The following is a 68802-nucleotide window of genomic DNA, read 5'->3' as shown; positions in this document are numbered from 1 at the left end:
GATTGGACGAGGAGGGTGGATCCAGGAGAGGCTAGTCAGTGGTTGGCCAGCTGGAGCTTCGTCTAGGCTTTATTACTGTTGTTTGGGTTTATACAGCTATTCGATTTGGTTGTATAATTTTGGATAATTACAGATTCCTTTACTTGGGATTGTATAATGTTATTGGTTTCCGCAGTTTTATTCTGATATCTGTTTTATTAAGTAAATTGCATGCATAAGTTCTGTTTAGTAGGTGATCCGGGTAAGGGTCACTACAACTGCCACCGCTTTCAAACCGAGGAGGTTGTTGTGAAATTGGAGCTGAAGATTGTGGCTGTCTCGAAGGTTGAACAGAATACAAAGCTCCTCGTTGTTGTATCAAACCAGCTTCTGCTCCTTTGGCACTGTTCAAGGCATCAGCAAATGTATTTGTTCGCCTGGTGTTCACCAAAGTAAATACCTCTGGATTCAGTCCATTAATGAACTGGTCAGCCATAGCCTCATCACTGTTGACAACGTGTGGAGCAAAACGTAGCAATGTAGAGAATTTTGCAACATAGTCTTCAATATTCAAATTTCCCTGCTTCAGATTAGCAAACTCTGCACCCTTATTTTTGCGGTAAGACACGGGAAAGAATCGTTGATAGAATTCAGTTTTGAAGACTGTCCAGGTGAGTACTGTTCCTCTACGCTCCAAAGCCTTCTTAGTCGTGAACCACCAGATCTTCGCAACCTCATGCAGTTGGTGCCCAATCAGTCTGACTCTCCGCTCATCACCATAGTCAAGTGAATCAAACAACATCTCCATATCATCAAGCCATCCTTCACATTCGACTGCATTCTCAGTACCTTTTAAGGTTGGCGGCTTGTAAGATTGAAATCTTTTCAACAACGTTTCCATTGGTGTAGCAGACATATCCATCATATCTTGAGAGGTACTTCCCTGTTCATTACTCGGAATTGCAGTAACTTGAGGCACTGTCGGAGGTACCACTGTTTGTTCAGGCAGAGGATGCACTGTCTGCTCTGGCCTAAGAGTAGGAACCTGTGGTCTGAGAGGAGGTCGGCCTGGTCGTCGAGACATATCTGATTATCAAAAGGGTTAGGATACCAGAATCATCAAATCTATTTCAGTCCTCCTCTGATCATCTTACCTCTGATCAAGACTCGGTTCTGATTCACTCGTAAATAAATAATCGAGGTATTCAGATAACACATGCTTCCAATCAATTCAGATAATCAGGTAGCATGTCATAAATCATCAGCACACATGCCTCTAATCGTTTCCAATATTCCAATAAGCATGCATATTTAATCATCGTAAATCATACTTTCAAATAAAATAAATACAATAAAATGTAATCAAATACTTGAAAGTAAACCATGCTAACATTTACAACATGTATTTCAATCATGTAATTAAATCCTAGCATGATAAAATAAATAAGCAAGGAAGATGACTCGATCTACCCCACTCACTGTCTAACTTAGTCCAGAATTTTCTTGCTCTGATACCACCTGTTGTGACGACCCGAGTTCTAATCTCTCATTTAATCAAATCATCATAATTAATAGACAAGAATCAAAGTCTAAACAAAATAAATTTTTTTTTAAAAAAATTTGAGCACCTCGCTCGATCGGTGAAAAGCTGCCGATCGAGCGAGCACCTTGGCCCAACTATCGGGTGCAATCAATAGGTGGCCTCGCTCGATATGCAATATTTCACCGATCGAGCGAGCCACAATCTCCAAGCTTTCTGTCCCTGCAACGATGGCCTCGCTCGATCCGTGATATTTCACCGATCGAGCGAGCACATTTCCAAAAAAAGGAACAGAAACTTTTGCTGTCAAAATGTATTCTTCCATGCCTTTTTCATCTACTATCAACTTATACAAAGCCTATTCCACACTATAAGCTAGCATGCATTCTTAAACATAATAAAGTTGATAGGAATAGATCATCACAAGGCCTTAAAATCATCTCCATATAAACTCATATAACATACAAGATTCATTGTTATAGAAAAGGCATTAAGCTACAACAACATGTTGTCTCAAGGATTTACATATCATCTCAAATCCTATATACATCAACAAGACAACAACTTAATCACCAACAAGTCTTGGTACAAATAGCTCTAACAAGATCATGATTTGGACTCAACTCTAGCATTGACAGCTCAATAAACCACCTAAACTCGGATCATCACGCTATTCTCTCATCTCTTTCATCCCATGTTCTTCAAGATCGCTTTTGCCCTATTCCACTCCCGCCTATTGCCATGACACATACAACACAACAATAGCCGGATAACTCCGGTGAGAAATATATTTTCCAGTAAAAGCAAATAAACATGCATATAAAACATATATCAAACTCATGATATAAAATATCATAACTTCCATGCATGTTTTAAAACAAGGTTCATCTCTTATCTCGTCGGTTGGGATCCCGAGAAGAAGATATCATAACTAACCACCGACTCTCCCAATCGAGGTGGGGCTACTTATCTTGCTTCTCTAGACTTTGAAGCCATTATATATGTAAATCAGACGCTAGGCTAAAACAACCACCCATGCCATACATATACAATCCCTCAAATCGTCTAATCGAACATTTCCGTTCATTTCGAAATCAAAGAACAAGTTTTTCTAGATGAATGCAATATATATCAATCAAACCACATTCATTAACATCAAGACTTATTCAAACATTCATAGGAAACATATAAAAACAAATAAGCAAATAAGTATGTGATTTAAGGAACTCGATACAAACCATCTCGAGTTATAATCCCATTCAAATAGTAGTCCACTTTTACCTTTCAAATGTGATGTTTATGGTGTCTTCTAACTGTCCAAAGCTGTACAATAAACCAATATAAGCCTTGACTCAAAATCTGCTCAAAACCATACAACTCTATTGTAGCATAGCTTCAAACCTTGCTTCAATTCTCTACCGATTCGAAGTCGATGTTCTCAAGCTCGATGGCTCTTGTTTATAAGCTGAAACCACAACATCATTGCCAAAGAACATCAGCTTAAGCTCATCTCAATAGCAGCTCAATCATAAGATAGTAAAACACCTCAAATCAAAAGTTCGACGGCATATCGGTATAAACTCGGCAATCCCAAACGCAACTATAACAATTCTATAATCATATCAGTTGTATATCAATCCAAACTCAACATATCAGCAAACATATAAGTCAAATCATAGCTGGGAAATCATAAGAACTAATCCAACAATCCATTCTTCAACCCAACTTCAACATAACAAAGTATAGAAGCTCATCAACAACAATTCCATACAAAGTTCTGATCTCTGTCAATTTCGAATTCTCAAATCATGATGAACTAAGAGAAAACTTACATCAAATCGAAGGTCTCGTTGCAAGGATTCCATAACATCTTTTGGAATCGAAATCGGATATCCGAAACTCAAGATATGTGAATTAGAAGATGAAGAAAATTGTGAAGTTTTCCCCTGTTCTTTCTCTCGATTCTTTTGCTGAAGATTTGATGGAAAATACTGATATTACACGTGAATAATCAGAAATATAACAAGTGTCCAGCTCATTTTCAACTATTTGCATTTTGGCCCCTCAAGACTTCAATAATTGCAATTCAGTTCTCAATTTTTCTTTTCATTCAATTTCAATCCTAAATAATTTAAGAATATTAGAATTTAAATCAAAACTCCAAATATTCCCAAATTAAATATTCTCGGATCAAAATTAAATAATTCCGGGCGTTACAATCTATAAACCAACGTGCGCGGCGGTGGGGTTCCACCTCTGTGCTGCCACTTCATCAGCCCTCTCAGCTGGATCCATAAGCTCATCATACTTATACATCATTAGGAAGGTCACCAGGCCCAGGTATCCCGGCCTCCAACCACATCACTTTCCACCTTCACTTCAACTTCCATAAAAAAATATATTTTTCTTAACATACATTTAAACTTATCATAAAAATTCTTACATGATGCATGAACTTAAAAAAAAATCTCATTTATTTCTTTATTTCATGAAAATTTGTCCGTAAATATATATTTAATTTATTTTCTTAAAAATCATACTTATATATCTAATAAAAATGCATGCATGAATTAAATATATATTTATGAACATTTATTTTTTCAAGGACTTGTTCGAGCTGCTGACCACTAGACTAAAACTCAAAAATTCTTAGACTGGCCCAAAAACCAAAAGCACAACCTGACCTGGCTCATTAAGCTTCATGGGCCCCCAGGCCCGTGAGAAACTAATGAGCTTGCTTAAAACATAATTTAAGCCCATTAACTAATTAACTTAAAATTTAATTAATAAAAATATTATTTAACCATTAATTATAAACTAGGCCGATAAAATTATTAAACCCGACTCAACTTGGTCCAATAATTCTCATGGATCACACGGTCCATGACAAATTAGTGGGCTCACCTCTATAATTAATAAAACACATTAAATTAGTCCAATTAATTAACTAAGTCAAGCCCAAACCCATTAATTATTAACTAAAACTCTTAATTAATTAAATTAAAATACCCAAGCCCAAATAATAAAAATTTAGACTCGAACTAAAATTAAATTTGACCCATCAAGACGTGATCCGACCCGGACCCAAATCCAAAACCCAAGCCCGGCCCACCTAAAGACCCATAACCCGAATTAATTAATAAATAAATAAAATAAACCCACATTCCCAACCCACGTACAGACTCCCCCCCCCCCAATTCTCTTTACTATCGGTCGTGTAGCAGCAGGCTTTATGGACTGCTGCCGGCCAGCTCCGACTGCCGAATGGCCGGAGCTCCACCGCCCAGACGTAGCCCACGTCTGGGTGGTTCCAACGAGCCATGCCTCGCTTTGAATTGATACTTATACAGCCTTAGCGATCCACGTTTCCGGGAATCCCAAAACTGCCGCGCAACCTGTACATTCCACAATCCTTGGACTTTCTGACCAGCTCCGGCCACTAACGGCCGGAGCTCCGACACCTGGACCACCCCAGGGTCTAGGTGCAACCCATGGACCAGGCCTGGCTCGAGCCCAGACCCTGCAAGAAGAGACCGAACCCTTCTTCCTCCTATATGCCTGTGCGGCAGTCCACCCCGGCCCCCATCCTTTGAACTTCACGCTCAGCAGCTTTTCCAACCACTCCCATGACTGAAACCCATGCCAAACCAACCTTAAGGACTCTAGTTACAACCCCAAACCATGGTGCAGCAATTCGAACAGTCCCTAGCCATGTAACATGCCCAAAACCGAGCCATATGCATAAAAACGTGAAAAACAAGCATGAACTATGAAGAATGTCATTCAAATCTGAAACACATGCAATAATCTCATCATTTATCTTAAAAATAGTTTAATATGATCTAAACGGTGTTCAAGAATGGAAATCAAACGTGCCTTTATAATTATTTAGACGAAACGACGTAAACGACGCGTATCGGGCTCGCCGAGACGAACGGATCTTCTAAATAATCCAAAAACCTTCAAAGATCGGCTATGAGGCTGGGAAAACTCTGATGGAACGTGAAAATGGTGGGGAAGAGGGTGATGGAGGCGGCTAAGAGGTGATGCGTGGGTTTGGGAGGGATTTAGGGTATAATATTTAGGATAATCTAGGTTAAATAATTAATAGATAATTAGAATAATTAAATACTCTAATTTTAAAATTTAAAATACATTCTAATTTGATAAAACTAAGTAAATCCCGAAATTATTATTAATGAGATTTTTAAAGCTTAATAAAAGTCATTAAAATGACTTATTTTGGGTAAAAACGGACATATAAATATACATATATATAAATACCATAATTTTCTTAAAATCTTACCTTAAAATAATATTTTAAGGCTCCTAAAAATCTCATAAAATATTTTGGGTGAAAACTAACATCTCGTCCGTCCACGGCCCCGCCTACGCGATCATAAAATAAACTTTCTCAAATAAATTCATAAATAACATCATACCGATTTAAATGCCGAAACAATATTTAAAACATGCCAATAAATCATATAATTCACATAATAACATATAAAATTAATTTAACACATTTTTACATTATTTTAAAATTATTAAATCTCCTAGTTATGCATGTGGATTTACGTAGCAAATTTCCGGACGTTATAATTCTCTCCCTCTTAAATGGAATTTCATCCTCGAAATTTGATTTAACTTAGTCGTCTAATAACACATGACTAAAATTTTTTCAAAACTAATTTTCAAACTTAAATCCCAAAAACATAACTTAATTTATATATCTAAAATTCAACTTAAATCTCAAAAAAAAATTCTAACTTGTCAAACTTAAATCTAAAATCATAACTTAATCTACAAATCTAAATGTCAAACTTACATCTCATAAATTATCAAACTTAGTTTTCTAAACATATATCATTCTAGTCATCCTGGTGTGTAACGCGTCTCAGATGCATACTCTAATTTCCATAAATTCTCTACGTAACTGTATTGCATAACTAAGTATTTTTAACTTTAATAGTGTCATAACTTAAAATTCTCATTTTCATAAATCATTAAAACAAAAATCATGTGTCCCATGCATAAAACATAATTTAAACATTTAAAACTTACTGACTGGCAGTGCGGCTTCTGAGCTCCTTGTAGCAGGCTAGTCACCCTCCAAGGACCATGCTCTGATACCAAATGAAACATCCTAGAACTCCTACTGAATTTTTTTTTAACTCTCTAATAATAAAATAATGAATATAAATATATATATGCCCATACATATATATATCATACTCAAAAATAATTTTCCTTAAGTTAATATACATAAACACAATAAGTACAATAATAGAACACACATGCAATTAAATACTTCAAATTAATTATTAAATAATAATTTATAAGAATGTCATAATAAAATTTCTAAATAATATTTCTTTCACAAAAATTCATGAAAACTTAGAAAATAAATACTTAAATCTAAAATCCATGCATATACTAACAATTCAAAATAATAAAACATGTGCGGAAATACATATTTTATATCTCAACATAAATATCGTGATAGAGCTATGGTCACGGGTTCTAGCCGTCTGGATACTCATACGCCCTCGCCGCCAGTCGGGAACACATTAACTTCATTAACATTCCGCTCACCTGCACCATTTAAATCTAGTGAGTCTAAAGGCTCAACACGTTCTATCCTTATATAACAAAATGAAACCATACACAAGCACACATCATATAAAATACGTGAATAATTATTATACGTGCATGATCTTAAAATTATATGCATATAAACTTGAAATAAAATAATTATACTGATTTATCATAATGCTAAACATATATCATCATATTTAATAAATCTCATAAAATAACTTATCATGATTTCTTAGTTCTCAATAGGTCGTATCTATGTCGGTGACATCATACTAAGCGATTGATCAATCTATAAACCAACGTACGCGGCGGTGGGTTTCCACCTCTGTGCTGCCACTTCACCAGCCCTCTCAGCTGGATCCATAAGCTCATCATACTTATACATCATTAGGAAGGTCACCGGGCCCAGGTATCCCGGCCTCCAACCACATCACTTTCCAACTTCACTTCAACTTCCATAAAAAAATATATTTTTCTTAACATACATTTAAACTTATCATAAAAATTCTTACATGATGCATGAACTTAAAAAAAAAAATCTCATTTATTTCTTTATTTCATGAAAATTTGTCCGTAAATATATATTTAATTTATTTTCTTAAAAATCATACTTATATATCTAATAAAAATGCATGCATGAATTAAATATATATTTACGGACATTTATTTTTTCAAGAACTTGTTCGAGCTGCTGACCACTAGACTAAAACTCAAAAATTCTTAGACAGGCCCAAAAACCAAAAGCCCAACCTGAGCTGGCTCATTAAGCTTTATGGGCCCCCAGGCCCATGAAAAACTAATGAGCTTGCTTAAAACATAATTTAAGCCCATTAACTAATTAACTTAAAATTTAATTAATAAAAATATTATTTAACCATTAATTATAAACTAGGCCGATAAAATTATTAAACCCGACTCAACTTAGTCCAATAATTCTCATGGATCACACGGTCCATGACAAATTAGTGGGCTCACCTCTATAATTAATAAAACACATTAAATTAGTCCAATTAATTAACTAAGTCAAGCCCAAACCCATTAATTATTAACTAAAACTCTTAATTAATTAAATTAAAATACCCAAGCCCAAATAATAAAAATTTAGACTCGGACTAAAATTAAATTTGACCTATCAAGACGTGACCCGACCCGGACCCAAATCCAAAACCCAAGCCCTGTCCACCTAAAGACCCATAACCCGAATTAATAAATAAATAAAAGAAACCCACATTCCCAACCCACGTACAGACTCCCGCCCCCCCCCCCCCCCCCCAATTCTTTTTACTATCGGCCGTGTAGCAGCAGGCTTTATGGCCTGCTGCCGGCCAGCTCCGGCCGCCGAATGGCCGGAGCTCCACCGCCCAGACGTAGCCCACGTCTGGGCGGTTCCAACGAGTCATGCCTCGCTTTGAACCGATACTTATACAGCCTTAGCGAACCACGTTTTCGAGAATCCCGAAACTGCCGCGCAACCTGTGCAGTCCACAATCCTTGGACTTTCTGACCAGCTCCGGCCACTAACGGCCGGAGCTCCGACACCTGGACCACCCCAGGGTCTAGGTGCAACCCATGGACCAGGCCTGGCTCGAGCCCAGACCCTGCAAGAAGAGGCCGAACCCTTCTTCCTCCTACATGCCTGTGCGGCAGTCCACCCCGGCCCCCATCCTTTGAACCTCACGCTCAGCAGCTTTTCCAACCACTCCCATGACTGAAACCCATGCCAAACCAACCTTAAGGACTCTAGTTACAACACCAAACCATGGTGCAGCAATTCGAACAGTCCCTAGCCATGTAACATGCCCAAAACCGAGCCATATGCATAAAAACGTGAAAAACAAGCATGAACTATGAAGAATGTCATTCAAATCTGAAACACATGCAATAATCTCATCATTTATCTTAAAAATAGTTTAATATGATCTAAACGGTGTTCAAGAATGAAAATCAAACGTGCCTTTATAATTATTTAGACGAAACGACGTAAACGACGCGTATCGGGCTCGCCGGAACGAACGGATCTTCTAAATAATCCAAAAACCTTCAAAGATCGGCTATGAGGCTGGGAAAACTCTGATGGAACGTGAAAATGGTGGAGAAGAGGGTGATGGAGGCGGCTAAGAGGTGAGGCGTGGGTTTGGGAGGGATTTAGGGTATAATATTTAGGATAATCTAGGTTAAATAATTAATAGATAATTAGGATAATTAAATACTCTAATTTTAAAATTTAAAATACATTGTAATTTGATAAAACTAAGTAAATCCCGAAATTATTATTAATGAGATTTTTAAAGCTTAATAAAAGTCATTAAAATGACTTATTTTGGGTAAAAACGGACATATAAATATAAATATATATAAATACCATAATTTTCTTAAAATCTTACCTTAAAACAATATTTTAAGGCTCCTAAAAATCTCATAAAATATTTTGGGTGAAAACTAACATCTCGTCCATCCACGGTCCCGCCTACGCGATTATAAAATAAACTTTCTCAAATAAATTCATAAATAACATCATACCGATTTAAATGTCGAAAGAATATTTAAAACATGCCAATAAATCACATAATTCACATAATAACATATAAAATTAATTTAACACATTTTCACATTATTTTAAAATTATTAAATCTCCTAGTTATGCATGCGGATTTACGTAGCAAATTTTCGGACGTTACAATGAACGTTCTACCCCCACTACCCACATTCTTTGCTTTTCTTCATCGTGCAGTTCTTTCTTCTATTTTTTATTTTCTCTTCCGTCTAAATTACTCTTTCTCATTCACAGTTATTTGATCACATCTTTAGGTATCTATAATTCTCATATTCTTATAACCCATCAGATTTATCTCTTTATTTTTTTTTACTAACAATTTGTGTTGAACTCTCCAGGTTGTCGAATAATACAAAAAATTTATGCTCGAGTGTTGAAATTGTTACAGTGACGTTGAGTGTTCGAATTGTAGCAAACAACAGGCCTTGGCTTCGGGCAGATAAATTGTCCAGTTAAATTATTCGTTTTCGTCCATCTATTGTCTTGCTCTATTTTTTGTCGTTTGAATCACACACGCAACGCGTGTGCACCGTGGCTAATATATATATATATATATATATATATATATATATATATAAAACAAGAGGGTACTATAATAACTACTTCTGGTATATTTATGTGAACTTCCATATTTACCCTTATTATTAACTACCATTAATCCAAATTCTATATAATAAAACAAGAGGGTACTATAATAACTATTTCTGGTATATTTATGTGAACTTCCATATTTACCTTATTAACTACCATTAATCCAAATTCACCCTTATTAAATACCATTAATTTTATATATTATCAATTAATTTTCTCATAACTTGGTCAATTTATTTTTTATTTTATAATAAAAATCAAGTTTTTTCCAATCAAATTTTCATCTCACAAAATATGATATTTTAAAATACAAACAATATATGCACATGTATTACGTGTGCAAATACGCTAGTATTTATTTTTTGGAGAGATGATTTTTACCATTGGTCTTGAACTCAAATTAAGAAAGGCAATTTTTATCATACCCACAAAATAAACACGTCCCACGATTATTGGGCCATTCCGGCCCGTTCATAGGTAGGCCTGGTACACCACCGCCCGAAGTGTGAGAAAGCTCGTCCGCCCAAAGGTGAACGGATCAACCGGAATACCCGATAATGTACTTGGCAGATTTACTCAAGAGTCAAGTCGAACCAAATCGGGGCTCCAAATCAAGACACGTACATGCTGAGGAGTAAAATGACAACTCTGTCCTTTAGTTTGGGCTGAAAGCAATCAAACTAACGAATGGAATTGACGAGGCTATGATTTTGACGGGTAGCTTCAACTTTCCAACTAAGGGGCATTTATTTTGCATTCATGTAGTGGTGTGACCAATTATCTGCTTATTTAAACTTAACATATACTAGTACCCTATGGTCTATTTTTTAATTGAAAAAAAATAATAATAATAAATAGTGAAATTAGAAAATGACATTTTTTGTAAATAAATATTTATGTAATGACAAAAAAAATATAATGAAAATGACATATTCGTAATTACGTAATTATTGAAGGACAAAAATCAAGAGGATGTCATGTGTCCATAGCAAGAGACCACTTGCTCTTACATAATATATAAATAATAGATATATCTATCAGATAATAACATTGATCAATTTACGAACGTTAAATTTACACGGAGGAAAACCAAAATGATTATTTCATTTATTGGACCGAATAATTCTTGATTTTGGTTGACACTTGACCGAACTCATGTTAAAATACACACCTACAACACACACGTGCATACAAGATAAAGGGGAAAAAAAAAAAGTCCTAAAAACTAGAGAGAAAGGGTATATCATATGAATGTTTGTAAACCCAAGATTTAAAGAATCGTTCTTGAGCAGAACACTGGCCACGAGGGCTTTTTGTGTAAATTCGCAGTATTCAATATTGTAAGACGTGGTTACCACATTCTTGGTGTTGTAAGGTTGGAAAGTCTTTTTCTACTTCATAACTTTCTAATCATTCTCTCCTAACTATCTCTATCATTTTTTAATTGGGATTCTTCAGACCTACTCAAAATACTTAAACCAACCACGTCTCATTGTGAAATGACCCAATTACCCTTTCCCTTCGCCCCTGAGCACCAGATAATGTTCTGCTCATATGGAGCAAGTTCCATAAATAAAAATACACCAATCATCATAAAAACTTGAAATGAATTGTTTATGAAACTTTAGTACTTCAATACTTATGTAGTATCAATCACTCTAGAGTCAATCTTTGTAGAATAGACACGAAATTGAGATGCTTTATATCTGTTTAGCTTGCTTTAACAAGGGCAAAAAATAACTTAGAAAACAAAAGAAAACTATATTGAACTAATATGGATTAAGACTTGTATGATGTTTTAAACCATCAAAACTTGGAGTACTTCCTAAACCACCAGACTTGTCATTTCACTAAACTCACAAATACAAAATAAAATAAAATAAGCCGACCCTACTTAATGGAATCACATTAGTTAGCTGTTTCTTTGTTTTTTTGAAAGGCATTGGTTAGTTGTTATACAAAGTATAAATTATCTATACAATATTCTTATGCGCATAATGAGAGCAATAATGGTGTCTTTCTTTTTCAAAAATGGAACACTAAGCCTTAAACAACCAAAAAATAGCATACCATGAAATATAGAATACAACAGGGAAAGACTGACCTCATAAGAAGAGAGAATCAACCTCATTTCTTTCCATCTTCAAATCTTCTCTCTGAGAACAATGGATTGTTCAATTTGTAGTGCGATGCCATATATCCTCAGGCCACCAAGGAATACAATATGCGGAGCTTGTTACGAAGGAGCAAGAAGTATAATCACTTTGACAAACAAACATGATGGTGAAAAGGGGTCTGATAAAACAGGAAACACTTCAGTTTCTCCATCAAATATGACTAAGGTAAAGGGCTTATTTGTATGATCATTATTGAGAACCAGGAATATGCATTATTTGGTTCCATGTTTTACCTTTGATTCCAGTTTGTTAACATGTTCAATTCTTCGTTTTTGTAAAACAAGTGTGGAAAACTTTTATAAAGGACCATAAATATACCTTATGAAAGTGTGTGATCAGGCTAAAGTTCGTGTAAACAATTATGCTATTAATGCTAAAAATATCATCCTAAACTTTTATGATTATTTAAACTATGTATTTATGTTTCTCATAGAATAAAACCGTGGCATTAATTCAATCAAGATGAGAGTAACTAGACTAGGTTTCATCGTTTTATGAAATAAGAATTATATACGCTGCATCAAAACGCCTGTATGTCCCATGCACCAAAGTCAGATTTCTTAGAATCCACATTAGCAGCATCATTGATTTTCGGATTTTAGCCTGCTTCTTACTCTTGCATGGGGCTTTCATTCTAATTTTAAAGACCCAAAAGCCCAGCTCAGAGGCTACGAGTGTGCATTTAAAATAGAATAATCAAAAAAGTTTAAAGATTGTTTGGATTCAACAGGGATTTGCAAATGCTTTAAAATGGGTGAAGGAGATGAAGGAAATGGAAGACATGTTAAATGAGAAAATAAGCTACCTTGGTGGATTTGCTGCAGCATTCAAGGATCAAACTCACACTGATATTCAAGTCAAACCTGGAGATGATGGGCCATCTGTACCCGCACATAAAGCATTATTGGTATGGAAGTGGCTTCAGCTTCCATTACCTATCCAAACAGTCACTTTGCCTATAATCACATTTCATATAAAAATGTAATCATGTTATTTTCAACTAAGTCCGTTCTATTTTGATACTGTGCAGGCATCAAGATCTGATATTTTCAGAAACATTTTGGATTCTGATGGATGTAAAGCTCCACCAAGCGACACGATAACACTTCATGAATTGAATCATGAAGAAGTAGAATCTTTGCTAGAGTTCCTATACAGTGGAGATTTGCCCAAAGAAAAGGTGGAAAAGCATGTTTATTCACTGTCAATTGCAGCAGACAAATATGCAATCCCATATCTCCAAAAGTTTTGTTCGCAGCATATGCTTGGCTCCTTAAATTCATCGAATGCTCTTGATATTCTAGAAATATCAGATTCTTGTTCAAACCAATCATTAAAGGAAACAGCCTTGAACTTTATTGTTAGAAACATGGAAGACGTAGTTTTTGCAGCACGATTTGATGCATTTGCACTTAAGAATCCTCATCTAACTGTACAGATTACAAGAGCTTCATTCATGGACATAAAAAACAAAAGGAATGGGGTTTGAATTCGCTGATTGGGGTAAACATGCTTACAGTTATGTTTGTTTATAATTCAATCTACTTCATTGTAGATTACTTGTTCTATTCTTCTTTAAGGAAAAAAGCTTCCTTTTACAACTATGTCATCAAAGCTCTTTGATTTCAATAGGATTCAAACCAGTTTGTTTTGGGGAAATTATAATATCTCACGAGTCATCTGTGTATGCTATATGGTAGGAATTATGCGGTGATGATTAGAATGTTAACTAAATGCACCTTTATTGATTCCGAAGCCCAACAAGCATCAAAGGGATTTCCATCCCAACTGATGACAGATAACCAAGAAAATTCTCTACATCTTCAAGATACGCACATCAAACATTTTCTACAATCTAAGCATTTCAGATATGCATGTGTTACATGGACTGGCACGTATTACATACTTGAGTGGCACCAAATATAAAAAAGTTATCATCAGAAACTTCAGACTTGAACACATACCCATTAATTTCTCTTACTTCCAGTAGTTCCTCAGAATAAAAATGGAGCTCAAACTTGGTTCTTCTCCAGAGTGTCCTAATTTGAACCAGGCTCAAGTATCTTGCTTCCAAGTTTCCAACACCGGCTTGTTTCTAGACCATTCACAGCCCCTGCGCTGCAACAAATCTACAAAACTGTCACTGAATACATTTATACCCAAGGTCAGGCCCAACCGAGCATGTGAATAAGTCACCAGCTCAAATGAAGACGTCCAAAAATATGACGTCAAGCATCAACTTCATTGAAACACTATCAACCAGCATCAATAACACGGCAAGTATTATTTGATTCCAAACCCAGTTACAGATTACTGCCAACTGAGATATATTAGTCGCCAACTAGCCATAAACAATGGTTTCACTTGGGAATTCCGCCAAACATGTGTCCTCCAAAGGCTGGTTCGGTTATTCAATTAACATCCAGTACAAAATCTGCCTAAATGTATAATCTTGTACGACCCAATAAACACATCTCGACGTATGTGAAGCTTTTGCTCTCCCCGAATCCATGGCATGGCATCACATATCAAATAATGAAAGATTACAAAAATTTTAAAGAAAAGGTCAAAATCGAAAATGAATGAACATGATGGAAAAGGACTTGGGCCTTTTCAGACTAATGGTCCTTTGAGCTCTGTACCAATTGGGCTTCCGTTGGCATTTATTTTGGTGCCAAGTATCGAGTTTGTTAAGGCCTGCGAGCCTAAGTTCCAATCCCGGCCCTTGAAAAGTTTCGTGTATTTCATTGATAATAATAATGATAATAATAATAATTTAAGAATTTTTTATATAAAAAAAACAATTATTATTTTAAAAAGAAACTTAAAATACTTAAAATATTATTATTAAACTATACAAAATTACACATTGTAAATAAATCAATTAAAATTTGTGAGAATATAAATAAATTAAATTATGGTTAATAATATGATAATAATAATAATATTATTAAAATGAATAACAATCAGTAATTTGAAGTAAAATAATGATATTATTGTTAGAAATATTAAACTTTCAATAATAATAAATAATAATAATATTTAGCGAATCAAGGTGTTTATGCTTTATGGGGCGACTGCTTATATATTTAATCTTATTGGAAGAGTTCGTAATCATTTTACTGTCATTTCGCATGTAATTATATCGGATTTATCTTTTTAATAATATTATCTATTTGGTTGTCAAAAAAAAATTAATAATAATATTTTAAAATACTTTAATTAATTTTATTCATCATATTATCTATTCTATATATTCTATCTTATAAAAGATGAGTATGTTAGAGTAACTACTTTGAGGACACCAAAATAATTTATTCCAAAATTATCCTTTTATAACCATTATTTTACTTAAAACTTCCCACTAACTCCATGATTTGCTTTAAAAAAAATTTTTTTTACACATACAAAATGTGTGCATTTTTTACAAGTTAATAATAAAAAATACATTTTAAGATAATTTACGAAATTTTAAAATAAATCCAAACAATGCCTAAGCAACCCACATTCAGCACAACATCTAGGGTTCATTACATCATTGTTCACTTCGCCTTCGGCAGAACAAAGCAAAGCCCTAAGAGAAATCTATAAATACGCCCATATATACGCTTACGGGGAGTGAGAATTGGACCTCAAGATGGGCAAGAAAGCTAAGAGCTCGAGGAAAGGAAAGAAGGCTTGGAGGGCTAACATAAGCACCCAAGACTTTGAAGATTACTTCGAAAAATCCACCAAAGACGCGCTGTCTGGTGGGTCTTTGGCAGAAATCCCCAGTGATTCCCTTTATTTCGTCGACAAATCCAGAGGTAAAAGCTTTAAAAATCACGTTCATGGCTGTTGGTTGTTGAATTTTTAATAATTTACTGTTTCGCATTTGTGGGGTTTTAAGGATTTCTATGTTTTTCGGGGAATTGAACTTCAGTTTGGTATATGGTGTGAATCTGAAGCATTTGGAATTTGAGATACGTTCTGTTTCATTGCTGCTGCAGTAACTATCTGAAGTTTTGAGAAGTTAACATTGATAAATTTAAGTTATCTCACTGAGTTATCTGTCTGAGAACTTTCAGTTTCCCCTTCTCAAATATGAAAAAAATTTGTAATTTTTCTTTTAAAAGAACCTCCTGAATGACAGTTGAGTTATCGTGGAAAAAGTTTCAATTTTTATCTTTACCTTTTTCAAAACTATGTAACTTAGGTCTCCCCGTTTGGATCAAGTTGTCCAGCGATTATATTCTGGGGCGAGTGTTCATCCAGTTCAAAAAATTATTTACAATAATGGTGTTTCATACCCGTTTTTGTTATTATAGCTTTAGCTTGATTTTTTTTTTGTTCTATTTGCTTATTCGATAACAAAGCATGTAAGTGTAACAGTAGAGAATGCTTTGGAGAATGTAATTACATTCATTAAAATGTGACTGCAGATCTGTCTGTTAAGCGGAAGATTGAGAAAAGTCGAGAAAAAGTATTGCACTGTGACAGTGTGTTGCAAAGGAACCCATTTGTTCAACCTGTTCCATCCTCCATACAGAAAAAGAAAAAATCCAAGAAAAATCGTAAAGCTATTCAAACAGATAAAACCGATGGGGAGGATTGCTCAAAGGTTGGTAATTGTTCTTAAACATTTTAGATATGTTCGAGTGATTATGCCCTTAAATTTGTTGATTGATTAATACTTTTTGTTTGCACAATGATGTCAGAATGAAACTACAGCTGATTCTGGCATAGTTGATTTATGGGAAGAAAAAGGTAGTATATTTATAAATAGTTAATGAACTATCTATCTTTTGAATTTCAATGTCTAAATGGGATTTCTGACGGAGCCAATACTTTATCATTTCAGGTGAAAGTGTCAGAATTACGAGGGTAAATAAATACCCCCTGAACTCTTGATGATTTGCCATTTTAATTCTTGAGGATGTATCATCAGACATCAATCAATTGATATTGGTTGCATGTCTACAAGAAACTATGGTGGATAGTTATGTTGATCCTTTATGCGCAGAAACTATTATTGCAAGTCATCTTTATAATTCAACAGAATGTTTCTCATATGCAGTCTCTTTTGGGTTAACTATTGTTATAATAACAGAAACCTAAGCCTTCCCTTATACCTGCTGTTGAAGTCGAACCTTCTGGATGCTCATTCAATCCCCACCCTGAGACCCATCAGGTTATTTATTATTCTTTACGGTTATTTTTGTCTTTGCACTTGTGATTTTTCCACTGATTGACTGACCGTGATATGACTTTCTTTTATTGGTTGTTTCCACAGGAAGCATTAGCTCGTGCTGTGGCAGATGAAATGCAGAAAATTTATAGACATGAATTGGGACCAGAGCCTGTTCCTATACTAGTTCCTGGGCAAGCTATCGATGACGAAGATGTTAGTCTCACATACCAAATTATCTATGGTCATTGCCACATGCTGTCTACTGGTCATTTGTGAATCAATGTTATTTTGTGTATCAGATATATTTCCTTGAGGCGGATCATGGAATAGACGACGATGCTGACGACCAAAGTGAAAATATTATAGATTACGAGGACTCAAATCCAGAGAAGAGGTCAAATATTGTCGAACTATTCTATCGTGTTCCTTTATCTTTTGTTTTTTTTTCTTCTTTTTCCTTGTGATTTTCCAACTTTATGGAGGAGATTTTTTGCATATCAGATCCCTTTCTCTGATTCTCTCCCTCCTAAATAACCTATTCTGTTTATTTTTTCTCATCTCTGGAAATCCACAGGCTTCAAAAAACCAAAAGGGTAACAAGAGTTGAATTGAATAGGAGGCTTAGGCAGAAGGAACGATTGAAAGTAGAAGCAGAAGCCAAAAAAGTGGGGGTAATCTCACAAGATATTGACAGGTAGCTGATGGGCAATTTTCTGCCAATAATCCTCTAGTTATTCATGAATTATCACCTATCTTATTAGGTTTTCCTTTTGAAAACAGATTAAAGGACATACTTGAAGAAATAACTGAGGAGGATAAAGAAAAACATATGAGAAATATCCGACGGAATGTTGCTAAACAAGAAAGACTGAAGGCTCGACCACCACGCATGGGAAAATACAAGTATGCAGTTGTGAATATGACATTTCTTAACTTTCTTTTGCATTTTTTATATATGCCAATCGGCTTAACTTCATGAACATGGACACGCCCTCTATACTGTTGGTACTGTACTTTCAAGCTTTCTGCAAGCAAAGGTGAATGAATTGCTCGTAATACGTGTACTTTAAGTGGTATTTATTTTTGCACTGACATTGTATTCAGCCAGTGTACGTGTGTTAGCTAAGAGAAGCATACTTAAGGCTTAATATTCTCGTCTACATATGCACTTAACATATTCTAAGATAATTTAGTGTGCAGAATATCATTAATTCCACCAACATATTGCATTAGTTCGCAAAAATCCACGGCAAATTTACTTCCTTTTTTCCTAATTAAATTTTAGGTAACGTTGCTTGCAATTGTGTCACAGGCACTACATTCGAATAATGTTCTTGATACATCCATCCAGATTTTCTAATATGATGCCTTGATAGTTGATACACCTCGCTTCCATGAGGCACACACCCCATCTTTCTGCTTCAGTCTATGCTGTAGGACACATGTACATATTGTTGAGTCCTTAATAGAGCGTTGTCAAATTGTTAAAACTCGGAAAACAGACTCGAGCATAATCGTATTTTATGTTTCAGATTTGAGCCTGCTCCTGTGCAAGTCCTCTTATCTGAGGAGAAAACGGGGTCACTTCGGCGGTTGAAGGTTGTAATTTTTTCCCATCTTGGTTTATCATTAACCTCACAACAAAGGTCATCAAATGGTTGACCGGCTTTGTGTTTTGTGTATTATTGCACGTTTTGGATGATAGGGTTGTTGCACCCTCGCACGAGATCAGTTGAAGAGCCTTGAGAAAAGAGGGTTAGTTATTCCATCAAAGAAGAGTGGCAGGTTAGTTTGCGTACTTGTATGATTGAATTCATACTGTATCTGAGCATGATTTACGGAGCAAGATATCATATATTTATTACCTTTTTTGTGCGCATTTAAGTAAAGCATATAGATATTAATGTTTCTTTTTATTGAAATATGATTGGATGTCTATTTCAAATGTTTATGTGCTACAGGGGTTTTGCTATTTCAGTCATTTATTTTGGCTGTTTCATTTTGGTATCCTCAATGTTATCTGGCCTTCACATTTGTCCGTTTTAGCAAAAAATTGGCAGTCTCACCTTTAGTTTTCCCTTGATGATTAGTTAAATGCCCTGTTTTCTCAACATTATCTGAATTTTTACCCAGAAATAAAGTTTGTGCTGAAATTTGGTGGATTTTAGAAAACGGTCCAACTTGGATATGATTAGCTTCTAATACATACGCACACATGCCACATGACTCGATTGTGGTATAATTACGTGTACAATCCAAGGCAGTGCTTGCATTTCAAATGAAAATAACGTAGTAAATGGGAAAATGTAGCATCAACTTGTTTACTCGTAGCAGTTATGAAGTTATAATTGAAGTTTACCGTGACTGATATCTGTAAAAGTAATGTCAAACCACAAGAAAAGAGCTATGTTATCCATATTTTCTATTTATATTTATTCGAACATATGTGTGCGCTTCATGCAGGAAGTAAAGGTGGTTCCTCGACCAGGATCGATTCAGGTGTAGTACGAGAATCTCTGATGATAAAATGGAAGGTTTTGTAAGCAATTGTGTAATGATGGAAGGGAGATGCTATGAACTAGTTGTCAGTTATGGTAGACCTGTTTTTATTTGGTTTCACAATGTATTATTTACTGAAAGTATTGTGTTGCATAATACAAACCAATTTACATTCTGGTAAATCTCTGTTGCCCATCATCTCTCGTTTTTTTTTTTTTTTTTTTTTTTTTTGTTTTTTTTTTTTTTTTTTTTTGACAAGAAAGTAAAAATTCATTAAGCTAAATCAAACGAAATTACACTGGAAATCATAGTAGGACTAGGAGTGTTCCATCCTACTGGACCAGGCTTAGAAACAGTCTCTCGTGCTAGAACATGAGCGGCATGATTCGTTGATCGTTTAATAAAGACAAAGTTACAAGATTGTATATCCCTAGTAAGAGTTCTACAATCTTCTACAATGAGTCCCAAATAAGAGTAATTTTGCTCTGAATTACATAAAGCATCAATCACCAAAAGAGCATCCGATTCGAAAATAACATTTGACAAGTTCTTGCTCTTGACCCAACTTAGAGCCTCTCGAATTCCCATCGCCTCAGCCTCTGTTGGAGAAAATCTACCATTGAGAATACCATGTACAACATCAATAACTATATCATTTGAATTTCGAATAATACAGCCAAAACCAACGAATGGAATGTTGTCAAAAACAGCGGCGTCTATGTTACATTTTCAGCATATATTCTGGAGGCTTAATCCATCGTTCTTGCATGGTCTGTTGTTCTGTATTAATCTGAGGATAATGAAGTTTTCTGGTCATCTTTCATTGAGAATAAAGAGTCTGGACTGAATCAAAAATTGCGGTAGCACTCTTGCACTTGCCATTCCACACAATGTCGTTACGATTTTGCCATAGACACCACAAGATGGCAGCTGCATCATCTCTTGTTTCAAATAGTTGCATCATCTCTTGTTTCAAATAGTTTTAAATTCTGTCGAGGTTTTGGTGCATCTTTTGTTTTAAATATTATACGTAGTGACTCATTCTTTTGTAGAATTTCATAAGTTGCCATGTAGCGAAATTGTCAAACTCAAATCCCAGCTAGAGATCAACTTAATAATCGTGCTAGCCCCATTTTCAAATGGGCCGGGCTGTATATTTTGAACGGACAACATAACGAGCTAGGGCCTTGGCTCCCAGTATTTCCATTAAAATGGCCCAGTCCATTTCCGGATGCCCACTCGGTAAAAGATAAAATGATATTATTGTCTTTCAATTGAAACTCGCCGACGGAGTGGCCCGGCCGGTCTAGCGTGATCTGGTCAGGTCGGCCAAGGCGACAAGTTTTTTTTTTTTTTTTTTGAAAAAAGGTTGAGTTCGAAGGGGATCTTATTTCACATGAGTCAGCAGTTCATTGGCTCATGCGGAGATTAAATCGAGGAATGTGCACGAGCGACAGAGACCTGACGGAGGGAGCAACATGATCAATCTCCAAAGCATACTCCCACAATATTTCAACAGAGAATATGCTCAACATGAGGATCGAACTCTCAACGCTGGGAAATTTTTTTCCACGTCATCTCAGGCCTTAACAACTCGCCTATGCCCCTGTGGGGTTAGTCTATGCTACACCGGGAGTGTTTCACCCCTAATTCAACACCATTAGTTCATGTGGGTCCCTTGTATTTTTATGGAAATTGACATGTGTGTGAATGATCCAAGTACTAATATTTGACCACATCATGGGAGAAAAAGTACTCCATGTGTAGCATAAAATAATCCGCCCCTGTGAGCGCCGACAAGTTGTTTAACAACGATATTTTCTTAACTCTGTACTATCAATATACAAAAAAGTTATTTTAAAATAATTGAATATACTTGCAAATAAATTTGTGGACACCCAAATGGCCAAATTTTTTAGAACATTTTTCAGTTATTTTTTTTTATAAAATTTAGTGTTTGAGAGAGTTTTTAAAAAATATATTTCAATTTTTTCTTCACAAATATATTAATATTAATTGGATATATTTCTATAATTTAGTATACAGAATCAAACGGTAACAAACCTAATAAATCAAACTAAACATAATAATAATATTATCTTATTATTATTATTATTTATTGATATTCGCTTTACATTATATATTATTCTAATAATCACCTTATAAATTATCTATTTATAATCATATCCCGAAAATAAATGAAATCTTATTGAATATCTCCGTAATTTTTTTCAAACTTTAGTTTTCCGATCTTGCAATTCTTAGTTATAAATTAAAACTTGACTATTAATTAGGTAATAAGTATAACTTAACATGACTAATAAAAAAAGAAAAAAGAAGAGTATACCTTAATTACTTTTTAATTAAAATATGAGCCAAACACAGCCTTAATTGTTTCAATCAATTTGTCCCCAGAAGCCAGAAGTCCAATACTGGGTGTTCGTCACAGCTCTTCAATTCGCATCATGCGCACATTAGCAGCCACCATCCACTCCGTGAGTCCAGCTAACCAGACCATTAGCTTCTCAAACTTTTGAACATTGGCCGTTTCAATGTCTGATTTCTTTCTATTTCTGTCTATTTTATGGGGTTTCGTGATTGCAATGTAGCATTTTTACAGAAGAAACCCAGTGAATTTGCGATCTCGGAATTTTTCTTCATTTTATAAAGGAGGTAAGCACATGGTGCTTTTAACTTTTTGTGTCTAGTTTTTTCGGTTTATTGAACATTGGATTGATCCACTGATTTTTATTTTTTATTTTTATCGTAATCGATATTGAGTTGGATCCCTTTTACGGCCCTTCGCTAAGAAACTATCATTTGAAGTCGTTAATTGCTGAATCTTCTGTTAATTTCACAATATGTTTCGTGGTTTCAACCTTATGTGTTTTTGTGACTGGTATGGACTCGATTGATACTTGTCAACACAAAACTTATATTCCACTGACTTGCAATGAACCAATTACAAAAAAAAATGTGAATTTTACCTTTCTAAAAGAGTCTGTTGGCCTGTATTGTGCTGCAATTAATTTCAAGGCATCAACTATAAAAATGAATAAGGAAACCATGTGTTGCCACTGCAAAGTTACTCTTTTGAATTCAATTTTAATAATCAACAGGCAAATAGAACACATGCAATGCCTTTCAATGAATGGATTTGAGCGTTAAAAGACCGGAGATCTGGCATTAGAAAAACAATGTCTCCGGGTTTCACGTACCACCGGCTTTTTTATTTAAGAACCACCATGAACCATTTGAATGTTGATTGTTACACTTTGTGTTGAACTTCGCTAACATATTCCTTATTCAGGTTGACTACTCCTTTTACACATTCTCAAGTGTGGTGTTTTTTTCCCAACTTCTTGTTATTTCATTCCTTCCATTATGTTCTTGTTCTTTATTCTTTGGCATTTGGTTGTGTGGTTTTTATAGAGGTAAAATTCTTTACTCGTCGTTTACATTTATCTCAGGGTCAAATAGTTGGTTTTTGTATTTATAGAATTTAACTTTTCTTTTCCGAAAAATAAATCTTTCCCTCGGCAGTAGATGAAAGATCAATTGAAGAGGAGGCGGAAAGAAAGGTAGGATGGCTGTTGAAACTAATATTTGCTGGGACTGCAACTGCTGTGGCCTATCAGTTGTTTCCGTACATGGGTATGATCGATGAATGAAAACCAAGTTAACATTTTATATTAATGACAATCTTCGATAATCATTTTTTACTGTTTCCAATCTCCTGTAGGTGAAAATTTGATGCAGCAGTCTGTATCACTTTTACACGTGAAGGATCCATTGTTTAAAAGAATGGGAGCATCAAGACTAGCTCGTTTTGCTATAGATGGTAATACATGAGCCAAATATTTTTGGAAGTGTTAAATAACGCGCCATTTTAATGCGAAATATTTAGGATAGAGTAGCAAGTCAAAGGTCATTATTGGCTACATAAAAAATTATGAGGAAACAATTGAATTTCTGTGGATTAGTAGTTATTTCCGTCAAAGATCTGTAATTTTTGCACAAGATCTTCCACTTACAGCTTGAAGATAATTTTTACATTTTATCTTACCATCGTACTAGGTTCTAACTAGCATTTAGTGCTGAGAGAATGAGAATTCCACTTCTGACCTTGATGCAGAGATACCTGCATAATGAAAGACTCGCAATTTGAAAATTTGTACACGTAAAGATTATAGTTGAAAGTAGGATTTCACGCTTGCATTTGTTCTCTGTGCACATCAAGCTGTAATTGTGAACCTGCAGAGAGGGATAACATGTGCCTCAATCAGGTTTTTTTTTTTTTTGGGGGGGTGGGTGGGGGGGAAGACTTGTTTCCTTGATCTTTGCTGGACAGATTAATTCAGAAGAACTGCTGCCTGTGCTATGACGGTCCTTACTTCTTCCCTTTTGATTACCAGACAAAAGAAGAATGAAAATAGTTGAAATGGGTGGAGCTCAGGAGCTTGTAAATATGTTAGGGTCTGCCAAAGATGATCGAACTCGAAAAGAAGCATTAAAGGCTCTTGTTGCCATCTCAAAGTCAGGTCAGACTTCACTATTTTGTTGTGCATTTTGGTTTTGGAACGATCAAGCATGGAGGAACTCCACAATCCACATCTTTAGTAGCTATCACTTGAGTGGTAAATGGGCCCTTTCTAACGATGCTTAATCACGGTGCTCATTCAATTGACAATTGAATATTAAGTTTTTATCTGACCATAGACATTGAATTTTCGATCAACAACATGCTTGGGTGTATAAAAACACATAGCCCATCAAGTCTAAAAAAAAATCTCTTCAGTGCTCCGGCTTTCCTTTCTGTTGTCTAGGTATTCAAACAGGATTCCTGGAGGTTGCAGGAAAAGGATTTTGCATTGAATAAGAAAATTGGACCACCATTCAATTTTATCATCACTTCCTGATCCATTTTTTTTCTGTATTCCCCCCACCCCTCAGCATACTTTTCCGTCACTGAAAAGCCTTAAATTATGCTTCTTGCTGCAATTTCGAAGTGTCCCGTTATAGTAACTGTTTCGAGAATCTATGGGATGTCTGTCCTTTTTACTGGATAGAACATGTACCAAATATGACTTACTAAAGAAACAAAATGAAGATGCTAAAATTTTGATTTGTTTGCAAAGGTTGACAAATAATGTGTTGAAATGTTGCTAAATTACCGCAACAGCCTTAAAATGGAGCTTTCTCTCGGTACCAGCCTACTAGGCATGTATTGTATCAGAAAATGTTTCGTTAGCTGATGTTGGAAAAAAACAGAGGGATGTATTTCACTCTGTAGACTGTGTAGCATTAGAAAGTAGAATCTGGGTGTTGCCCTAGAATTTAAAGCAGAGGAATCTGGTTCCTTCTCTTTCTCTCTTTGTTGTTACCAAAATCAGAGAAGGTTGAAAGTGTTCGATTCAGAGCTGATGGAGATTATGAGCATGCATTCGAGCGTAGTTTACCGCTACTCTTCTACTTGATGGATACGTAACTGTGATTTACTGTCGCTTCTGTGTCACATGAACATTTTGGGAGCCATAATCAATTTGTTTTTTTCTTTTGTAGTTGCTGGTAACCTCTTTTTGTTGGTTATGAATTATATGATAGGAGGATGTGCATGAAGAAATGTGAATTATGAGTAAATTTTGACCCCCATCTTCTTAGTATCCGCATTTTCTCTGATATTGCAGATGAAGCTGTGGGTGCTTTAAATGAAGCTGGAGCAATACCGGTCATCAGGTCCACCCCAGATTCTGTGGAGTATACTGAAATAGAGAACTACAAGTTGAACTTGCTAACTAGATTTCGAGACCTGAGACACGATATCCCTTCTTGAGGCGGCGCGATGGTTAGAATTCAAATCACCAGCCTGAAAGTTAATGTTCACACTCAGGCTACGCTTCATTTATGGTCATATGTAATAATATGGATTCTGTATCATTTCTTGGTAGCTGGCACCCGGTGTAGTGGGGATTCTTGCAGGGATAGAAAATTGCTCACCTACGAGGCTTGTGCAATTAAGTTTATATCACAATATTCGTGGATTTACATACTTGTTCTTCCTCTGTTTGTCTTGATGTTCTCTATCAATTTGTGGTGAAATATGAGGAAAGGTTTACGACTTGTGGCCTATCACCTGATTCAAGTACTTTCTTGATTCTCTCTCATGTAAATATGATTTTATATTTATTGATGAATTATAGTCTATTCTCACGTCAAAATTCTAAGGACGAAGTTTTGAGATCGAACTCGACTAGTAACTTTTCAGTCTAACTCAAAAATATAATATTTCATTACTCCATTGACCCATCAAATTTTTGTCTCCTTTGGTTAAAAAAATTGAGTTAAATTATTCATGTTAAGCTATACCAATAAAGAAGTTTTCATTTAAAATTGTTATTAATAATTTTCAAGATTATTAACCTTTTCTAATATTTACTTAAATCAAATGATATGAGTCCCATGCTCGTTGTTTAAAAAAGTTTATATTCTATTACATGATTTAAGAGATGGATTAAGCATCATTTTTAATTATCCCATTGATAGAAAATATCATTTTCAAAAATAGATACAAAAATTATAAATAATTTAATGAATAACAATAGTGGTTAAGTGAATAATGCAAAAATTAGAAATTCTAGTTTATTTTTTAAACTTCGGTAGTTACTGATTTTCTTTTAAAAAAAATTAATTAATTATTCTCTTGAATTATTGTGATTGTCACTCATTTCTTTAACAATCTAGAACAAAATATATTTCTATCCTTCAACGCAGCATAACAGAGAGGCCACCATTTCTTGTGGAAAAAGCAACAAAGTTATGGGGGATCAAATTGCAAGAGCAGAAGAATTCGAGCAGCAAGCCGAGAAAAAGATCGGTGGCTGGGGTCTTTTCGGCTCCAAATACGAGGACGCCGCTGATTTGTTCGAGAAGGCTGCCAATGCATACAAACTTGCCAAATCGTGTAAAGAATTCACGTTTACGTTTTTGTATGTTAATAATTGGTCATTTTTTGTATTTTCTGTTTGTTTGTGATGTGGCTCTGGTTATGACATGCTTGAATTGGTTTGGGGGAGTTTTGTTGTTGCGTATGCTTGTGCTCAAGAATTTGGATGAATGGCCGATGTTCGATTCTTTTGTGTGAATGGATTAGGCAATTGCAATGCTCAATTTCCGTCAATATTTTTCCTTGTGAATATGTTGTGGTTTTAGTGAATTGTTTTACCTGGTGAATCACATTTGCAAGTATGGAGTATTTGGTTATCATGTGAAGGCAAGCTCAGGTTGTTTTATACACTTCTGTACCATATATGGTTTATTTTTGGCCATTCTTGATTCATTGAATTCACTACGCAATAGAATCTTTAAAGATCCGACATATTGTTCTGTGAAGAAAAATTTTTCTCGGGGAATTTTTTCCTCGTGGCCTGTCTTAATTAATTGTTTCAAAATCTTTTATCTCAGGGGATCAAGCTGGAGCAGTGTATGTTAAGCTGGCCAACTGTTACTTGAAGGTGAGTTCATGCTGCGGCATGTGCTGTGTTGCAAGGTAGTATCTTGCTACCTTCCCCTGAACGGCTGAACCTCTCCTTGACCTCGTGTTTTTCCTGTTAATGTTTGCAGTTGGATAGCAAGCATGAAGCTGCTAATGCTTATGCTCAAGCTGCTCATTGCTACAAAAAAATCAACACAAAAAGTCTGTATATGCCTAGTTCAGCACTAGTTTTCTATTCCTTAAATGTCGGTTATCTCGAGTTCTATATATGTTGTGTCATGGATGAATAGAAATGTGGTTGATCCCACGTATAACTTTGTTGACCATTTAATTTTATTTATTAATTTTTGCTTCCCCTCGTCATTCAATATATAATTTACTTCAGTAATTACCTTTCATTTTCAAGTTTAGAAGATGCCCACTGGCATTTGTTTGCTTTGCAGAGTCAGTAGCTTGTTTGGAGCAATCTGTAAATGTATTTTTGGATATTGGAAGGCTTAATATGGCTGCCAGATATTTCAAGGTAACACGTAAGAAACATATTATCAATCATTGCTGGGTTATATCTCGTAGCCATAGTAACAATAAGAGTCCCTTATCTAAACCAATGAATGTTGCAATAATTTCATTGGGCAACATCACATTCACAAAATCTAAGTGGTCAGAGAATAAGGGTGTGGTGACTGTTTTACACTTTGCCAGGAAATTGCAGAGTTGTATGAACAAGAGCAAAAATTGGAAAAGGCTATCAATTACTATGATAAAGCTGCTGATCTCTTTGAAAGTGAAGAAGGAACTTCTTCTGCAAAACAGTGTAAGCAGAAAATTGCACAATTTGCTGCGCAACTCGAACAGTTAAGTATGTCCATCCTTTCTGCTTAGTTGCAAGTTTTCAAGATTGCATAGACAGATAGACTATTGTCTAAAGATAAGGGGTTCTTGTTTGTTTGGTGCTTTTCCGAATTTGAAAGATCGAGATCTTTGAATATTCCTAACCATGTTCAACTGTTGGTAGTGTTATACTTTTTAAAATTGTTTATATAGTGTCTTAACTGTTTCATTTACTTTTATTCGGTCAGGTGCCTATCACATATATAGTGACCTTAACCAATAATTGCATGTCAATCTTGTGCATCCTGTATTTCGACTTCATCTCTCTTGCTTAAAGCATTATTGTTCAATATGAGTTCCCCTTGCCGTTTTCTTTCCATCTAGTCATCTTTTCCTCTCACTTTATTTATTTGAGGATAAAAATAACCATAAGGCTGACAGATTCGGGTTCGAGCTGAAATTTTTATTCTGTAGGAAATTACTTTTTGTTGAATTATGCTGCATATGGTTTGAACAATTTGGTTGAAAAGACTAACGGGCCTATGCTTTCTGCAGATACCAAAGAGCAATTGAGATTTATGAAGAGATAGCAAGACAGTCGCTCCGTAATAACTTGTTGAGGTATGGAGTTAAAGGCCACCTTCTAAATGCTGGCATTTGTCAACTCTGCAGGGGTGATATTGTTGCGATCAACAATGCCTTGGAGCGGTACCAGGTACTTGCATTTTCTTATTGATTTGCATGTTTACTCTTTATTCAATTTTGTGCTAAATAAACACATTTTCCCTCTGTTTTGAAGGAACTAGATCCAACATTTTCAGAAACACGTGAATACAAATTGCTAGTGGTATGCCATTGCTCTTAAACATTGGTTTTGCCTTTCGGTTTTCTTAAATCTATTTATCCATTTTGAGGTGATTACATGTTATCCATGGCAGCAAATAGAAACTTCTTCGTTTCCTCTAAATGAAATATCTTTTGTAATTTATCTCTGTTTATCACAGGAATTAGCTGCTGCAGTTGATGAGGAAAATGTTGCAAAGTTTACTGATGCTGTAAAGGAATTCGATAACTTGACTCAACTGGTAAGGGATATAATCACAAGTGCCGTGAGTACCTGAAAATGCACATCCTATATTTCGTACTAGCAAAGGCTTTTATTTCTCTCATGTCCCAGATCTCCGGAGAAATAGCCTATGTGCAGAATACCAGCACTCTTGGAAACAAAGTACCATGGTTTGAAAATAGCCATCCTTTGGAAAATTCTTCCTTTTGTTTGAGCCATTGAGAATTTCATTCAACAAGTATGGATGAATTTGTTTCATGAATATATGTCCATCGCTTTAGAATATTGGGATGGCATGCATTTTATTTTAATGCAACTCATTGAGAACTTGATTAAACAATCGTTAACAGTTCCATAAGAATGAATCAAACTAAGACTATCATGGCAGATAAAATGCTAGGTGGCAGCTTTCTGACCATCGAGTAGGATTAGATAGATGTTTTGAGTATGATTTATATGCGACCTTTTTCATGTGTTAGTAGATTTATTCACGTTTAAGTCTCTCATTTTAAAGTGATTTTCGCTAAACCAGCTCCTTTGTCTTCATATCTTTCCCATATTTGCAAAATATTACTTTTGTGTCCTTATGAAGTGCTTGTTTACTCCCTCAGGATGCGTGGAATACAACACTTCTATTGAGAGTAAAGGACGCGGTGAAGGCTAAAGAACTAGAGGAGGACGATCTTACTTAGATTCAAGAAAGTTTAGTGTTCTGGAGTTCACCTGACTCTGTATCAGTCCAATTCCAATTGAGAACTCAGTTAATTCTATAAGAACTTGTACTTGAGTAACTGTGTTGTTATTTAACAGATATCAAATAAAAGCTTAAAAAAGATGGTTTCTCAGGTGCTTGCTCGATCCAATCTGATTTAGTCATGTATTAGATTGAGGGGTTGGAAAGGCACATATATTTTATTTAAATAGAATTGTAAAATATGGTCCATCTAAAATCTAAATAGGCGTGCTGCCTTTAAAATACAATATGGTCAATGTCTTTGACAAAAATCATCAATGACTTTTTCAGCTAATTTCTAAAAATCAAAATCAAGGCTATGAATTGGAACCTGTTTTCACCTCTCCCTTGCCCCCATTTCAAATGTTATGCTTAACAACAACATATTTGATAAATAAAATAATATAATATTTTGAAATTTATATTATATTATATTATATTATATATGTATATATATATATATATACACACACGCAACCACAATTTTTGTTGAGGAAACAGCTCAATTCACTTAGATTTGGTTTCACAAGGAATGACATGAACGCCACCAACGCTTTTGACTTCTTGTAATTACTTATTAAATTTTGTTCATAACATTGACCCATCATCACCTTCAAAAAACAAAAGTAGAAAATCAAACAAACGCTACCAATAAATTATTGAAGTATTACGAAAAGAGAAGATTCGAAGAAAAATCATCCCGGAAAACAAGTTGCAGTCTTTTCTGGAAAAAACTCCCTGACCTGTTCTTGCACCTTGCCATCTGCTGTGAGTTTATTTTGATATCTTTCGAAAATTGGTATATTTGTTTCTGTTTCTTTTTGCTTGTGTGTGTCTTATTATGGGTTGGAATCTGTTTGAATTTTTGTTTGTGGGTATGGCTTGTAAATAGCTAGTTTGAATTTTGCTGCTTTTGCTCTGTTTTTTATGGTGTAACCAAGGTCATAATTTTTTCCAATTTAGATTTAGAAAAGTGAAATCTTTCCTTATTTTCTTTTGAATTTAAAAGACTGTTTTAGGAAGAGTTTTTGGTCTTTTGTTGATTAACTATGTGGAATGCTATTTGGTATTGTTTAATACATACTGCATACATATACTAATGTTTGCTGGATTAAAAGTCTGTGGACCACTATTTTTCTGGGTTCTTGGGCATGTTTTCAACAGATTTTCACCGATTTGATTTGCTGATTATTAGTTCTCCTGGAATTTGCGAACATTTTGCTTGAGAAAGTAAGATGGCAACAGGTGACAATGCTGAGAACAGCGGAGGAATGAGAAAAATGGAGTCAATAGACTCAGAGGGCCACATACCTCTGCACGTCTCTACTTCACAAAGAGGCCTTGTAAGTGACGAGAATACGAGAAATAGATCCTACGATAGTTTTTCCAAAAGAATGAAGTTCCTTAAATTTGGAAATTTGGCTTCAGCATCTGCAAAGTTTCAACGTTTTGCTGACGAAAAGAACGAAGTGTCCCGCGCTGTACCTTCATCTAACAGTCTGCATATTCGTGAACGCTTCAATAAGATATTCTCTCGAAAATTTGATTGGAGCAGCCTCACGAGCATCAGCAAAGAATGGATAAGTAATCCCTTGAATATGGCCCTTTTTGTCTGGATAATCTGTGTTGCTGTTTCTGGTGCAATTCTATTCATGGTCATGACTGGAATGTTGAACCACTCACTCCCCAAGAAATCACAGAGGGATGCTTGGTTCGAAGTCAATAACCAAATTCTGAACGCCTTATTCACCCTCATGTGTTTATACCAACACCCGAAACGAATTTATCACTTTGCATTACTGATAAGATGGAGAGCTGGAGACGTTTTGAAGCTCCGAAAAGTTTACTGCAAGAATGGCACCTATAAACCGAACGAATGGATGCACATGATGGTGGTTGTTTTTCTTCTCAATATCAACTGTTTTGCTCAATACGCGCTGTGTGGTCTTAACTTGGGATACAAGCGGTCGGAACGGCCACCTATAGGGGTCGGATTATGTATATCTGTTGCCATAGGTGCACCTGCATTTGCTGGGATTTACAGCACTCTTAGCCCTCTCGGGAAAGACTATGAGTCTGATATTGATGAAGAATCACAAATTACGGTCACGACAGATGATAGTACTAGACAGAATCATTTGAGAAAATCTTTCGAGAAACGATTCTCATTTGCACTGAGAGATGAAAGAACTGTTGAGACTCGACCCCAGTGGAGCGGAGGAGTTCTTGATATTTGGGACGACATTTCCTTAGCTTACTTGTCTTTATTCTGCAGTTTCTGCTTGTTTGGATGGAACATGGAGAGACTCGGGTTCGGCAACATGTATGTTCACATTGCAACTTTTCTTCTATTCTGCTTGGCTCCCTTTTGGATCTTCAATCTTGCAGCCATTAACATAGATAACGAGACAGTGAGAGCCGCCTTAGGAGTCACTGGGATTTTCCTTTGTCTGTTTGGGTTACTCTATGGCGGATTTTGGAGGATTCAGATGAGAAAAAGATTCAATCTTCCTCCATACAATTCTTGTTGTGGTCAGCCAGCAGCCGCAGATTGTGCTCTCTGGCTCTTCTGTTGTTGGTGTTCTCTAGCTCAAGAAGTGAGAACCGGGAACTCTTATGATGTTGTAGAGGACAAGTTTTACAGGAAACGGGTCGATGGGCTGCCGATCTCCCCGTTGCCTCGTGAGGATGGGGAATTTGAGTTTAGGTCTGGACAGAATTCCCCGTTTTGGAACAGCCCTTCTCCTCCATCACATGCCAACTCGAAGGCGATCTACTATAGTCCAGGGAGGCATCTTTCTTTAATAGAAGAAGAAAGTAGTTTACCAGGTAAAGATGAAACCATGATCCCCCCCGGCTCTTCGATTATACAAAGAGACGACATTTAAGACAATTTTTTGAAGTGCCGCTGTGTTATGTAGTGTTAGATTGTTGAGTGTATACTTGATACATACTTGTATATGCATTGACGTTTCCTTTTCCTTTTTATCAATGAATAAAAATCTATACATCTGCTAAGCGTATATCCAGCCGAGCATAATCCTGATTCAATACATGAAAATTAGGATCATAGAAGCTGTAATGCCCTCAAAACAAGTTAGCATTACGAACAGACCACACAATGTAAACCATACAAGACATGCTAAGCACTCTAGTTTTCGTGATTCGGAAGGTGCCGTTACACGAGGACATCACCTCTGGTGGGGGGTCGTGGTGGAAACAGTGGAAAACAAACATGTTGGATTCCTTTCGGACACTAGAATTAGTTGCGCCACCGAAAGAAGCGAAAATTAAGAGTGCCTATTCTTCGTATAGTTAAGAGTGCAGGAAAGCATTATTGATTAACACAAAATCTTCGTGCCGGAATAAAAAGCATCATCCCGAGTACATATAAAACAAATGACATTGGAGACACGACAAAAGCTTCTTGCTCTACTTACAATAAGAGTCCAACAACTATAGCACAGCAACCCTAACTCCTATAAGACGTGAGATGATCAGCATAGCAACCAGAAAACAACAACTCTAGAACAGAACCTTGCTATCAACAACTAGATGTGAGAGCTTAAAAATTTCTTGATCCCTTTACTTTGCTTCCGGTCCATCTGAACTACCATGTGCTACATTTGAGCTTCCTTTGACATCAGATCTGCCTGTGGCACCCGTGTCAGGTTTATCTTGCTTATTTACTCCACGTGTATCGGTGGGACCAGATTTTGAAGATGGAACACTGCGGCTACCTCCAAGATTGGTTTCGGTTTGTGCTGGGTGCATGCCATTGGCGGCTCCAACATATGCTTGTGTGGCATGCAGGTGGGGAGGTGGTTGCAATTGCTGCCGCAGATCTTGCATTGGGTGTGGTGAGTTGAATGGTGCTCGTGCGGGGAAAATACCTGCTTGCTGAGCCATAGCTGCAGCTTGAGGATGTGGCATGTAAAACGCCCCCTGCTGCATAGCAGGATGTGGGGTCATCTGCACAGGCCAAGGTATAAATTAGAAAGAAGTCTGCAATGCCATAAGTAGATTTGCATCAAGCAGACTCTAAATGATACCTGAGGAGGCATTGCTGATGTCTGAGGTTGTGCATCAGCAATTGCGGCCAAATACATTAAATTCTTTTGAAGTTGAGCCTGATACCTGATCACCAAGATAATACTGAATCAAAAGTTGCTCTCATGTAAAAATATAAGCACTCGGTTGCAAAAACCCAACAAGCAATAGCAAATTTGTGGGGGCATATAACTCCTCTAAGCAGAAACAAATACAGAGAGAAGGAAGTTTTGCATCCAAGATAAGAAGTTGAAACTGTGATCACTAAGATTCTAACTACACAGCAGAAAACAAGAAGCAAATGCAATGCTTGATAGTGAAAATTGCAGACAAGTAAATGCGTAAATGCACTTGCCATCACGTATGCAAAGACGAACAGAAAAAGATAACCCACTTACTGGGCACACTCGGCAAGTTTGCCAAGATTTTGATTGTCCAATATCGCCAATATTAACTTCTTGTTCTCGTCAAGGTACTGCATCAACAGTTGGTGGCAATGTTGCATGTCAAAATGCAAATCATGTAAATTTTCGCAATAGCAAGTTCGGGTTTGATGAAACATATTTCACCTGAGTAAAATCAAACACCAAGTAACTCTAACGACAACTTCAACAAGCATACTCAACCATCAAACAAGGCAACTTATTTCTACTAATCTTAGCTGTGCCACCTCGTGAATGGCTCCAAAAAGGTGAAAATTCACTTTCAAAGCTAGAAGGCTCTCTTCAATGTACACTTGATCAAATCAACTAAGAGATTGTTCAGAGCCTGGATTTTTTAAATTTGACACAAAGGAATCAAATTTTCCACTATTTTATCGATTCTGTCATTAGAAAATTACATTTTAGAAGTTACCATGTTACAAACTTTGGGAAAAAGATCAATCATCAGTATACAAATGAACATTTCTTTTGAGATAACAATAGTAAATTGGACAATTACTGGTTATCGACAGTACTAACTATGGGATACTAAGAAAGATTACCAGTAATAATTAACAGACTTGTGAGTTTTCCCGCCAAAACCAAAAAGGAATGTCACCAATTCATAAAAAGGACTATTCTAGATCTTTGCAATATACCCCTCAAAAGTTTCATGGGAAAAAATAAGAAATACCTTCTGTATCTGTTCCGTGGTGATATTTGTAGGGGGAAATGACTGCATGACTTGAAAAATTGGACCTGGTTGCTGCATCTCTACAGCTTTCCTGCTTAATTAAATGTAGTACCTTATATTTTACGATAATGACAATCAGATAAAAAAAAACCCTAGTTTACACCAGGCAGAAAACTCTACACAGCTTAAATTCATCAGATGCGACAAGAAACTGTATGATGTTTTGAACTGGCATCGAGATGAAGGAAAGAACTGAAAATTTTCCTTTTAACATTAAGAGCGAAGACTAAGTATGTCCATAAACATTTTTATACATTGGTGGAGAGAGAGTCCTGACAGAAGGGACCTGTTTTAGCAGAGAAAATAATTTCGCCAATGATATGTTTAGACAAGTGATGGTGAAAGATAAAAATGGTAGCTTTACTTGAAAAAGATCATAGTAACTGTTTTGGTAGCATTTGGACATCGAAAGCTCCTGTCTTTATCCATAAAACTTAAAAAACAAGGCAGGATTGAAATACGAGTATTCTATGTTATCATCAAATAGACAAATACTAAACATCTTCCAAAAAAATTCAATCAGCTTTCTTGAATGGAAAGATAACTGTGTCTGAAATACTTCGTAGCCAAATTGTTATAACTCCGTATTCTTTGAAAAGTTTGTTTTTTTATCATCTAAGAAGAATGGGTATAACACAAGGACATGGATAACACACGACACATAATTTTAAAAACAATATAACATGAAACGAGTCAGATACAAATATTTTGCAAATGCATATATATAAGTACAATTAAATATAATCATATGCACATAACTGCAACTAATGTAACACCAAACTATCTGTACCAGGGAAATAAAGACTTGTTGCTTCCGGATTTTAGGAATATTGGGTGCTATAACCTCTCGTATTGCGAAATCGCGATAAAATATCATACAATTTTCAACCAAAACATCACGGGATAAGCTACTTGATAGGCAATTCAAAGGGTTAAAAGTTTTTTTTTATCAAAAAATCTGCTCATCCAAAATACACACAAAAATAACTTCTCATGCGTACAACAAAAATCTGCACGAAAAAACCCAATCGACCAACCAAAATTCAAGTCCCTGATTTGAACACCTGAATCAAAACCCTAACTCCAGGACCCAAAAATTACTCACATAATGGATAAAGATCCAAATTTTCCAGCACACCCGAGTAAGAAGAGTGAGGTGCAGCAGCCGAACGAAGTTTGGAGAAGTGGCAAGTTGGTCGTGGTTATGTTGTACTGAAGCTGAGGGATGAAGAGAGTGATGGGCGAGCTTGACGAAGCGCGCTATTCTGGCAGACGACGGCGGCGGCGTATTCGGTGGCGGAAGTATGAGGCAACAGAAAAGGTAAAGAAACGGAGGGTAAGCCCGAAAAATATATATCTGTCGTTCGACTTCAGGTCAATTTTCACCTGCAATTTTTGAAAAGGTACGATTCCGACAGGATGAAAGCTGGTTCCCAATTTCAATTTCAAATATTACTTTATTTTTTAAAAAAAAAAAAAAAACGATCCATTAGTCAATGACCCAATTCAACTATTGAAGAACGATGGTATGAGCTACTTTCGCCAAAGAAATGTTTAGATTGATAAAATTCTTCCACCTTGTCTTTGATATTTTTTATAACAAAAAAAACACTAATGAACGTCATATTTTTTGTTTTTATGCGATATTTTCAACATTTTATGTAAATTTACAACTTGGTGTAACATAGATAAAGATTTTATGATTATTGTATTATCCTTATATAAATTTACAACTTGGTGTAACATAGATAAAAATCTTATGATCATTGTATAATCCTTGTATAAATTTACAACTTGGTGTAACATAGATAAAAATTTTATGATCATTGTATTATTTTTGATAAAATATGTGGTTCATGTTTTCATATTTCAGGATCGTCTAGTGGTGGTTGGATGTATTTTCATCCAAAGTGGGACAATATCATATTATTTTGGGGACATGTGAGTTTCATTGTACAATAAGTGAAATCATAGTCAGGTTTAGATCAAAACTCGTGATGAAATCCTCAAATACTTAAAACGAAGACAGTGGGACTTCAAGCATTTCACGTAAGGCATGTGCTCTCAACGTAGTCGAAAAATAGTTGTCTTGATCGGAGTGTATGATCCTCTACGTGAAGATGATATACTTTATGAGTTTGAAAATAACGGTGATCTTTGTTTGAGGAATGGATGGTTGTGAATGCAACAAAGTTGCCCATTAAAAGAGAAAAAGATCATGAATACATTGACTTGAGGCATTTGGGTTAAATTCAAAAATAAATTCATGAGATATCAAGTTATTAACTTTAAAGTAAACAATATTATATCATTGTGTAAATACGTGAATTTCATAGAAGAAAAAAAAACTCCTTTCTACAAAAATAAAATTACAATAACATCACTTTAGATAAGTAATATGATATATTTCATTTATTATTTAATATTTATCGTTTGGTACACAATATTATTAATCCATGTATAATTTATCACATCCAATCGCGCGTTTTTCTCATGATATTATTTATCCATCTATTAATTATTAATTTTACATCAATTAAATCATTAATAATTTATCTTACATCAATCAAATCATTGAATTTAAATTACTATATTATCTTTTATAAATAATATTATTTATATTTTATTTAAAGTTACAAGGACAAAATGATCATTTAACATTTTTATATAAAATTTAATCAATCAAATCAAATAAATTATAATCTATTAATCAAATTCAATACTATATTAACTATCATTTTTTATTTTTTATTTATTACATTATATCACTTGTCTAATTAATATTATGTGTCTAGATATAACATCAATGTTTTCGGAGGACGATTTTAGTAAACTTGCTTGGAGTCCTATTCGATAAGCCTGCGTCATCTTCTTCGAATGACCACGTCATTAGCTTCATCCCTACGTGGTTGTCCTCTACTTTAATTTTCCTTTTGATTGATTTGAATTTTCCTCCTATTTTTCCGTTCCTAGGATACTGTTTGTATCGTTAGATTTGATGCATAAGTAAAAAAAAAAATTAAGTGAAAATATATTTATGTGCAATATGTCAACAAGATCGACATATATTTGTTACACCGTAATTTGTGTTTTAGAATTTACTATTTCATCTCCATTCCCATTGGCAACTGATAACCTTTTTTTTTTAGTTAATAATAGATTTCTTGGGGGCCACATTTTTTGGTTACTTGAATTTAATAAATATCTCCTTTTTTATGAAATAATAATAATTTGAAAATAAATTATATTAATTTTTTTTTTCAAAAAAAAAAAAGAAGAAAGGTACAAAAACCCAAAAACAGAAAAGATAAATTAAAAGCGAGAAATTGCTTAGCCCCCAAGAAAGTGAAAACAGAGTACGTAGTCAAATTCAATCAAACTTCTCCATCAAGACAAAACGTGTGGCCGAGGAAGCTTCACTCGACATAATCGCCACGTCTCAGCATTATATATATCCCAACATCTTTTCCGTACCAAAGATTTCTTTCACTTCATCCTCAATCCTCAATACAACAGTGCCATAGCTCAAGAAATTGCAGAAAAGGAGGGGGAAATATCGGGTTTCAGCCCAACGGAAGGTACGCTGATTGGATCCGAGTGTGTTCTGTTTTTCGGGGTTTTTTTGTGTGGGTTTTTCTGGCATTTCTTGTTTGGGTGAATTTCTTCTGTGCGTTGTTAGTTGTGGTTATGATTTTTAATTTGGATTGCAAGTGATTGTGCCTTGTTATTTTCCTGTTTCATCGTTCATTTTAAGTAAAAAAAAAAAAAAAAGTTTATTATTTTATGCGTATTTTTGGCATTCGAAATCCATAAATCAACCGATTGGGTAGCCCAGGAGTCCTTTCAGTTCCGGCGTTAAGGATGCAAATTGAAGAAGTGGTGCTTTGTTTTCCATTTTCTTGATTTTAGGTTGAGTTTACACACACTGATACTCTCGTATATTTGGTGAATAATTTTTTTATTTGGTGAAATTTGTGATTTCCCTTCACTGTAGTTACACGAATCGACCCTTCTTTATTTATTTTTTTAGCATTTATTGGTATTAATCAATTGACGTGGAAAGGTATGTCTCTTCATATTCGTTAAACCTCATGTACAGGTGCATATTTCATGACCGTGTCTTTTAATAAATAAATAAATTAATCAACGGTTTCGTGCAGCAATGAAATGCACTCATTTATGGGTTTTCTTCATGACTAATTTTTAGGCTTTTAATTTCGGAACTTGGCTTGAGGATAAGTTTCAGTAAAATAAGAAATATTAATTTTTTTTCGAAATGTGTTCTTCCTCTTGTACGCTGTTGATTTTGTATGCATTCTCCGGGGCCAATTGCACTACTTAAGTTTCCAAGGTCTAGCTTATTAGCTTGTAGTTAGTTTTTTAGTTTGATTTGTTTCTTAGTTAGAATACAATGGGACCCGCCGACAGTTTTTGTTGATGGTGATATTGCAGCATAGAAATTGTGGAACTTATATTTTCAGAAAATTTTTACATGTTATATAGCTGAACTTTTGTCTTCTTGGTGGATAAAAACAGGCACGAGCCCATCAAATCAAATTTCTAGCCCAGTGACTCAACATATGGATTTCACGAGGGAAAAAAAATCAAAAAGCAGGAGGGACTCATCCAAAAGTGTAGCTGAGACTCTTGCAAAATGGAAGGAGTACAATGATAAGCTCGACTCTCTTGAAACGAGCGATAAGCCGGTGCGTAAAGCACCTGCCAAGGGATCAAAGAAAGGGTGTATGAGAGGTAAAGGTGGTCCACAAAACAACCGTTGCAATTACAGAGGCGTCAGGCAGAGGACATGGGGAAAATGGGTGGCGGAGATTAGGGAGCCACGTCGTGGAAGCAGGCTGTGGTTGGGAACCTTTAGTACGGCGAAAGAAGCTGCTCTAGCTTATGATGAAGCTGCATTGGCCATGTATGGCCCTTGTGCTCGCTTTAACTTCCCATCTCATAAAAATGATTGCCACGAGTTTGCTTCGTCTCCCATGGGTTCACCAAGTTGTAGCATCTCTGAGGGATGTGAGGCAAGCACGAAAGTGGCAGCGATGATGGAGGAGGAAGTAGAGAAAGAAAAACCAAATCAAGAATCAGTAAGAGAGGGAGAAAGGGACGGAATTTTTGAAGCTGACAAGCCTCTTGACAATTTGGACTCTGTCCCTAACCATGCTTCAGGGCCTTGTATTGAAACTGGATCCCATAGCGGTCTCGCTGAAAATATCAGTGTCCATCACGAAGACTCGTCACGCCAGTTGCAGCATTATTTTGAGGCCAAATGGCTTTGTGATTCGCCTCGCATGGAGCATGAAACTCGTTATGGATTGGATTTCTTGGGACCAGGTAGACAGGAGGATCATGACTTCATGTTGAGTGAGCTGCTTTTGGATTTGGACTCAGATTTGTTGATATGAAGTGTGTTTTGGAAGGCATTAGATATTTTTAGGAGCAGAGAGAATATACAAATGTTTTCTGGTGCTGGAGATACACCTTGCTGTTACATTCACCAGCATCTTTTTATGTTATTTTTGTACTGAAACCAACATTTTCCTTTTCTCGAGGGATAAAGGTCGCTTTGTATAGCATTAAGTTAATTTTATATTGAGTTGAAAAGTAGCAACTATAGGTAATGATCCAACTAATTGTGTATTGGCAAGAATCAAAATTCGAAAAAGATGAAAGTGATGGGAAATGCTTTCAAGGGCAAAGAGAAAGGCTTATGATATCCAACAAAGAACGGTTCAAATTCATTAGTCATTGGTTCATTAATTGTGTTTCTTGAGATGATTGTACGTTGCGCATCACCATCCACTAACCTTTGGGATTTTGAAACAAGAAACTAGACTTGATCATATCACAAGAAATTGATGAGTATAAATAATGTGTTTCAACGAATTGGATGCATATCAAAGTTAACGAGTCGAGTTTTGTAAATTTTCATAAGATTGAATTTGAGATCAACTTTAAAAAAAATTTGAGTTGATGTTCCACATATCATGAATGTACAGTATACTCGAAAGTAGCACACGCTGACGTGACATCATGTGCAGGTGAATGTCACATCAGCAGGTGCTCACGTGAGTGTCCACGATGGTCGTTCACCATATCAAATCAATATATATATAATAAAATAACGGAGTATTCTTGTTACATATATACTGATTATAAAAATTAATAAAGTTATATTTTTTCAAAAATTATATTTGACATTGAAGGAGGTTATTATGTTTATCTTTATTTACAGAATGAAAATATTGGACTTGGAGAAGCCAAACAAACTATATCCATACTTCATAAAATTAAACTTTTACATAAATTATTGGGCGTGTTATTTACATTTCATATTTTGTTAATTACAACTCATCTTTAATTTTATAATAAAAATTGACAATGATATTGATTTTTTTTATTTTTGGTAAATTCATTAATTAGTTTCCATTCTTAAAATAACTTATCTAAAACAATATTTTTTATTAAAAAAATAATATTTAAAGCTATTACTATCACTAAATAGTAAACATAAATTACTTTCGAGCCAATGGAATATGTTCGCAAAATATTGTGTTAACTCAAAACTTTACTCAATGAAAATCAAAAGATGATGGTTTCGTATTCCGTCTTCTTAACAATAAAAAAAAAAAAAAAATTCTTTAAGGACACAAATTCCCGAAACTTTTATAGGACACATAATATGCGTTAATATAGGAAACATTTACATATGGATAGGACCACGATACAGTTGAACAAAAGCAAGTGTTGATTGAAAAACTTGCAAAAGTTATAAGCAACTCTCTTTAAGAATCTTCACAAAGTTTGAATACAACTTCCCAACTTGATCAACTAGCATCATTGTTACCTTATAATATCTTACTAGGAAAGTTCAATATTACTATTTAAAGAAATATTTCATTTTATTTATTATATATCTATACTTTCATGCAATGGTCCATAGAACTAAAAAAAAATAAAAACTGTTTCTTGCGGTAATAGATATGCGTATATTAAAAATTGTAAAGTTTATAATAATAAAAATATAACTAGAATATAAACTAAATATTTAACAATATCTATAAAAATGATCAAATGTGTACAAAATAATATTATATAAATTAAAAATTATCAAAATAATAATAATAATTTTTCGCGCAGATACGTACACAGATCACGTGTGGAAGGGACACCACTCCAATACTTAGCTATCCAATCTTATTATATATGTCAAGTATAAAAATTTGGGTTTTTTGATCCTTAAATTGGAAGATAAGGAAAGGACTAGTGGTATTATTTAAATAATAATTAAATTAGCTACGTTGACTGTTCAGGAATAAAGTCAGAATTTACAACCTTAACAAGTTGACAAATTGTATATATTATAAGACATGATACCCATTTTTTATATTTTCTCAAAATTTACAACCTCAACAAGTTGGCAAATTGTATATAATAAATGAAACCATTTTTTATATTTTATATTTTATATTTTATGTGCTTGGAAAATTTCCCATTTACGCGTGCTAATTCACTTTCTTCATCTCAAAGTTTTCTCTGATTTTGCTTTCTTTTCTTTTTCCTTCTTTTCCCCCTTTTTAAAAAGAAGCTTCACATTTTTTTCTTTGAAAGTTGGAATTATTTTCCCCTTTATTTATTATATATATAAGAGTACAAAATATCGGACAACTTGAGCTGGGGTTTATAACATTTTGAATTAAATTAATTCAACATGACAAATTGACAATATTAATTATAATATAAATCGATAAGACTGTTAAATTTCTTTTTTAAAAAAAAAATCAAAATTCGATTGATTTAATTAAGTAGTTTCTCCAAATAGCAAAAGCTGAATACCCTTCAATTTCAGGGGAAAAAAATATTGTTTCTCTCGATTATTTTATTCATGTATGTTTGTTCATGTCCGTAGCTTCAATCAGTTTAATTAATTAAATATTGATGAGTGAATTAAGTGACAAGTAGTTTACCCTAATTTCCACCCAATAATATGAGAAAATCGAGTTTCATGGTTCCGTGTAAGCCCTCGTGCATGTCAAATCCAATACATAAATTAAAATTACATTAGTCAAGTTTAATGGTCCACTTGAATACCCTACGGCCAACAACTTAGGTTAAAAAATCACATGATTGTTCCTTTTAGAGTAGTTTATAGTAGTTTCATTTAACCGAGACTCGTAAATTAATTAATTTTAAGGTCTTAAGTTTGAGATGAAATATTGAGTTTGAGGGTTTAGTTATAGTAATCATCTTTTTCAACACCAAAAAAAGCACGTACTTTTCGTTTTCTTAAAAAAAAAAACAATCAATGAGTTTCAGTTAGACGACACACGTAGTCATAAAAAAAAATTTCATGTAATAAAAAAAATAAGAACAATGTTATGAACTTATGATTTCATGGAAACATCTGTTACCATATGCTAGGGAAAATTATAGTTTTAGTTTTATGAATTGGTATGTTTTATATTTTAATTTTGTAATTTTGGTTTTGCGTGAGAAGTGTAACCTTGATTTTTTTTTCCAGTCTTATTTTCGTCTGAAACTGAAACTACTAAATTCACGTAACATTGGTTATTGCATTAATACTCTCGTTTGGTCACTCAGATTTATATGTTACACATATTAAAATATTCAATTTATATGTAGTTCCTCTGACATCAAAATTTAATATGAAATATAGTATTGAATTTAAGATTTAATTGTAATAAACTCGTCCTCCAATTCTGAAAAAAATCCATTTAAGAAAAAAAATATAATAAAGAGTTAATAAAGCAAAACACAACCGACGTCATTTCAAAGTGAGGGGAAAAAACTAGTTATTTCTCTTGTTTCTTTTGTTTAGACAGGTTTTAATATGTGTAACATGGACTTTTGTTAAATAAGTCATGTATGATAAAATCATGATAAATAAATAGTATTCGGTTGATTTAATTTTTTCATGAAAAAAAAAAAACCTAAACCAAAAAATTCTGGAAAGACAAACTTTGACAAATTATAAGGCTATAATAATAATAATAATAATAATAATAAAAAAAAAAAAACAAAATTACAACAAAAATTCTGATTTTTCATCCAAAATATATTTGTTTTTTAAATAATAATAATAAAAAAAAGAAGATGAAAAAGAAAAAGAAGAAAAGGTAACACTCCTTCCGTGATATTTTCAAGATATACATTCTTAGGCCCTATTTGGTAGATAGGATTAGGCAAGGATTACTCAATTTTTAGCCGTTTGTTTCGTTTTTTGCCTACTCAAGGATAATTGAAAATCCGTTATTAAAATTCCATGTGCGCCTGAAATTGTGGAAAAATAAATCCTTTGTCGGACCAAGTATTGACAAACCCGCTTTGAACAGTACCCAGGATCAGAAGTAGTATAGGTATATGAACTGAAAGCCTTATTCACACTTCTTTACCTCAAAGATTCACGATGAAGTCCATATCTGAAAAAAGAGAAGCAACTTTCACGGTGATATTTCCTTCGCCGAAACCTATATCCATTTTGTGTGGCTTGTCGATGCAAATAATGGAAGGGTATGTAGTAGAATTTTTCGTTTAAGTCGAGGGCGAAAATGGTCATTAAGATTGTTAGGTTTCATTGAGATTCGTGAAACGTAAAAATTAAAATAAATGAAAAATAAGATTTTGTAATTTTTTAAATTTAATAGGGGTATTCTCGTAACAAACAAATTTATACACACTTTTATCCTTCTCACAAAAAACATACCAAACAAATTTCATATTTGTAATAAGTATTAAATATCCCTTCATAAAATTATAACAATCATACAAAGTTGGTTTCAACTAACTATCCCATCACACGTACCAAATGCATCCTTAGTGGATTCTCTTATTATGTATATCGTCTGACATAATCATTATCTATCATTCCTTTAAAAAAAAAAAGAAAAAACGTTAATCGTTATACAAAAATTTTATTTCAATATATTTGTTTTTAAATTTAAAATATAATAATTAAATTTAAGACAACTAACTAAATTGTCATAAACTCATGGATCGATAAACTAAAAATATCTATAACATTCCAACATCAATGCACATTGTCTCAAAACACTCGAACACAAAAAACATGGTATCCACATTTTCTGATTTATTTCAAAATTTTGAATATCTGATTTTTTTTTTCTACAATAATAAACGTTATTTTTAATCCAAACATGAAAAGCCTACAATCTTATGCATGTTTTCCACGAATGCGCGTGCTATTAACACGAGAAATCTATTGTTTTGCTTGGTTTGTTAGAAATCACCCCATTAAGATAACATTAATCGGTACAAATATATATTACACTGTTAATTGTATGCAACATATATAAATCAATTGATTTATCCTACTGGCCCTATACGAGATTACTAATTAATTAAAAAGTTTTCATAGAAATTATTGGTTTAAATTATAATTTATTTATAAATTTCCTGATAATAGCAATGCGAAGGATGCATTAACTAAAACATGGACCATTAATATCTCCACTTGATATAAAACCGTCGGTGTATGTAGGCTCGAATTTACTTATAAAATTTCAAAACTTCAACGTCGTATATAGTCGATGCATGCAAATTTTTACTTATTCTCGTTCAAATTATTAATTTTTTTTAAAAAATAGATTGACCATTTCAATTTTCAACTATCAAATTGAAGACACATACTAACTTCAACTCATCAATTTTTATTTTTTAAAAAAATAAAAAAATCTGACCATTCCAACAAATGCATGCATATTGTCCATATACAGTTAACCCCCAATTAATCTCTCCTTTCAATACAAAAGATGATTCCTAATCCATTGATGCAAATTAAGTATTGATCAATATATGAAGGAAAATTCTCAACTTGGTAGATTTTAAAATTATAATATAGAGTGGGTTACCACTTTAATGGTTGGAAGGAAATAAAAAAAATGAGACACAAGACAAGTTTTGTTCTCTAAGTGCAATGACTCTAGTCCCCTAATTAATCTTATTAAACATTGCCAAATTGGAATGAAGAATTCAAAAGTAGATGTAAAACCAGGAGCTGTAGTAGCCCATAGATTACATTGCATATTGGGGATTAAATAAATGATTAACGTTTTAAACAATCTGCCATTTGTTGTTTTTTATTATTATTATTATTATTATTATTTACATGTCCGATTCTAGCACGAGCGGGAACTAGCAGACCTCGCCAATTTCGGTTTATCTATTTGCATAAACATAGCGGCAATTTGGTCTCTTCAATATATCATTATGGAAGAAGGCCGAAAATAGCCTTGATTATATTTTATTTTTGTGAATACTAATTACTAAATATCATTGTTAAGTATCGGCTTAGTGTGAGATAATACTATATGATCTATGTAAGTCTATCAAGTCAATATCATATTGGAAAAATGATTAGAATCGTAAAAAAAAATTAAAAAAATAACAACAACAAACAAACAACAAATTTTATTGGAATCACATTGAAATTTAACAATATAAAAATGAAAATCACGAAAAGGTGAAAATACAATACCAAAAATACAATATTGACTTATCAAAAATCCAAAAGTAACTTCTTTGAAACTACAAGGGTATTTTAGTTTCAGTTAACATATCATAAACATTTATAAATATATAATTCTCATATCACATCCACAATACAAGATCTCTAAAGTAACTATTTTTTTAAAAAAATCTTCATTTGTGCTTTTGAATATCATTACATCACTCTTAACATAAAGAGGCGTGAATTATAAAATAACACAAAAATGAACACAATTATACATATATGTATACACCTATTATATATATGTCAAGAAACACTGGTTGTTAAATTCCTGTCGTTAACCTCTGAGTTTTTTTTATTTAAAAAAAAACAAATAATTAAGTTTTTGCCCGCATCGACTTTCTCCAGTAAATATCCTTAAATACTGCCAATTTTACGTAGGAGGCAATTAAATCAAATGTATTGTTTCTTCATAAGTAAGTAACTAACTCATATTGTTGTTAAAAAAAAATAACTAACTCATATCCACGAGTATTAAGTAATGTAAATACAGGACTTTCAGTACTCTATAAAATAATTATTCAAACGGATATTTATTTTTAAAATAATTTTTAAAACATTTTAAAATTATTTATCAGAATCTTATTCTCCAAATTTAACGTGTTATTTTGTTTAAGATGATTAAATACATCAACTTAACAATTACACGATAATCCTTACAATAGAAACCTTCCAATTATATATGTAATATTTTTTTGACGAATTTAAATTATACTCCTTGTTTCTTATTTGTTAGTTGTTACAGCAACCAGCATGTTCAACATTTGTGGGGCCATGCACGGGGAATGAAACCATGATTAACAGCCAAACATTATAATTCAAGAATTTAATCGAAAAACCACAGTCATTTAATTAAAATTAAGTAAACTTTTAATATATATATATATATAATATTATTTGTTGATAAGACAAAATCTACTATGTTATTTTTTGTTATAAATTAAATATATATCAAATCAATTCATCTCCATATTTATCGTTTGTGAGACAATGTGAGTGTGACGGACTTGATTTATAAAAGAACAAAATACAGATATAATTTATAAAAAATTAATATTTTTTTATTATAAATATAAATCAATCAACTCATCTCACAACGAAACGCCGATGTAACCGAGTCGGTTTATAGAAAGATATACATGACCGGTGGATCACGTAATTTGAGGCGACTTCCAGGGGTAGTTTGGAATTGAGCGCGGTCCAAAAAAATTTCCTCGCAACTTGTTCGCCTACTTGCTCTATCTTCTGATCACTCCTCTCGTAAGCTCTGAGGATTAAATCCAAAATACCACAACTTGACAAAACATTTTTATAATTAATCACCACACAAACCTCTGTATTTATATCTGTATCTATCTCTTCATTATTTCCATTCATTTCAACTTTTGTTTTTTTTTTTTTCGTTTCCCATTCAAGAAAATCATCGAACACCTAAAGATCCAGAAAATGCCTTCTTCTCTTCAGCTTCACAGAATCAACCACATAAATCACACCACCTCCGGATCAGCCTGCGCCGCCGCCTCCAAGCACCCCAAGCTCACATGGGTTTCGCCTCCGCTGCCGGAAAACTCTTCGCATCACCACGCCCACGCCGTGGGTCCCAACCAGTGCTGCTCCGCCGTGGTACAAACGATCCATGCGCCGCTGGACACCGTCTGGTCGGTCGTCCGCCGCTTCGACAAGCCGCAGGCGTACAAGCACTTCCTTAAGAGCTGTGACGTCATCCTCGGACACGGCGAAGTGGGCACTCTCCGGGAGGTGAGGGTCGTGTCGGGTCTACCGGCGGTGTCCAGCACGGAGAGGCTGGAAATCTTGGACGATGAGAAGCATGTTTTGAGTTTCAGCGTCGTAGGCGGCGATCACCGCTTGCACAACTATCGCTCCGTAACCACCCTCCATGCAGCGCCGATGAGCGGCGGCGGAGGCGGTGGCACGGTGGTGGTGGAATCGTACGTCGTGGATGTGCCGCAAGGGAACACCAAAGAAGAAACATGTGCGTTCGTTGATACGATTGTGAGGTGCAATCTGCAGTCGTTGGCTCAAATCTCAGTAAATTTGGCCAAAAATCAGTAAACGTTTTCAACTTTGTATAATTTCATAAATTTTTTTTAAAAAAAATTTATTTTATTAATCTCATGCATGTTGTTAGATCATGGATTTTATATTAGACTGGAGTAGATTAAATTTCCCGGTAGCTTAATTTATTTGTCCTTAGGTTTGGATATATTTTATATTTAGAGTGTGCATTGTATAATTTTTTCTTAAAAGAATTGTGGCATGCACGAGTATATACAAATTTAAAATATTTATGTCATTTAAAATGAACAAAGTTTAAATATTTGGACCAGGTTTTCTGTGTTTATGCATCTATATTGTCCCTCCCTATGTTTCTGAGATGATTTTTTTTTAATTCTTATAATTATTCAATCAAAATGTAGTTGTTTTGGTTCAGTACTTCATTCAATTATTTTAACATGAAATAAACATCATATTTCTTTTTGAGGGTAAATGATTTTATTTCAGTATAAATAAACGAAAGAAAGAACTTGACCGAACATAATACAGCCTTTTTATATTTGTTTTAGGAAGCATTTTCTTTATTTTAAATTATATACTAAGTACTTCTGAAAAATATATATGTAACTTAATTTATAGGGAATAAATATATAAATATATTCATGTCCGCCAAATTGTTTACATATTTGTCTCGAATCTCTCGATTCTTGAGGCATCTTGTCATTCTAAAAGACAAAAAAACTGGCAAGTCTCAGACTTACCCATTAAATTTATTGTTCTCTGAAGAATTTCAAGCTGGATTCGAGGGTAGAAACTTCAAGTTGCGAAAGCAACCATAGATCGACCTATCCCATTAATTCACTATGTAGAAAAATCATGGGTTATTGCTAAAATTGCACAAAGTTAAAGATTATTTTTGTTAAAATATTATAATATATAACTAATGGAAATGGTAAAAATATGACTTGTGTGAGGGAAAATTGGAGAGGTATGTTTTTGCTTCCTCATTTAATTTTCTTATGATCCATATTACATGTATATTTCCGTTTTGCCATTTTAGTCTTTTTTTAATTGATTGTACTGATATGATATGACACATATTAGCAGCGGTGCATTAATGTCTTGTGAAATTAAAATACTAAAATTGTTAAATATATATATATATATTTATGGACTGAATTAAAATTCTACAAAATAAAAGGTATAAATTATGAGAAAAAGAATACACAGGACTAAAAATATAATTTCTAAAATTTGAATTTGACATGGACATATGGATAAATTGCAACGATATTATATTATTTTGGTGGGTAGGATTCAAAAACGAATTATAATTTAGAATGATGCACCAGCAGCAGCTTGGCATCCAACTTGAAAAATTGACAACCAAGTTGGTGTACAATCTATAACCCAACTTGTTATAGTATATAGACTCTTTTCTTGGACATTTCATTTTTATATATTTCCCAGCAGTAATATTTATTAAATTATTTATCAAATAAGAATTTAATGTTGAAATTCAGTTAAAGATTAAGGGAATTATTTACAAGTTGATGCACAAGTGGGCAACTAGGCTTTTAATTCATCTTCTTTTGTTTTAAAGATAATAATTAATGTCACTCATGTCTTGTGCCATACGTTGTCCTTTGCCCGATTTGAACCCGTCGGCAGATGCGATTTACGAGGGTCCTTTGGCGACATTTTTAATGTTTGCTTTTTTCTAACTTTATATCTAATCATAAGTATCACATTTTTCAGACAAATATGTTGTATATTTTTTCTATGGTATGACTGAAAAATTAAGCAACATGCAAATTTCAATCACTGATTTCGAGCTCTCGTGGAATCTGATATCTGTATTCAACATATTAGGTCGAGCTCGTGAAGCTTTTGTGCTTCCGTCGAATCTAGAATGAGTCAACAGAGATATTTGTAATTCTGGATCTTCCTAGTTAATATATTATTAATTTTTTTTGTTAATGTATTAGTTTTCTAGTGTCATATCGGTTGGATAAAATATCGTAATGAAATATCGTAAAATATAAATGGTTTTAGTTTTAGTCAAGCATGCCGATCAATTTTCGTAATCTTAAAATTCAGAATTGAGATGACTAAGGGAGTGTTTGCAATAACTAAAAAAAAAGTGATTGTTAGCTCTTGGCTTAAAAAAATCATCTTTGTGTGTTTCTAAAACCTAGATTATGTGTTAGTTTATGCTTAACTCAATTGAAATCCAAAAGCTAGTCATGTGGTGATTATGATTCTCCAAAAATGATTCTAATAAGAAGGTCATTGTTAAAATCACTTTAATCACTTATTTATCAAACACTACCCAACTTTGATTTTTAAATTTTCACATATGTTTTCAAACACTACCAATTTTTGATTTTTCTTAACTTTTTTTATAATTTATAAATTAATCACTTTTACAAAAGTATCATCATTGCAAACACTTCCTAATTAAACGTGTGATTGTCTGATTGAACTTGTGGAACATGTTGAAAATGAAGGCCGTACGATCGTCTAGAGACCCCATGGTGTAAGTCTATACTATTTCGATGTGTTCATTTCTAAAATGTGGATGCAATTAGGATTAAACGATGACCGCAAAATTAGGAGAGTTTTAACATTAAATATCAAATTTTTGATTAGATTTCATAGCTAGTAATAAGATATTATTTTGAACAAAATTCTGTGTATAATGTTCCGATCGTTTTTCAACAAATTAATTGTTGTTATAATAATGGTGTAACTTGTTGAAAATATATTATATTATATTAGAATTGTTGAAAATTGAGTTGTATTATTTTGAAAATTAGTGTGTGATGATGTAGATGATGATGATTTAATTTTTGGACTAATCTCCCATCTAAATCTATAAATAGGTCTCTCCATTTGTGTAGAAAAACACAATTTGAGAAAATAAATTTAAAGTGTGGAGTTTGAGAATATTTTGAGTTTTTGAGTTTTATAAATTTTACTTTTCACAACACGTTATCAGCACGATCGCTCGAAGGTTCTCTATAATTTCCGACGCTCCAAAATACAAGAAGAAGTCAAAAATATTCAACAAGTAAGAATTTTTATTTTACTGTTTATATATTTTTATTGTGTATATATCAATATATAATATCATGTTATGAATTTTTTAAAAAACTTGTTATAAATCCTGGGAGGATGTTAAGACGATATCCCACACTTCCGGTAAGGGATACGACAAGTATAAAAGCTTATAAGGTTTTTAAACATTATAATCATATTTGTATAATGTCATGTTATTATATAAAAGGTTGTCTATGACACCGATCTTATAATAATGTGATATGATATACTATACCTGACTTTATACTAACTATATTGGTATAATTTCACAATATTATATAAAAAACTGTCTACGACACCGATCTTATAATAATGTGATATGATATACATAATTATTTAATTATGATTATCATTATATGCATTGTATCATTATCACAAATTTTTATTCAACACATACTCGATTTTTCTTTACCCCCAACGGTCACAAACGACTAGTTTTTGGCCTATAAATATTTTTACTCAAACTCATTTTCAATCACACCAAAATTCATTCTTCATCTCAAAACATTTTCTCCTCGGTTTTTTTTTTCGAAAAAGAAGAAGATGGAGTTTTTGGCTTTTCTAAGGATATTTTTCATAACGATTATGATCATCATGCTCACGAGTTTTGTACTCACCAGCGATTTTCCACCACATGCTTTTTCTCTATTTGTACACTTACTTGTACTCATCGTTTATCCATTATTTTGTATTGTCATATTAATGGAAATTAACTAATAAAATGCATTGTTATTTTTTTAGTACCACCATGTCAAACTTGGCAAAGCTTGAATTCGTTGCACTCGATATCACTGGAAAAAATTATATGCCATGGACTCTTGATGTTGAGATGCATCTTGAGTCATTGGGTCTAAGTGAAAGCATTAAAGAAAATAATATATCAACCTCACAAGATAAAACAAAAACTATGATTTTCTTGCGCCGACATCTTGATGAAGGGTTGAAATGTGAGTATCTCACAGAAAAAGACCCAATGACTTTATGAAAAGGGCTGAAAGAAAGATTTGAGCATATAAGGGAAGTGATACTCCCGACCGCCCGTGATGAATGGAATACGTTGAGATTCCAAGACTTTAAAAAAGTCAGTGATTATAATTCTGCGATGTATCGAATAGTCTCACAATTAAAATTCTGTGGACTTGAAGTCACAGAGATGGAAATGCTTGATAAAACATTTTCCACTTTTCACGCATCGAATATAACTCTACAACAACAGTATAGAGTGCGTGAATTTTCGAGATATTCCGAACTAATCGCATGTCTTCTTGTGGCGGAAAAGAACAACGAATTGTTAGTAAGAAATCATCAATCCCGACCCACTGGATCAACGGCATTTCCTGAAGCAAATGTCGTAATGAAAAATGAAAACCAAAATCAAAGGAATAGACCAGATTTTGGTCGTGGACGAGGTCGTGGACGTGGACGTAGAAATGACCGTGGTCGTGGATATGAAAATAATCGAGATAGTTATTTCAGTAACTCATCTCAAAAGATCGTCACACACCACCCACTAAAAAGGCAGCATGAAAACATGAGTGAAAATGAAAATCACTCAAAAAGAACCGAGAGTGTTTGTTATAGATGTGGCACTCCGGGACATTGGTCACGAACTTGTCGAGCCCCCGAGCACCTTTGTAAGCTCTATAAAGAATCGATAAAGGGGAAAGGAAAAGCGACCAATTTTGTTGAAAATAGTGACCATTTAATTGGTTCAACTAGTTTCAGTGCTGCAGATTTTTTGAATGATTTCGAAGACATTGATTAAAAGATTGGTGGGACTAGATTGTAATAAATTTGTATTTTTTATGCATTTTTGTATTATAAAGCATGTTATATTTTACATTTGTATTGTACTTAATTTTTCTTTATTACATTTTTGTGAAGTTTGATATGGAAAATGCTATGAGCAAACATGGAAATAATATCATGGAAATTTGCATACCGGATAGTGGTACAACGCACATTATTCTGCGAGATGAAAGATATTTCTTGAAACTAAAACCAACAAAAACAATGGTGAATACAATATCAGGTCCTGTAGACTTGATTGAAGGTTTTGGTAAAGCGAAATTTTTGTTACCTAATGGTACAAATTTTTTGATAAATGATGCTTTATATTCACCACGATCGAAAAGAAATTTGTTGAGTTTTAATGACATATATTCTCATGGGTATGATACTGAGACAATGACTGATGAAAATCAGAAATATATGTGTCTTACCACATTTAAGTCAGGAAAGAAATTTGTAGTTGATAAATTACCAATGCTCCCTACTGGATTGCATTATACACATATAAGTCCAATTGAATCAAATATGGTGATGGATAATTCATCAATATTAACAAATTGGCATGATCGATTGGGACATCCTGGTTCAACAATGATGCAAATAATTATTGAAAATACACATGGTCATCCATTGAAAGACCAAAAGATCTTTCAGAATAATAAGTTTCAATGTAAAGCATGTTCACTTGGAAAACTTATTATAAGACCATCACCAGCTAAAATCCAAACTGAATCACCCATATTTCTTGAACGTATTCAGGGTGATATTTGTGGGCCAATTCATCCACCATGTGGACCATTTCGATACTTTATGGTATTGATCGATGCCTCTAGCAGATGGTCACATGTATGCTTATTGTCAACTCGAAATGTGGCATTTGCAATATTAATGGCTCAAATAATAAAATTGCGGAATCAATTTTCCGATTATACAATCAAGAAAATAAGACTTGATAATGCTGGAGAATTTACTTCCCAAACTTTCAATGACTATTGTATGTCAATGGGAATTACTGTTGAACATCATGTTGTTCATGTTCATACACAGAATGGATTAGCTGAATCATTGATTAAACGTCTACAACTGATTGCTAGACCAATGATTATGAGAACAAAACTCCCTATTTCTATATGGGGACATGCAATTTTACATGCTGCGGCATTAATTCGCATCAGACCAAGTGCATATCATAAATTCTCCCCATTGCAGCTTGCATTTGATAAAGAACCAAATATTTCTCATCTGAGAATTTTTGGATGTATGGTGTATGTGCCTATTGCACCACCTCAACGATCAAAAATAGGTCCTCAAAGAAAAATCGATATTTATATCGGTTATGATAGTCCATCAATCATTCGATATCTTGAGCCTCAGACAGGCGATGTGTTTACAGCACACTTTGCTGATTGTCATTTTAATGAAGAAATATTCCCAGTGTTAGGGGGAGAAAAGAAACACATCGAAAAAGAAATCTCATGGTATGTATCATCATTGTTACATTTGGATCCAAGGACCAAATAATGTGAAAAAGATGTACAGCAAATTGTACATTTGCAAAGAATAACAAATCAAATGCCAGATGCATTTGCAGGCACAAAAGGGGTGACAAAATCATATATACATGCTATAAATGCCCCAGCTCGAATTGAAATTCCAAAGAAACGGATTGAAGACACTCATGATGTCATTAAACGCCTGAAGCGTGGAAGGCCAGTCGGTTCCAAGGATAAAAATTCTCGGAAAAGAAAAGGCATAGAGAAGCACGATGATCATAAAATAGAAAATGGTGTTCCAGAAGAAACACCTGATGATGAAAATGTTCTGTCAGAACCACAAATTGACGAGAATCGTGAAATCTCTATCAATTATATTAATACTGGAAAAATATGGAACCGAAAAGACATAGAAGATATTGATGAGATATTTTCTTATAATGTGGCTTGTGACATCATAAATGAAAATGAGGATCATGAACCAATTTTGGTGAATGTAAAACTCGTCATGATTGGGCCAAATGGAAAGATGCCATCCAGGTTGAATTAGATTCGCTGAATAAACGTAATGTTTTTGGACCTATAATCCTCACACCTGAAGGTGTAAAACCTGTTGGATACAAATGGGTTTTTATTCGAAAGCGAAATGAGAAAAATGAAATAGTCAGATATAAAGCTAGACTTGTTGCACAAGGTTTTTCTCAAAGGCCTGGAATTGATTATGAAGAAACGTATTCTCCTGTTATGGATGCAATTACGTTTCGATATTTGATTAGTTTGGCAGTGTCTGAAAATTTGGAAATGTGTCTTATGGATGTTGTTACAGCTTACTTATACGGATCACTTGATAGTGATATATACATGAAAATCCCTGAAGGATTTAAGATGCCTGAAGCACAAAGTTCAAAACCCAGAGAATTTTATTCTGTAAAATTGCAAAGATCATTATATGGGTTGAAGCAATCAGGCCGAATGTGGTATAATCGGCTAAGTGATCACTTGATGAAAAAGGGATATGTAAATGATTCAATATGCCCTTGTGTTTTCATCAAGAAAACAATATCCGGATGTGTAATCATTGCTGTATATGTTGATGATTTAAACATCATTGGAACGAATAAAGAAATTCAAGAAGTTATGATGTACTTGAAAGAAGAATTTGAAATGAAGGATCTTGGAAAAACCAAGTACTGTCTGGGTTTGCAAATCGAACAAAAAGAATGTGGAATTTTTGTTCACCAGACAAATTATACAGAAAAGATCCTTAAACGTTTTAATATGGATAAATCAAATCCATTAAGTACTCCAATGGTTGTAAGATTATTAAACATAGAAAAGGATCCATTCCGTCCATGTGAGGATGATGAAGTTATTCTTGGTCCAGAAGTACCATATCTAAGTGTCATTAGTGCCCTTATGTATCTTGCAAATTGCACTAGACCTGATATATCTTTTGCTGTAAATTTATTGGCAAGATTCAGTTCATATCCAACAAAGAGGCACTGGAACGGAATTAAACATATATTTCGTTATCTAGGAGTCACGTATGATATTTAAACATATATTTAATTTAAAATATTTGAATTTTATATCACAATCATCACTTATAATTTTTTATGAAACGACAAGTATATCATGAGTTCTCGATGTGATGATTATATCACGAGTCTTAATGTTTGAGAAATTGACTTATGTTGTGAAAAGTAAAATTTATAAAATTCAAAAACTCAAAATATTCTCAAACTCCACACTTTAAATTTATTCTCTCAAATTGTGTTTTTCTACACAAATGGAGAGACCTATTTATAGATCTCAATGGGAGATTAGTCCAAAAATTAAATCATCATCATCTACATCATCACACACTAATTTTCAAAATAATACAACTCAATTTTCAACAATTCTAATATAATATAATATATTTTCAACACTCCCCCTTGTGATGATGATCGTCATATGATGATTGTCTCTATTACGTATTTTATGCTGACTAAGAAAAACCCAGTGGGATAAAAACCATAGCAAGGAAAAAAGAGTGCAGCCACGTAAACTCTCTCTCATGTTAATATGAGTGATTCTTCACATATTCCGTAGATTGCGCATCCCAATGTTGTATATATGTTTTCTGAATATCGTCGTGGGAAGTGCCTTTGTGAAGAGATCTGATGAGTTATCACTTGATTGAATGTAACAGATATCAATATCTTTATTCTTCTCAAGCTCTTGAGTGTAGGCAAAGAACTTTGGGGGGATATGTTTGGTTCTGTCACTTTTGATGTATCCTTCTTTCATTTGAGAAATACATGCAGCATTGTCTTCATACAACGTCACAGGCTTCTTGTCTACTGATAATCCACAAGAAGTTTGGATATGTTGTGTCATTGATTTTAACCACACACATTCACGACTTGCTTCATGTAATGCAATAATCTCGGCGTAATTTGATGAAGTTGTTACGAGTGTTTGTTTCTGTGAACGCCAAGAAATTGCGGTGCCTCCACGAATAAATACATATTCGATTTGGGAACGTGTCTTATGTGGATTAGATAAATATCCAGCATCAGCATAACCAATGATACTTTGATTGGTGTCTTAAAAGCATTCCTCTTCTTCTCAACAATCAACATGATTACATGAGCACAACACTTTTAGCTAAGCATTTCTGTAATTTTCGAGGGTTTCGCTTGCATGATTATGGTCATTTAGCTAAAGTTGAAATTTTTTATTTTTTCAGAAGAAAACATCTGGGAAAAAAAAGGGCGATTAGTAGGGGTGTGCAATGGTCGGTTCGGTTTGATTTTAACAAATTTAGGTTTGGTGTTTCGGTTTACGGTTTTTCAAATTCCTAATCCTAAACCAAACCATTTTATTTCGGTTTGGTTCGGTTATTTTTATTACGATTTCGATTATTACGGTCGGTTATTACGGCTTGAGTAACAATTTGACTTATAAATGAAGTTGTATGTTAAATTATTTAAAATAAATATAATAAAAAAAAAGTGTTCAAAACAAGTTTTTGATTATCTTAAAACATCAAAATTAAGTAATAAAAATAGGCATAGCTATGATTTTTGTGACCAATTTGTTATTTATCTTACAGATATCAAAATAAAATAATAAAAAATATAACGATTGACGGTTACCAAGTTAGAGATTAACGGTGAAAAGTAAAGAAGGGAGGAGGCAAATCTGTAAACCTAATGAAAATAACATATATTGATTATTTTTATTATTTTTTATATTTAAATGGTCGGTTCGGTTTTTTCGGTTTTTTAAAATTCAAAACCGTAAACCGGACCGTAAAACCAAAATTATCAAAAATCAAAACCAGAACCGACCGAAAAACCATTTAAACTGAACAAAAAAAAAACAAAATTTACGATCTGGTCAATTTTTTCGATTTGAACCGTTTAATGCATGTCCCTAGCAATTAGCCCCCCTGATTTGCATGTGTCCACCACTAATTTCATGGATGATTATTATCCCGAGGTTAAGAGATTTCTGGTTCTCCTTAGCCAACAATAAATGGCCTATGTTCGGGAATCTCATCATGTCTTGACCTTGTGTTTTTGCAAATTTGATCCATAATAATGTTTCTTTGGTTTTAAATATTTGTTTTTTCAAAATCTTGATATCAAATTTTAGTCTCAATATTCCATCGTCTTCAGATTTTTTTATAATTTTACTCATTTTGTACCTGAGTGTTGATCATGTTGCATTACCCCCATCAACTCTACAAATAGAATTACGATGAAAAAGTATAAATTCATAAAAAAAAAAAAAAAGACTAAAATTGAAATTTGACATTATATATTATCGAAAGAATAAAAAAACACATATATAAAAACAAAAATATAATTGTCCCAGAATATATGAAATGAAAAGTTATGTTTTTTTGTATTAAGGGCAAAAAAAACATTAACTAGTCTATCTTATGGATTTGGTAAATTTTTCTTTTCGAAATCTGGTTTTTGTATACTAACTTTTAATTTTTGACTATTTTGATCCAATTGTTGACATGACAACTTGACATGTCAGTTTTTTACGATGTCATATGATCATTTTTCGAAGCCACATCAGCATTTTTCGGTATTACGTCAATAATTGGACCAAAATAAACGAAAACTAAAAATTACTGTACCAAAACCAATATTTGGAAAAAAAATGAAACAATTTTTATTTTTTAAAATAGCCAAGTTAATTAAAAAAAAACTATTTTCGAAACAAAGAAGTTTATGTCTAACTTTCCCAAAAACAATAAAAAAGGTTATGTTTAACCAATATTATTAGTCGCAGCGCATACACATTGTGTGTATAACGTCATGTATAATATAAATATTATGTTTTGTGTGTATATAATATAAAGCGACAGTGATACACACAATGCGTGTACATAAAAAATCGCTGCTCGTGAAAAAAATGGAGAATAAATTTTTTTTTCTTGAGAAGATAAAAAACAAGTTTATTAATTTAGGAAAATGAAATCGGTAACTGCATAATATTTATAAGCAAAGTGATAACTGGTTAAAAAGTTGAAAGTAGAGTGCTAAGGGTATTTTTGAAACAAAACAAAAAAAAGATTCACCAAAAAAAGTTTTCAAATGGGATCGACTCTCCCTTAATTAATAATATAGATTTATTTTTTTAAGTATTTGATTTTATTTATTTATTTTTTTGCAAGTCGATAATTATTGGTTTTTTATTATTTTTTTGAAAAAATAATTAAAAATGAGCATACCAAAAGATCATTAAGATGCTCTTAATTTATATATATACTAGAGACAAAAACATACGTAGTTGCGTGTAGATATAATATATGATATTTTATAATGGTTTATTTATGAAATAATATATTATTTAGTATTTGAAAATTAGTTATTGGAAATATGATATAAATTTAATATACTACTATATAAAAAAGGTAGAAGATAAAAAGTGGAGAAAAATGTGGATAAAACCATAAAAGGGTAAAATTGAAAGATATTTTTGGTGTGTCATGACACAAAAAACAGTTATTCAAAGGCCCTAATCTTTTATATAATAGTATAGATTATAGATATTTTGTTTTGTGTGTATATAATATAAATTTATTTTTGTAAGTATTTGATTTTATTTTTTATCTTTATTTTTCGCAAGTTGATAGTTTTAATTAAAAGTAAGCACACTAAAAAACTACTAAAATACTTTTACTTTATATATAGTATAGATGCTTAATTTGTCGGCTTTGTTGGTCCTTGTATCCAATGAGCCCATCGGCCCTTAATAGTATAACTCAGAATAGTGTTCAATTTATCTTAATAGTATAACTCTAAATAGTGTTCAATGATTCTTTATATCGATTATATTATATTAATAATATCCATGTGTTAAGAGATGGATATTTGAATCCATGATTTTGGTATTATCCTAAACTAAGATCTCATTAATTGTGTTTTACCAAGGTTTGGGCAAGATGAAGAAAATAACTGTAGGTAGGTGGAGACTTGCAGTATAGACAAACTCCTTAAGTAAGAATATGCCCCTTTGAATAATAGAGATAAATATCATTATCACCAAATACATTATCCCAGATGAGATTGGTTGGTTGGCCGTTGGTTGAAGCTAATTTATGGGCCTGCAGGCTTGCATTAGCCCAAAACAGATGGATTTTTATTTTATTTTTTTAAAAGATGGACTCCGAAGTTACTCTATCTCACATGAATCAAATGTTCATTGATTTTGTATTCACACGTTAAAATCTAAATGAATTTTAGCCCAGACATTACCAAAAATATATGAAACATGTAAAATCAAAAATTTATTTATTTATTTTATCCATGAAATTTTCTATTCATGACATTAATTTTAAAAAAAAATGTAACTATCCCTTGATTAATTTTTTGGACGGTCGTCGATTGGTCAAAGATTTGAGGTAGAGAGATAGAATTCAACCTATTTAAAGCCATGTTCAACTACCGAGGATGTTGTGCGAGGAAGCCCAACACCTCGGCCCAGTTCCTCTCTCGCCCCTCCAAGGGGCGAGAATCACACGCGGATAACACATTATCTGTGTGCGAGAAAGCGGTGGGCCTCGTGCGCGGAGATCGTCCGCGCCATTAAGTCCACCGAGTGTTCTTTTTTTAAAAAAAATTAAAAAAATAGTTAGTTGATAGATCAAACGATCAGATATCGTTTTAAATTATTAAAAATAATTTTAAAATTATTTAAAAATAAAATTAATAATAAAATATTTTTGAATTAAATATAAAATAGTGGATGAGATGATTTGGTTGTTATAGATCACCGACCAATATTATTTTGACTTCAATTTTTTTAAAAATAGAAAAATCATTTTAATTTATTTTAAAAAAAATTGCATAAAAACTTTTAAATTTTAATTATGTGTAATTTTAATTTCTTTTAATTGAGAAAAATTATTTTGTGTTTAAATAAAAATATATATTTAGTGAAATAAAAAATTAATATTTCAAGATTCTTTCTACAATATCATTTGACAGTCCGTAACCAAACAATAAAGTTATCATCGTTGACATCGATATGTAATGAAGTTTTCGCATATCAACTAGTTTTGCATACTCATAAAAACATTGATCGGTCATAAGAACACAATTCCTATTAAAAAATTTCGAACTTTCCAAAAAAAATTTGTGATGTTGTAGATATCAATTTCATTAAAAATTTCATTGTATTTCAAAATAGTAATGGAATAAATTTCCCTATTTGACATTAAGTCATTATCAGATAAAAAAAGAAAAAATGTCATTAACAGATAAAATTATATTAATATGTATGTATATATTTTTTTTGAGATAATATGTATGTATATATTAAGATGAAGTCGACATTTTTTTTCGGAATATTATTATTACTTATTATTATTATTATTATTTAAATAATGTATAAAACGAAATTTTATCGTATCAAATGTATTCTTTTTCGCAATCTATCTGACTCCTCTCCTCTCCCACCCCCGCGAAAAACCCAGAGCCACGGAAACCCTAAATCGCAAGTGTCCCAGAATCCCCAATTCCCTGCTGACCGACCCGATTGAAATCAATCCGAATCTATGGCGACGAACGGGGTGAACCTGGAATGCCGGATGTACGAGGCGAAGTACCCGGAGGTCGACATGGCGGTGATGATACAAGTGAAGAGCATGGCTGACAGCGGCGCGTACGTTTCACTCCTCGAGTACAACAACATCGAAGGGATGATTCTGTTCTCGGAGCTGTCTCGACGCCGAATTCGTAGTATCAGCAGCCTCATTAAGGTGGGCCGAATTGAGCCTGTTATGGTGCTCCGTGTTGATAAGGAGAAGGGTTACATTGATCTCAGCAAGAGGCGAGTTTCTGAAGAGGATATCCAGGCGTGCGAGGAGAGATTTAACAAGAGCAAGCTTGTCCATTCCATAATGCGACATGTGGCGGAGACAATGAAGATTGATCTTGAGGTTATCTTTAAATTGGATTGTATCTGTTGAAATTTTTATTTCAAAGTTTTCCTTTTCATTTCTATTCTTTTGTTTTCTTATTTGAATAAAAAGATGCACCTTTAAATTGATTTTAGCTCAGTGCTTTTGAAATACTGGCAACGAGTCCACTGGGGAATGTTCTATGTTTTTGTATCATTTTTTGTTGTTATTTTCCTTGCTAATAAACATCGGTTAGGGAGTTTGTGTTTTGCATTTTCTATTTTTGTTTCATGTTTGTTTGCTACTTCTACTGATATGTTGCTGGACTCCAAATAATTAACTTGATTTTGCCTTTGGCAGCATGCTTGTGATTTGTAAATTTTATCCCAACGAAATAGGTGTAAGTAGCTATTTATAGGCAAAGTATGCAGTGAAACTTGTAAAAAAAAATGGTGAAAGAGAAGAAAGGGAAGAAAAAAACTACAAGGAACTGTCAGAGAACATTCAACACTTATATGGATGCAGTTATGGGTAGTTTGAAGCTTTTCTAGAAGAGCTTTGTAGGCTACTTACTAGATCTAGGCTTCACTCTGTTTAACACATCTCCTGGGAATAGCTTTTGGTATTTGAATCTGAATATGGTTGTCTTGTTATTGTTGAATAGGACCAATTGCAACTTTGTGAATTTTGAGCTCGGTATTGGTCAATGGAACTAAATTGTGGTTACCTTTGGTTACTTGTAGAGTTGTTAAGGTCTCACTGTACTTTTTAAAGGTGTGAGCATCAATTATGCCAACTGACTAATTAACTCAAAACGATTTGCTAATACTGCTTGTTGCGCTACCCGATTAATGAACTATTTGACTAGTGAACTAATTTTACAATCTATTATGAGCTTTGCTTAGATGATTTTTTGTTGCAGGACCTCTATATTCATGTGGGCTGGCCTTTATACAGGAAATATGGTCATGCATTTGAGGTGAGATGCTCAGAAGTTCAATCAATATAGTATATGTTGTATATTTGCGCCAACTTAATATTTAATTCCGTAACAAACGTTTTACTGATTTCTAAATTACAGGCATTTAAAGTAGTTGTCAATGATCCTGATTCCGTGCTTGACTCTCTTACTCGTGAAGTAAAAGAAGTCGGACCTAACGGACAAGAGGTAGTATACATTTTCATTTCAATCTCATATTCTTCACGAGATCAACGTATATGATTATTTTCCATCTGGAAATCCTGCAGATAACTAAGGTTGTTCCTGCTTTATCGGAGGACGTAAAAGACTCTTTAGTTAAAAATATTAGGAGAAGAATGACACCACAGCCTTTAAAAATTCGTGCAGATATTGAAATGAAGTGCTTTCAATTTGATGGTGTTCTGCACATAAAGGTTCACTCCCATGATTAATCATCTGACTCTTTTTTTTTTGTTTTTAATTTTTTTTTAAAACTTTATTATTATCGTGGTTAGTAGCATTACTGGGATCTCTCTTTGGTGTTATGTACCACTGATATCTCCCAAATGCTTTTCAGGACGCGATGCGAAAAGCTGAAGCTGCAGGAAACAAGGATTGCCCTGTTAAAATTAAACTTGTTGCTCCTCCAGCATATGTTCTCAACACCCAGACTCTTGACAAGGTAAATTACTAGACAAGCATGTTACGCTTAATAATCTGATATTGCCTTATGCATGGGCAGCAATGAGTTCTGGATCAATATTGATACTCACGATCCTATGGTAAGCATCAAAGTTTGTTAAGCAATGCAACTGGTGTACATCACCAGCGAATGACATAAAATTTGCTTTTGCCATTGGTGAATGTTAAGGTGCCTTGTTATCATCAATTCCTGTATTTCCCTATATTTAACTTTATATTTGAGATGATTCAAAAAGCTGTCACCAATAAAATTAGTTTCATTTTTGCATTGCAGGAACAAGGTATATCTGTACTTAACAAGGCCATTGAAGCTTGCACAGAAGAGATTGCACGACACTCAGGAAAACTTACTGTCAAAGAAGCACCTAGAGCGGTGAGGATGACTATATTTATCAAAATTAGAATTTCAACTTTCCCATATCACATCAGATTGTCGCTAAAAATCGTTTCCATTTGCATGTTCTGTTACGGTTTCAAAATTTTCACCTCGATTGAATATTCATCATGGCCACCACCATCATGTGTTTAATTCGTTTTGTTTTATTTAGGTGAGTGAACGAGAAGATAAACTGCTCGCAGAGCATATGGCTAAGCTTGGTCGCGAGAACGAGGAGATTAGTGGAGATGAAGATAGTGAAGCGGAGGAAGATACAGGGATGGGAGACATAGATCTGGAGAACACGGGATCTGGGATAACAGATTAGATATTTCTTCTTTCTTATTCGTACCCCTGTGAGAGTACTTGTTAATTTAAACAATTTTGTTCACCCTATCTCCAAATACAATTTGAACAAATGTATTGTCATTTTACCCATGTTTTCCTGTTATATTTTTAAATTTTGGCTAACGTATGCAAGATTTAAAGTTATATTTGAATCTATATATCTTTGTTGTCCCATTTTATGTTTTAATTTGTCTTAGAAAGTAAAGTTTCATCGCAAAAAATCTAGCTAATGCACAATCTCGTCGAACCACCCCCTTCCAAATTCTTGGATTCGACTCTGTTTTGGCACGTCTATTGTTGTATTGTTTGCATCGAAGCCGTGGCTTATACATGAACTTTGTCGTGTTGCTTATGTTTTGCACCTGGCAGAAGAAAGCCCACCCCTTATTTGCTTTTGGCGTTGTATACCCTCGATTAGATAATTTTTTTCAATCTTTTAACACGTAGATATCACATAATTGGATTCTAATGTTTGATAAATATTGCTAAACTCCCCGTACTAGACCTCAAGCAGATTCTAAGGATCTCAAAACGTCTGTTGTAATACATAGAAATTTCGTATAAAACTTGTATAGATTGAATTACAAATAAAATCACTGTACGAGCCATTTATTCGGAGAATATAACTACACTATTGCCTGCAGAAATCCCACCAACACAAGAAGTCATTCAACCCGATCATAAGGACGACGTACACAGGACACTCGTCGTGTCGTTACTAATGTATCCACCGGCAGCCGAAACCTGCCTGCTATAGCAACCAAAGTCATCGGCAACACTATAAGTTTGATAAGTATTTGCTGCCCCAGACAGTACAACCCGATTCTCCACATACATTGTCCCATTTGCCTTCTGAGTGTTAACCAAACTACTCGTAAAGCTATCATTCGACCTCTCCTCTTCCATCGAGGTCTCCAAATCCGATACTATCGAGTACTTACCTTCCTCTGATCCAGCGACTTGAGATGTTATTTCTAAAGGATACTTTCGATTTAGTTTGGTACTGTAGACATCTCCGGTACAAGACACGACTTCCATTTCAGTCTTCACCTTCACTTTCTGCTTCACGTCCTTGACTGTTCCATTCGTTTTGAACTTTATCTTGTTCTTGAACTCCAACTTCTCCGAAATGCTGGTTGTAAAATTGCCTAAACTCGAACTCACCCACCCAGAGAACTCGCTTTTCCTCTTCACCTTAATCTCAAACTTCCCATCAAGCTTACTAAACTTCGATTTTCGCTTGACACTAACACTTGGAGCTGTGTATTCAACTGTCTCTGCCTTTACCACAACCACATTTGCATCCAACCATAGATGCAAATTGGCATCGACAAGCCAAAACGAAATAGCATCAGTGACTCCGAGCCGAAAAATATGAGCTTTCCCATCAAGAACCATGCCAAGAAATGGGGTCAATTCAATATCATATGAAGGCAAATCGAAAGCTCCAATTGAAACTACTGGATCCCAATATAAAGGATCGATCCCTCCACTGAAGATCACAGGGAATGGGATCACTGATCCTACTGTACTATTATCGATCGTCACAAAAACCTCCCTATACGCCCCATTTCCTCGTCCGGTTGTTAAATTGTTCTTTTCGAGGTATGAATTTGGAGGATTTGAATACCAAAATTCATCTTTTGAATGGGAGGAAATGTAAAGTTCAAGAACTGCCCTGTATGAGTTGAGTGGGATTTGAAGTCCCTTTTGTTTCACATCCGATGCAGTCTCGATTTTGAACCAAAATCCTTCACCTGGAATGGCAGATATTGGGATGATCAAATCTGCGGGGCTATCATATGCATTGGGGGAGTAATTTTCAGCCAAGATCCGTGGGATTTCTTCAGACTTTTCCACGGTGGACTCATCCGTCTGTGGAAGCAGAGGTAACGGCAAATTAACGGCGTGAGTGGAAGTGTCATTATCATTACTGTAATAGAGGAAAGTTAGGTTGAGCTGGTAAAAGCCGGTGAAGACGCCATTAACGGCGTTTGGGACGGCAACCGCGAGGGTCAGATTGGGTTTTCGGAGGAGGGAAGAGTATTTGGTGACATCCTTTTCAACAAGCCAGAACGAATCTCCCGTGGCTGGTTCGGGAGTGCTTGTGCGGAGAATCTCGACGGCGTCGAGCCATACGGCGGCGATGCGGTTGTTCTGGGTGCCGTTGGCAGCGGCGGAGAGGTGGATGGCGGCGCGTGACCAGGTGCAGTTGACGGGAGGGGTGTAGGGGGCGTATGTCGGGGGAAGGTTGATGGTGTTGCCGAAGCCGTGGGAGAGGATGGGGAGAGTGCAGGAAGGGGTGAGGGAGCTGAAGGAAAGTGGGCGCTTGATTTCGACGTATTGTTTTGCAGTCGGTAGGCGGCGGAGCGGCGGCGGCGGCGAGGTGGCGGAGGAGAGTGCGAAAGCTAGTGAGAGTACAAGTAGGTGTGGAAGATGCATATTTGGCGGTGGTTGGAATTCAAAGGCCGACGGGGAGGGAAGCTTAACAAATGGATCCTTTTGACTTTTTGGTTTGGACAATTAGCTCAATTTTAACACCATTTTAACATTGACTAAACTTGCGATAAGATAGCGTTTCGTTGGCCTTTTTATCACCAAAAAAAGAAAATGAAAAAGAAAATCTTTTTTTTTGCTGTTTTTAAAATTGTATGTGAGGATGATAAATTAGGAAAGATTATTTGAAAATTGAATGTGAGGATGATAAATTACTTGTATCATGTGCTACAATATAATCTTAGTGACTACTGCACACGCCGGGAATACATGTCTTAATTAATTTAATAAACATTTTATGATAAAAAAAAAATACATATAAAATTAATTAATTAAATTATATAAATACCGGTAAACAAGTTTGAATTCATTGATTACATTTTTAAAGTTTGTAGTGATGATCCATTATCAAGTGATGTTATGGTATGAGATGGACACCTGTCATGCAACACATTTCGTCTTAAATAAGACCTAGTTAGTTAATGGTGGCATCCATCATTCCTTGTTGGCAATGGCATCGGGTAATCAATGAGATGAATGACAAAAAATACAACTCTTTAAAACAACTCGTTTTACATCACAAGCTTGTTGTTGTAGTACTCCAATCCATGTATTCAATGGTTCTGTCAATACTATGGACAATGTTCTTGTAGTACTTTAATATATTAGATCCAATAACTCTTCTTTTTTGCATTGACACGTCTGTATTCAAGAGTCTATAATTTCAGTATATGAGTGCTATTGACGTTGAATGATAGTGCTAACTTTTTGGACAATACCCGTGGTTTGAACTCAAAATGTAATATGATTGCTTAGGGAATAGAAAACACAAGTAATTTTAAACGACAATCCCAAGTTTTAACTTCTCACATATCTTTAAAATACAACATTAAAATGAACGATTTTCATATTCTGGAAATATATTTGTGAAAGTTCCAATTCTTCCCTCAAAGTTGCAGTAGAAAAGTGTAAAACTCAGGTTGAAATGCACCTCCAATCCAGTTAAGCTTGCTTGCTTACACTTTAATGTTCACTACACGGGAAAATCCAAACCTAGTGTAGGTAGAATTCATAAGGAAGGTTCACTCAA

At 34.1% G+C, this 68802-nt stretch overlaps 11 protein-coding genes and 1 long non-coding RNA gene across 19 annotated transcripts in view; 8 read left to right on the top strand and 4 right to left on the bottom strand.

The window, feature by feature from the left end:
* Nucleotides 1-10754: 10754 nt before the first annotated feature.
* On the bottom strand, nt 10755-14979 carry LOC140872241 (uncharacterized). 2 transcript variants are annotated; one of them, XR_012147773.1, is made up of 4 exons: nt 14404-14979; nt 13245-13395; nt 12367-12557; nt 10755-10889 (listed from the first exon to the last, which is right to left on the bottom strand). It is a non-coding gene; the product is annotated as an uncharacterized lncRNA (long non-coding RNA). The 2 variants fall into 2 exon arrangements; XR_012147774.1 differs by having other exon boundaries at nt 13245-13374.
* On the top strand, nt 12162-13932 carry LOC140872240 (BTB/POZ domain-containing protein At3g56230-like). 2 transcript variants are annotated; one of them, XM_073275051.1, is made up of 3 exons: nt 12162-12580; nt 13131-13346; nt 13470-13932. In XM_073275051.1, exons 1-3 carry the CDS (start codon nt 12428-12430, stop codon nt 13926-13928), a joined length of 828 nt encoding a protein of 275 aa, XP_073131152.1. In that variant the 5' UTR covers nt 12162-12427; the 3' UTR covers nt 13929-13932. The 2 variants fall into 2 exon arrangements, with proteins under 2 accessions (XP_073131152.1, XP_073131151.1); XM_073275050.1 differs by having other exon boundaries at nt 12162-12604; nt 13170-13346.
* Nucleotides 14980-15951: 972 nt separating the features above from the next.
* LOC140871741 (ribosome biogenesis protein NOP53) lies at nt 15952-20306 on the top strand. Its single transcript, XM_073274421.1, has 12 exons — nt 15952-16245; nt 16861-17039; nt 17137-17185; nt 17280-17302; nt 17529-17609; nt 17712-17822; nt 17909-18003; nt 18184-18303; nt 18390-18512; nt 19142-19208; nt 19315-19394; nt 20073-20306. The coding sequence occupies exons 1-12, from the start codon at nt 16077-16079 to the stop codon at nt 20077-20079; spliced, it is 1104 nt and encodes a 367-aa protein (XP_073130522.1). The 5' UTR covers nt 15952-16076; the 3' UTR covers nt 20080-20306.
* Nucleotides 20307-22500: 2194 nt separating this feature from the next.
* On the top strand, nt 22501-26250 carry LOC140872134 (uncharacterized). 2 transcript variants are annotated; one of them, XM_073274896.1, is made up of 6 exons: nt 22501-22603; nt 22718-22781; nt 23655-23762; nt 23851-23949; nt 24524-24649; nt 25796-26250. In XM_073274896.1, exons 1-6 carry the CDS (start codon nt 22574-22576, stop codon nt 25939-25941), a joined length of 573 nt encoding a protein of 190 aa, XP_073130997.1. In that variant the 5' UTR covers nt 22501-22573; the 3' UTR covers nt 25942-26250. The 2 variants fall into 2 exon arrangements, with proteins under 2 accessions (XP_073130997.1, XP_073130996.1); XM_073274895.1 differs by having other exon boundaries at nt 23652-23762.
* Nucleotides 26251-26834: 584 nt separating this feature from the next.
* LOC140871539 (alpha-soluble NSF attachment protein-like) lies at nt 26835-30348 on the top strand. Of its 3 annotated transcripts, none has more exons than XM_073274081.1 (10): nt 26835-27069; nt 27570-27619; nt 27729-27801; nt 28044-28123; nt 28303-28454; nt 28987-29146; nt 29231-29278; nt 29436-29516; nt 29609-29735; nt 30109-30348. In XM_073274081.1, exons 1-9 carry the CDS (start codon nt 26925-26927, stop codon nt 29717-29719), a joined length of 900 nt encoding a protein of 299 aa, XP_073130182.1. In that variant the 5' UTR covers nt 26835-26924; the 3' UTR covers nt 29720-29735; nt 30109-30348. The 3 variants fall into 3 exon arrangements, with proteins under 3 accessions (XP_073130182.1, XP_073130183.1, XP_073130184.1); XM_073274082.1 differs by having other exon boundaries at nt 26836-27069; nt 29609-29667; XM_073274083.1 differs by lacking the exon at nt 29609-29735 and having other exon boundaries at nt 26839-27069.
* Nucleotides 30349-30736: 388 nt separating this feature from the next.
* LOC140871782 (uncharacterized) lies at nt 30737-33248 on the top strand. Of its 2 annotated transcripts, none has more exons than XM_073274474.1 (2): nt 30737-30998; nt 31462-33248. In XM_073274474.1, exon 2 carries the CDS (start codon nt 31466-31468, stop codon nt 33116-33118), a length of 1653 nt encoding a protein of 550 aa, XP_073130575.1. In that variant the 5' UTR covers nt 30737-30998; nt 31462-31465; the 3' UTR covers nt 33119-33248. The 2 variants fall into 2 exon arrangements, with proteins under 2 accessions (XP_073130575.1, XP_073130576.1); XM_073274475.1 differs by having other exon boundaries at nt 31426-33248.
* A 316-nt stretch (nt 33249-33564) lies between these two features.
* LOC140871735 (GRF1-interacting factor 3-like) lies at nt 33565-36693 on the bottom strand. 2 transcript variants are annotated; one of them, XM_073274413.1, is made up of 5 exons: nt 36562-36693; nt 35397-35487; nt 34679-34755; nt 34283-34367; nt 33565-34202 (listed from the first exon to the last, which is right to left on the bottom strand). In XM_073274413.1, coding segments are annotated over exons 1-5 (642 nt in total). In that variant the 5' UTR covers nt 36564-36693; the 3' UTR covers nt 33565-33815. The 2 variants fall into 2 exon arrangements, with proteins under 2 accessions (XP_073130514.1, XP_073130515.1); XM_073274414.1 differs by having other exon boundaries at nt 35397-35490; nt 36562-36683.
* A 2211-nt stretch (nt 36694-38904) lies between these two features.
* Nucleotides 38905-41117, top strand: LOC140872133 (dehydration-responsive element-binding protein 2A-like). The gene is made up of 2 exons (XM_073274894.1): nt 38905-39034; nt 39993-41117. The coding sequence occupies exon 2, from the start codon at nt 40037-40039 to the stop codon at nt 40871-40873; it is 837 nt and encodes a 278-aa protein (XP_073130995.1). The 5' UTR covers nt 38905-39034; nt 39993-40036; the 3' UTR covers nt 40874-41117.
* A 7181-nt stretch (nt 41118-48298) lies between these two features.
* Nucleotides 48299-49363, top strand: LOC140871653 (abscisic acid receptor PYL4-like). Its single transcript, XM_073274261.1, has one exon. The coding sequence runs from the start codon at nt 48463-48465 to the stop codon at nt 49087-49089; it is 627 nt and encodes a 208-aa protein (XP_073130362.1). The 5' UTR covers nt 48299-48462; the 3' UTR covers nt 49090-49363.
* A 12992-nt stretch (nt 49364-62355) lies between these two features.
* On the top strand, nt 62356-65390 carry LOC140871619 (eukaryotic translation initiation factor 2 subunit alpha homolog). Its single transcript, XM_073274212.1, has 7 exons — nt 62356-62868; nt 63752-63808; nt 63911-63997; nt 64078-64224; nt 64368-64472; nt 64767-64865; nt 65041-65390. Exons 1-7 carry the CDS (start codon nt 62485-62487, stop codon nt 65194-65196), a joined length of 1035 nt encoding a protein of 344 aa, XP_073130313.1. The 5' UTR covers nt 62356-62484; the 3' UTR covers nt 65197-65390.
* A 364-nt stretch (nt 65391-65754) lies between these two features.
* LOC140871618 (peptide-N4-(N-acetyl-beta-glucosaminyl)asparagine amidase A-like) lies at nt 65755-67772 on the bottom strand. Its single transcript, XM_073274211.1, has one exon. The coding sequence runs from the start codon at nt 67656-67658 to the stop codon at nt 65895-65897; it is 1764 nt and encodes a 587-aa protein (XP_073130312.1). The 5' UTR covers nt 67659-67772; the 3' UTR covers nt 65755-65894.
* Nucleotides 67773-68644: 872 nt separating this feature from the next.
* The window catches only part of LOC140872212 (pentatricopeptide repeat-containing protein At2g40240, mitochondrial-like), a 2692-nt gene continuing 2534 nt past the window's right edge, over nt 68645-68802 (bottom strand). The window contains exon 2 of the mRNA XM_073275008.1: nt 68645-68802. This exon is cut by the window's right edge and continues 853 nt beyond it. The gene's annotated coding sequence lies outside the window, so the exon portion shown is untranslated.

This window comes from Henckelia pumila, unplaced genomic scaffold, assembly GCF_033568475.1.
Source record: "Henckelia pumila isolate YLH828 unplaced genomic scaffold, ASM3356847v2 CTG_461:::fragment_3, whole genome shotgun sequence".
In the NCBI taxonomy this organism is placed as follows: domain Eukaryota; kingdom Viridiplantae; phylum Streptophyta; class Magnoliopsida; order Lamiales; family Gesneriaceae; genus Henckelia; species Henckelia pumila.
The sequence above is the reverse complement of the archived record's forward strand: the minus strand, read 5'-3'. Positions and strand labels throughout refer to the sequence as shown.

Coding starts and splice junctions, on each gene's coding strand:
- LOC140872240 (XM_073275051.1), top strand. CDS start 12,428: ATGGATTGTTCAATTTGTAGTGCGATGCCATATATCCTCAGGCCACCA. Junction 12,581..13,130: donor ATAAAACAGGAAACACTTCA/GTTTCTCCATCA, acceptor CATTTAAAATAG/AATAATCAAAAAAGTTTAAA. Junction 13,347..13,469: donor CCGCACATAAAGCATTATTG/GTATGGAAGTGG, acceptor GATACTGTGCAG/GCATCAAGATCTGATATTTT.
- LOC140871741 (XM_073274421.1), top strand. CDS start 16,077: ATGGGCAAGAAAGCTAAGAGCTCGAGGAAAGGAAAGAAGGCTTGGAGG. Junction 17,610..17,711: donor CCCACCCTGAGACCCATCAG/GTTATTTATTAT, acceptor TTGTTTCCACAG/GAAGCATTAGCTCGTGCTGT. Junction 18,513..19,141: donor CCACGCATGGGAAAATACAA/GTATGCAGTTGT, acceptor TTTATGTTTCAG/ATTTGAGCCTGCTCCTGTGC.
- LOC140872134 (XM_073274895.1), top strand. CDS start 22,574: ATGCGCACATTAGCAGCCACCATCCACTCC. Junction 23,763..23,850: donor TCAGTTGTTTCCGTACATGG/GTATGATCGATG, acceptor AATCTCCTGTAG/GTGAAAATTTGATGCAGCAG. Junction 24,650..25,795: donor TGTTGCCATCTCAAAGTCAG/GTCAGACTTCAC, acceptor CTGATATTGCAG/ATGAAGCTGTGGGTGCTTTA.
- LOC140871539 (XM_073274081.1), top strand. CDS start 26,925: ATGGGGGATCAAATTGCAAGAGCAGAAGAATTCGAGCAGCAAGCCGAG. Junction 28,124..28,302: donor TGGCTGCCAGATATTTCAAG/GTAACACGTAAG, acceptor ACACTTTGCCAG/GAAATTGCAGAGTTGTATGA. Junction 29,517..29,608: donor TCGATAACTTGACTCAACTG/GTAAGGGATATA, acceptor CTCATGTCCCAG/ATCTCCGGAGAAATAGCCTA.
- LOC140871782 (XM_073274474.1), top strand. CDS start 31,466: ATGGCAACAGGTGACAATGCTGAGAACAGCGGAGGAATGAGAAAAATG.
- LOC140871735 (XM_073274413.1), bottom strand. Junction 34,368..34,678: donor AAACTTGCCGAGTGTGCCCA/GTAAGTGGGTTA, acceptor CTTGGTGATCAG/GTATCAGGCTCAACTTCAAA. Junction 34,203..34,282: donor CATCAGCAATGCCTCCTCAG/GTATCATTTAGA, acceptor TGGCCTGTGCAG/ATGACCCCACATCCTGCTAT.
- LOC140872133 (XM_073274894.1), top strand. CDS start 40,037: ATGGATTTCACGAGGGAAAAAAAATCAAAAAGCAGGAGGGACTCATCC.
- LOC140871653 (XM_073274261.1), top strand. CDS start 48,463: ATGCCTTCTTCTCTTCAGCTTCACAGAATCAACCACATAAATCACACC.
- LOC140871619 (XM_073274212.1), top strand. CDS start 62,485: ATGGCGACGAACGGGGTGAACCTGGAATGCCGGATGTACGAGGCGAAG. Junction 64,225..64,367: donor ATGGTGTTCTGCACATAAAG/GTTCACTCCCAT, acceptor AATGCTTTTCAG/GACGCGATGCGAAAAGCTGA. Junction 64,473..64,766: donor ACACCCAGACTCTTGACAAG/GTAAATTACTAG, acceptor TTTGCATTGCAG/GAACAAGGTATATCTGTACT.
- LOC140871618 (XM_073274211.1), bottom strand. CDS start 67,658: ATGCATCTTCCACACCTACTTGTACTCTCACTAGCTTTCGCACTCTCC.